The 71,069-nt window shown below is 31.4% G+C and overlaps 2 protein-coding genes across 2 annotated transcripts; one reads left to right on the top strand and one right to left on the bottom strand.

The window, feature by feature from the left end:
- The first annotated feature begins 4,418 nt into the window (after positions 1–4,418).
- On the top strand, positions 4,419–6,669 carry LOC145315070 (uncharacterized). Its single transcript, XM_080155111.1, has 3 exons — positions 4,419–4,837; positions 5,265–5,404; positions 5,777–6,669. The coding sequence occupies exons 1-3, from the start codon at positions 4,511–4,513 to the stop codon at positions 6,525–6,527; spliced, it is 1,218 nt and encodes a 405-aa protein (XP_080011237.1). The 5' UTR covers positions 4,419–4,510; the 3' UTR covers positions 6,528–6,669.
- A 25,518-nt stretch (positions 6,670–32,187) lies between these two features.
- Positions 32,188–63,425, bottom strand: LOC145313179 (somatomedin-B and thrombospondin type-1 domain-containing protein-like). The gene is made up of 7 exons (XM_080152472.1): positions 63,115–63,425; positions 59,652–59,728; positions 39,664–39,774; positions 38,567–38,662; positions 35,768–35,873; positions 33,322–33,398; positions 32,188–32,927 (listed from the first exon to the last, which is right to left on the bottom strand). Exons 1-7 carry the CDS (start codon positions 63,285–63,287, stop codon positions 32,731–32,733), a joined length of 837 nt encoding a protein of 278 aa, XP_080008598.1. The 5' UTR covers positions 63,288–63,425; the 3' UTR covers positions 32,188–32,730.
- Between the last annotated feature and the right edge of the window lie 7,644 nt (positions 63,426–71,069).

The raw sequence follows: 71,069 nt of genomic DNA, 5'->3' as shown, positions 1-71,069 counted from the left end.
TTAGTTAGGCATTTTTAGTTAGGCTTTTTTAAATTAGGCATTTATAAATTAGGCATTTATAAATTAGGTGTTTTTAACGTAGGTGTTTTTAACATTAGGTATTTTTAAACTTAGGTGTTTTTAGTTAGGCATTTTTAGTTAGGCATTTTTAAATTAGGTGTTTTGTCCCCACTCCAAATTGTTGAAAAACTGCTTAAATTCAGGATAATGTTTAAAGACATACTAACATGTCTAGTACTAGATTATAGAGATGCTTCGCTTATAACATTGTACTTCGTCGTCCTAAGAATCAATTAGATCAATCGGATTATTACATAACATTAAAATTTGTTGTTAAAAAAATCAACATGTTTAAAATGGACGTACGGACATTCTGGTAAAGATTTTAGAGTTGCTATGCTTTCTAAATTATACCTAACTACAACAGGAATCACCATGCAAAGTTTGAAATCGATAGGACAGTTCTAACATGCCTAAATTAACGAAAAAAGCTATCCGTTCCAGATGGACGGACGTACGGACCGACCCTAATTATAGAAAAACTTCGCTTTTAAAAATATTTTTTGAAAGTGAGGTTGTTAAACCTTCAAAAAAAGCTTCAACCATGTTCTCACCAATAGGAATATTTTTTAAAAACCTAAGTAGATCCGAATCGGTTTGCAGTTACAGGGATCTTAAGCTCAGCAAGACGTTAATTCACTGCACTAGAGCAAACAAACAAGAAGCATAATTCTGTCAGAAAACCTAAATAATAATATCTTTGTACAATTTGTTTACAAAAGGATTAATTCATTGAACAACTTTTTTGTTTTCTATAGTTATAGTTTACTTTTGACAGATTGCTGCGCTTATTATGAACCAAATTTTGTCCTTGTTAGAGATCTTACAGTATAAGGCAATAAACCAATAATTTAAATACATTCCCAATGATGAAAAACAACATTACCTCTTTCTTAAGGTGAAAAAGTTTAAACACTACTAGTTTGAAAGCAACAGTGATTTTAAGCAAACGACTAACAAAACTTGTTTATAAAACATTGAGTACTAGTGTCATTTGAAGTACAATTTCCCCTCCCTCTCCGTTGTCAAATCTCTAATGTCAGGTTATGTTTGGTTAAATTTTGCTCTCGTACTAACTTCAAGATTAAATTTCTGATATCGTTATGTATCAAAGTAAAAATGATAGTTTTGAAGCTACTCCATAATTAACGTTTAGTGTCTGTCCGTCCGTACGTGACACAATGATGGAAATGTGATTTTTCCGGCTGTCATTCAAGATAGATGGCCGAATTTTTTTTAATAAAGATTCCCTCTTTTTATGAGCAATCAGTGTGTTATTAATTTGGTCCGTCGGAATGTCAGTCACATTACAAATATAAATATTAATAAAAACAAGGATGACAACATCCATAAAAGCGAAGCACTGAAACGTTAGGACAAACGGACATTAACACTTGAATAATGTCAGAACTGAATAATCAGAATGCGAATGTATAAGAGTCAAAGCAAAATTGTAAGTAAATTTGTTGAAAAACTGCTTGATACAGGATAATGATTATGGACATACTTACATTTTTAGGACTTAATTATAGAGTTGCTTCGCTTATTACATTATACTTTGTTGTCCCAGGAATCAATATACCAAAAATCAGATCAATCAGATGATTAGTTCACATAAAAATTTGTAGTTAAAAAAGTAAAAAAATCAACATGTTTAAAATGGACGTATGGACATTTTGGTAATGATTATAGAGTTGCTACGCTTTCTAAATCGTACCAAACTACTAAAGGAATCACCATGCAAAATTTGAAATCGATAGGACAATTCTAACATGCCTAAATTAATGAAAAAATGTGATTCTTCCCCAATACATTTTTCTCGATTTAACCAATTGTTCTGTCCGTATTACCATAACATTTTTGCTTAGCTACTTATGGATATTTTGTTTAAAATCGATAGGACAATTATAAGATGCCAAAATCAACAAATAGTGCTATTCGTTACGAACTTACGGACCGACCCTAGAAAGCTTTTAAAAGTGTATTATATTAATCTTATCTATGCTTTTTACAGCCTGATATTAAAAACTTTTAGAGAAAATGATTAATTCTTCTTACTTAAGAAAGCTCGTAAAAAGTTTTGGCTAAAACATTAAGTTTTATATGAAGAGAGAGGAAATGAAAAGAGTAGTGCATGGGTATGGAGAAGTGGGGGTAAACGAATGAGGGGAGGGATTAAAAATGAAAGAAAGATTATAAAGCTAAAGATAAACAGATATAACATCTATAGAATGAAAGGGAGAAATCGAAAGACAAAAATTTGGTTGGGGGGGGGGGGGGGTGGAGTTGAAAGAAAAAAGATATTAAAAGAATTTTTAGATGAAGAATATAAATAAAGAAATGAGTTAAACCATTGCTCGACCCTAAACTTGACTCAAATATAAACAAACATAAAATCAAGCATCCAAAGGGGTTTAAATTTGAGGCTTATTCGCGGCTGCCTAGCCCTGAAAAATAGTCAAGTATGAAATAGCTAATATTAACTCATTAAAGGGTTGGTAAAAATATAAAATGTAGAAGAAAATGAAATGTGATTTAAAAAATAGAACGAGAGAGAGTAAAAGTTAAATATCTCCCAAAAAGAGAGCGAAAGAGGAGAGTTAAAAAAAGAGAGAGGCATTAATTTTAATTTAAGGTGTAGGTTTGGACAGATTTATATACTACAATTCTTTGCTCTTTTTAAATTTATACTCGACCTAACCTTAACAAGGACAATAAAGTTTATAAGTAACACATAACTTCAGAAATAAAGGGGCAGGATGGTTGTCTAAAATTCTCGCTTACCGCTGAAACGATATGGTTCTAATTTACATGAAGTTTCTGCAGTGAAAGTTTTTTTTATCTCTTTAGGGGGGAGAGCACTCCCACTTTCACAAGAGAAAATTCCCCAAGAAAATGTTTACTTTCAGTAGTAGATCTTTCTTTTCCTAAAAATAAAAAATCTAGGGGCGTATACACTATAGTAATCGTTATACTAAAGTAACAAGATTTCTGTTTTACTGTTTGTGTGTTTGTACCGAAAGATCTCGCTAACCGCTGAACCGATCGGGTTCTCCTTAACAGGGTAGCTTTTCATAGGTCCAGGGAAGGTTTATAACTATTTCGGGGGAGGGTACCTCCACCCTCGCAAGAGAATTCACCCATAGAAACGCCCCCCCCCCCAAAAAAAAAATAAAACATAATTTTTTTTAACTAAAATTAAAAATGAGGGGGGGGCACTCTAAATTTTTTTAAAACTTTTTCTTTTAAAATCTAAAATAATAAGTTGGGTTATCAAATTCGACTCTCCCCTCCTCAAGTGCCCCTAGAGGCCTTTACGGGCGTAGCCGTTAGTAATAGATAAAAAAGTACTACATTTTTGCCTTTCATAATTAAGACAAATTTATCAAGTTATTTCCATAAGAAGCGTAGCAAGAATATGATAAAAAGTATGAAAATAGTTTTTACAAATTATCATATATTTTCAAATATGGCTGAGAATTCAATTAGTTTCCGTTATACATAATTGTATAAAACTAGTCCATGCTATTGTATGAAAGTCGTGCCTTGAAAATCAAAGATAATCAAAAATAATCCCGTTGGAAGACTTTAGTTTTATACCTACTTTTTTATTTTCAATTTGCAGACAACTGCCGATACCATTTTATAAATATACTTATCACAATAAGTACGAGTTGTAAAGCAGAACGTACTGACATACCCTAACTTTAGAAAACTTTCAGTAAAAGACTGTGTATGCATTGCGAATATTCAAGATAAATTGGTATATATTTTATAGGGAAATGTATTCATCAAAAATACATTAAGATTTGATAATTTTTACTGATTTCTTCAAAATATAATTTGGAAAGTGTAAACCAAAGTATTGAATTTTAATTCTAAATAAATTTAAACCTAAATATTTTTAAAGAATATGTTTCCTTTCCTTAAGAAACAACGAACAATTGCATAACTTATGCAAATACTTACAAAATATGCTAAGTTTTGGCAAATAAAAAATAATTATATTCGAAATAATACAGAGTTATTAAATTTAGGTTAAATCGCGATACAAATAAACTTATTTGATATGAATTAACCTTTCTTGAAATTTACAAACCCTTTCATTTATAAACCAAGCCACTTCTTTGGCCGTAATCGCATCACTTTATTGTTCCTCCCCCTCAGAAAAATGCTACTCCGCCCTTTTACACAGATTACCCCCCTCCCTTTATTATCATGAATGGCACCCCATTCGCACCGCACCCCCTCCATCTCTGCCTGTTTGACCGCCCGATAAGCTGGTGACCAAATTTTCGTCACCTTAGTTGTTTAAACTTAAAGTATTAAATCCGCTAAAATTCTAAGGCTTAGATTAGAACATGATTTGTATCATTAAAATATAGGGTTTAATCAGTGTTGATTGGAATATTCTAGAGAAAGGTTGTCTAACCACTGTGAATGTCTAAACATGGAGGTTGGGTATGATATAATCAACAATGTAAATCTGCTGCACGCCCGCAATATTTTTCTAGCCGCACAGAATGAGAACATCTCACCAGAGTCCGGCTGCAGCACGCCGCAACGGCCAAACTATAACAGATACATGGGCTATCCTGGCGGGATGGCAGATCTAGCGGCCACGCCGACAACCTCCAGGTATCCTGCCAACCTCCAGCAACAGCTGTATTACCCCAACAGCTGTGGTGACCAACAGAACCTGATTGGCACGCCTGACCGCTGGATGTCAACGGCTAGAGATAATGTGGCCGGCTTGATTAATCATAATGTTCAAGAGGTAGGTTTTTGGAAATTATTTCATCCATTCACCAATTTTTTAATATTATTGACTGTATGTAATTTTTAAGCTTTGTAGCATGTTAGAATTGTCTTGTCGATATCAAACTTGATGATTATTCTCGTAACAGAAGCGTAGCAACTCCACAATAGTCTATCTAAAACAATATTTTGCTTATTCTAGTTAAGTTCTGACACAAGTGTCAATGTTTGTCTGTTATGAGTTTGGATGTTGTCATCCTTGTTTTTCATTGTGAATTAAAGATTTAAGATTACAAGCATCGTAGCTTCTAATTTTTCTATTGACATATGCTTTAAAAAAACACATTTTGTATGATTCTTTTCTCTTTATAGTCCTTTAGTTTACATATGTAACATATGAAAAAACTTGTCCATAATTTATCATTTAATTATATCTAATTTTTCAGGGAGAAGGGAATGCAGATATGAAAGTTTGCGTAGTATGTGGAGACAAGGCTAGTGGTGTCCACTACAAAGTCATGACGTGTGAGGGATGCAAGGGCTTTTGGAGACGCACCATACAGAGAGGCTCTGCTATTTCTTATAGGTAAGTCACAAGATAGATAGACAAATTTAATTATAATATCAAGATACGAAATTAGTAAAGAAATGAATAAGATACATAAATAAAGCATCCCAAAGAAGCATAGTAATTTCTGAATTAAGTTCCAACCTAAACTTAGTAATTGAGAAAAAAAGTATATATCCTAATATAGAAAGAAGGATATTTTTGCTAACCACTACATCGATTGAGTTCCCTATTTAAGAGATGCTTCACATAGGTCCAGAGATGGTTATTTCTGAATTAAATTCTTGTTTAAGGACAATTTAAGGATTTAAATCCCTCCATCCCCCTAGATAAAGATATTTTGTTAAATAATTCAATTGATTCTACAATAAATATCTTTTATTTTTTCAGGTGTAAATCCGGGACCAACCAATGTCCAGTCAACATCAAAATCAGATCCCGCTGCCAGAAGTGCAGGTACACGGCATGTGTCAACGCCGGTATGATGGCCGACCTCGTCATGTCGGAGAAGGAGCGACTCAGCCGCAGCCGTCTGGTCGACCAGAACAGGGAGAAACGGCGCGGAGCGGCCGGAGCCGCCACTGAACAGCTGACCCCCGAGGATGTCAAAGTTTTAGCTACTATTCATTTGGTGTTCAAAAAGTTTCTGTGTCAAACACAAGATTTGGATATATGCACACTCTACAGTCGTTGTGTACAGTTTGCTGATACTCTTAGGAATGAGCTGATACGACTAGCTGAGACAAACAATAGTGATTTTATTAACGAAAATATTATTGAAAATGCTCCGGTATCATATGAATCTGTATTCTGCCTGTTTATCTGCCAGTCCCAGGAGCCGTCCTGTTTCAACGGCGTGCCTGTTCTGGCCAAGCTCTCCAGCTACCTGCACGCTAGCCCGTTTCCACAGGATTATCTAGAAACAGCTTTGGCGGTGCTTATCATGCGACCGCAGTTATTTTGGCCTCGAGAACGGCCCAGCCTGGCCATGGCTGCCTGGCAGCTAGTGTCGTCAGCAGTCAAACGCAAGTTTAGTTCACCTGAAGAAAAAATGGTGTACATGCGACTTTTTCAATGTGTTCATTCAGCCGTTTCAGTCGCCAGCTCTGTTAATATCTCGCAAATACTTGAATCTTTTTAGATGGCTAAAAATATAGTAAAATTTATTATAGATTTATAATATTTATGATGTAATATGTTTTTGTCATGTATGTGTGATTATTGATTGTGTAACAATGTAAAAAGAAAATTTGTCAAGGCAAAATAATAATGTTGAAAATTTATGTGTTTTGTTAGTTTTATGAAATCAATTGGGGATAGGGCAAAGGACTATAAATTGATATACATCACCAAATATGATCAACAAATTACCCCTTTTGTAGTTTATCATTGGTGGAAAAGTTTGATCACTGCTGGTTTGTACCAACCAATTAGGATTTTAAAACAATGATTCACAACTGTAAAAATTTGACAGTCATTAAAATATAAAGGTCATGTGTATTGGTTAAACGCAGGAATAAGGTATAACCAACAAGCGAAATAAACCTATAATAATATTTCAGGGGAAGATGCAAAGGTTGTCAATTCTACTAGAACTAAGTGTTGATCCCCAACGACAACTAAATTTACGTATAGGTTTCGTGTTTTTTCCCTGAATTAATTTCGTTGTTGGTATAAGCTGGGTTAAACGACATCTAAACTGTGTTTTTTTTGTCAGTTGTAAAGATTTATCCAAGCATAATTTTGTCCATTTGATAACGGGTATTGCCATTTAAACAACTAATATTGTAATTTGCCAAAAACACAATAACAGTATTTTTACCAGTTGGCAGCATTCCATATAACTAAGGTGCATTATTTGCCAAGTGTACCACTTTTTGCACTACCTCTCCGATTTTGTTAATACTCTATATTTTGGTCCGTTGGGTGATTCAAGGATGCTGGATGGCCAAAAAAAGTTTCAGAGTCCCTGGATGTCTGATATCTAGCTATCTATGAAGGTAGGTAACAAAAATTAAAAAAACACCCACTTTTTCACAATTTAAAAAATTCATTTTTTCAATTATCTTTCATCCAACCTATACATTTTATACACTAAAATGATCGTTTATTCATGTAAAAAGCGCACATAATGCTATTTTGGCCTAAACTCTAGTTTTACAGGGTGTCCAACAAAAAGTGTATTTTGGCAAATAATGCACCCTATATATTTTTAAAAGATTTTATTTTGAAAATAAAACCGCATACACATTATCATACATATTTATGTAAAAACGGAAATGAGACAATTTTAAAAACTCAGTATGAGTTGGGTTTAGATACTCTGAAAGTTAACCCCCGTTTTCCATTTTTTTTGAAGGGTTGGGTATTTTTTTCTAGAGCCGACCTGGAAGGAGTACGTGGTTATCTTTCCCAAAAATGGTTATAAACCTTCCAAGGACCTATGAGAAGATAAATCTTAAGGGAGAACCATATCGGCTCAGTGGTTATCAAGATCCTGCGGTACAGACAGAGAGTCACACACACAGATAAACATCCTATTACTTATATATAAGGATTTTTTAATGTATGGTATATTGATGCTTACTTTGACCTTTCTTATTTTTGAAATCCATAACAATTTTTAAATATTAGAATCATTATCTTTATTACTTTAACGTTATAACTAAAAATATTTCACATACCTAATAACTTTGGATAATTTTCTCCTTGTTAGCCCAGAAAAATATGATTTCACTTTAGATATGCACAGATCTGAATTGGAAAAACTGTTATTTTTAACCAAATTTAGACAAAAAAATATTTAAATTCAAATCTTAAGTTATATTCATGTTTTAAAACTTTTTTTGCTTTTCATTTTAAAAGTAAGATCTCAAATTCATATCACAATTAGGAAAAACAACAAAATAACAAAACATAATTTCGCTGTAGATAAACAAGGATTGAAAAAAATCATAAAAGCGAAGCTCTTAAACGGAAGGACAAACGAAAATTGACACTTACTTTATACATACTTTAGGTTTTGGTTATAGAGATGCGTTGCTTATAAAATTATACCCTGATGTAATAGGAATCAGTATTCCAAAAACCAAATGAATAGGATAATTATATAACACATAAAAAATGTTGTTAAAAGGATTAGAAATCGACATATTTTAAATGGACGTACGAACATTCTGTTAAAGATTATAGAGTTTCTACGTTTCCTTAATCGTACCTAACTGTTAAAGAAATCACCATTAAAAGTTTCAAATCGATAGGAAATTAACTAAAAGTGTTCAGCATTACGGACGGACTGGCCCTAATTATAGAAAAGCTTCGCTTTTAAAAAAGTAAAAGAGTGAAGTCTATAAGTAAAATCTATGATATTTCAAAGTTCTCTATATGTAAAAATTGTAAGGACTTCATTTTGTTTGTTGAAAGCTTTTCTTTACCAAATATCTATCAATGACTTGAGGTTTTTGGCTACTCAATAAATTCTGCAGAGAGGTTGTTTTATTGAATTACATGTAAAAGCACTTTCAAGTAATTCAAAACTTATACGATATGTACTCAATATACGCTTATAACTAGTGATCAGATAGAGAGATTGAAATGATTATATTTATATTTTATTCAAATCTTTAAAAGAAATTACAGAAACCTATTTGAACTATTAGTAATAAACTTGAATCTCTTTTGTAGCATATTATTAACAGACAAAGTTATTTATAGAACAGATGTAAAACTTTCGGATGAATCATCACAAAAAAATTAGCTGTGGCCCAAGCATCTAACGATCTACGGGCTTTGTATTGAAAGGTGTAAAAAAGAGACAAAAAACAGCTAAAACCATCAAAATTTCAAAGCTGAAAATAAAATTGCCTAGTCCATCCCGGGGCCTATTTAAAGCTTCAATAAAAAGAAGAACTCCATAAGAAAAGTGGTTATTGAAATCTTAAGATTAAGACAAAAAACTCTACTACTTTTTTAATAAGAAGGCATCTTTTGTGAGGTTCATGGTTATGCTGATTAATTTGTCCCCTATTTAGCTAAAACTCCAACTTTAACTAATTTGAATTAAAAAGTAAAATACTCACCAGGATGACAACAAAAATGAAAGATGAAAGAACTTATCAGGAGAAGACTAGGAAAATATTTCTAGGCAAAAGCCTTTATTTTATATTATACAACTCTCCTCCCAAAAACAAGGCATAATAACAGTTCACTGTAATACTTTGTATAACAAGGATGACAACATCCATAAAAGCGAAGCTCTGAAATGGAAGGATAAACGAACATTAACATTGTAGATTGTCAGAACTGAATTAGCATGTTGCAAAACTGCATAAATAGATGATACTGTTTAAGGACATACTTACATTTTTGGGACTTGTTTAAAGAGATGTTTCGCTTATAACATTGTACCTTGTTGGAATAGGAATCAGTTTTCCAAAAATCAGAAGAATCGGATAATTTTAACATACAAAAATTTGTTGTCAAAACACTTAAAAATCAACATGTTTAAAATGGACGTACGGACATTCTGGTAATGATTATAGAGTTACTACGCTTTCTAAATTGTACCTAACTACTACAGGAATCATCATGCAAAGTTTGGAATCGATAGGACAATTCTAACCTGTTTAAATTAACGAAAAGTGCTAACTGTGACGTACGGACGGACCGACCCTAATTATAGAAAAGCTTCGCTTTTAAAAATGAGGTTTAGTCGACCCTTCCCTTCCGGTTTTAGTTACACGTACACAGACACACATAAGGAAATTTTTTTTCTCGTATTCATTCGAATCCGGTGGATAGGAACCGGTTCTCATCCATACGAAAAAACTATGTCTAGCATCGTATTATACACAGCTTTCTACGAAAATAAAAATGTACAATCATAAGATTAAAACCAGTTTATTTAGCCTGTGCCTTCGGCACCTCGGGGCTAACAAAACTGGTTTTAATCTTATAATTGCACATTCTATATCCGCGGAAAGCCGTTTATAATACGATGCGAGAAATAACTATTACAGATGTTCTACGATAGAAAACCCTAGTATCATAAAAGTAGCGTTGGTTCTAGACTTTATTACTTTATTTATTTGTCTTGGGGGTATGGGTTCCACTAATTGAATGAAAGATTTTACCCTTTTTTTCCGTTATATGCCCTGGGTTTTAATTAATACTGAGATGATTTGCATCTTATACACTTAAATTATGCATAATTATAATTGAATCACAGTTTTAGATGTAGAAATTATCATCTAGATTTTTCCTTTTTTTAAAATTATCTTCCTTTTATTTTTAAATTTGTTTTATTATTTTTATGAGCTTCTAGAGTAAGTTAAGGCGTGCAATTTTGTCGTCATTAACCTGTAAATTTCAACGGAAAAAATTGTGAATTGGACAGATGTTTCTAAGCAATCAAAAAGGAATGGATCGGATATTCAATTAAAACTAACATAAAACTTGAAAAATTCATCCCCCCTAACCCTTATTTTCAATTTGTTGCAAAATAAGGAAAGGATGGTTATGTGATCGACTTGGTCCTTTGAGGAAAACTACCAAAATTCCTAGTTATTTGTTTCAATTTTTAAATTTCTTACTGAGCATAATTAAATTCAAATTTTTATCTGTTTTCTTCAATCATAATGCCGCTAAAAATTCTGTGGTCAGCTATACCTAAAATTCTGCGGTCAGCTATCCCTAAAATTCTACGGTCAGCTATACCTAAAAGTCTGGAACGTGTTTTTCTAAAGGATTAACAGAGTTTTCAAAACTTTTTTTTACAAACAAGATAGTCTACTTTAAAGTTTTTTAGCTGTTATGTCATATTCAGTAGCGAAGCTAATCTAGAATTCATGTATAATAAGTCTGTTAGTTTTTAATAATATTTTCATTATTGCTTCAAACTGATTGATATCCGCTGGATTATAATCCATACTGAAAAACCATGAATAGCATCGTAGTACACACAATAGTACTAATATTAAATAAAAATTATAAGACTATAATAAGTTTCGTTAACCTAGGACTTCTGTCCCTTAGGAATAATAAAACAGGTTATAACCTTATAATTCTTCATTTTGATATCCACAGAAAGCTGTCTATGATACGATGCGATAAATAACTATTATGCTTGTTAAAAGCTTTATACAAAAGGAAACAAATAAATTTAAAAATTAGTTTATTTGACTATTGTAATATTTTCTACTCGACTAAAAAATTTAAGACTTAATTTGCCTTGCTGCGAATATAATTTTTGTCTTACAAATTATAAAGTAGATATATGAGGGTATGTAGATTGAAATTTCTTTGGCCTTTAATCAATTCAAGAGAACCCGCATTTTACCCTTTTTTTCTTTGAATTAAACACAAAACCACATAAAACCTAAATTTGAACCAAAATTGTATGGATTTATAATAAATATTGTGAGCGATAGGTTTTTTTTATTACATCCTTCACTTCAAAATATGGGTGATTCACCTTCTAAACAAGGATGACAACATCCATAAAAGCGAAGCTCTGAAACGGTAGGACTGAAAAATCAGAACGTAATTTTAAATGTCGAATCAAAATTTTAATTAAATTTGTTGAAAAACTGCTTAAATACAGGATAATGTTTTAGCACATACTTACGTTTTTAGGACTTGATTATAGAAATGCTTCGCTTATAACATTGTACTTTGTTGTCCTAGAAATCAGTATTCCAAAAATCAAATTAATCGGATGATTTTATCACATACAAATTTGTTGTTAAAAAAGTTAAAAATCAACATGTTTAAAATGGACGTACGGACATTCTGGTAACGATTATAGAGTTGCTACGCTTTCTAAATCGTACATAACTACTACAGGAATCACCATGCAAAGTTTGAAATCGATAGGACAATTCTAACATGCCTAAATTAACGAAAAAAGCTATCCGTTACGGACGTACGGACCGACCCTAATTATGGAAAAGCTTCGCTTTAAAAAGTTATATTTCCACCCTTTTTCTATTTATTTCCCGACCACAAAATATAAAGCTTTGACGCCCTTGCTTTCTTGAACTCTAGTAATAATTATTGATAGATTCCTAATAAATCTTTCAAATATAAAATTAGTTCACATATATTAGGTTTTATTTTCCCTACAAATATATTCGAATGTTCATATAAATAAATTTAATTCGTGTAACATTTACATTTAGAATATTTTCTTACAGTGCAGTGTAGAACTATATGCATATAAGATAATTTAATCATCTTTGATGCATATCAAATTAAACATTAAATTCAATCCAATGTTCAACTTTTAATAAAGCAATGAACCGAACAAAATTATTTTATTGAAATTCAATCTTCATACTCAAGTGAAGGTTGGATAGTTCCCCACTAGGATTAAAAAGACACCCCCCTAAAAAGTAAATCATGTTTGAAAAAGACAGCAAATTATTAACGGAAAAGCAAATTTTTATAACAATAACAGATTGTATAGTTTGAAAAAGAAATAGATGTACTTAATATTAACAAATAAAGGTTTAATATAGGTCATAGGAAATCAAAAAAGAATATAGAGAAAAAGTCAAGAAAAATCTATTATATTCTACAAATACCAATATACTCAATATAACCCACCTTCTCTCACCCTTCATTCGCAGTTCAGTTTTAACAGTAATTATTGAATTTTTTTTAAAGTGGTAAACAAAATTGCCTTGCCAAAATTAGGACTAAGGCAGAGCTGAGAATGCTCCAAATAAGATACTAAATTTTTTTTTCATGAATGATGCATATTGATTATGATTCAATTAAATACTTAAATGTTTACTCATATGACTTCCTTTGTTTACTATTAAAATATTCATACCTTTAAAAAATGTTAACATGTCGCCTACTACTTTTTCAGAATATTTATTTGTCTCTGTGATTTGAATTTGATAATTTAACATTGGAAGTTTAATATCTCAGGTGACAACTATTCAATTTCAAATATTTCACATTCACACACACACGTTCACACACACACACTTACACATAAATTCATTTTGATCTTTGAGTTGTACTTTTTGTGAGCTTTACTTTGATAAATTTAAAAAATCTTCCAATTTATTTCATAGAAATTTACATTAATAGTTAATAGTAATTTAGCTGAGGCCTAATCAGAACTCGTTTTGCAACTAACTAGTTTGAATAATGATTATTGTCTAGATAGTTTTTAAAAATATAAAAATGCTTTAAGAATAAACGCACGTAGTTGATTTTGATTCGTCAAATGACCTGTTAAAGTCTAAAATACACAAATTCGGCTGAGATTTTAGATTATGCGAAAATTGTTATTTATCGCATCATATTATAGACAGCTTTCCGTGGATATTAAGATAAAAAATATAGAATTAATATTAGTTTTTTTGGCCAGTAATACAATGTAATACAGGATTTTTCTGAATGGTTGGGAACCAGTTTTAATCCAGCGGATATTATTCGGTTACAAAGCCATTCTAAAAACATCATTTAAACCTTCAACGGTAATGATACAATAAAGACTTAGAACTAGTCTACAAAGCCCTATTCATAAACATTTAATTTCTAAGAAGCTTTTTTTTGTGGAGGAAAAATCTACAATCTTATTATGTGTATTATGAAACAATATTCAAATATTAAATAGAAAGGTAAAAAATGTTCCAGACAAAAAAAACTTATATTTGTAGTAATTCCAAGTGATGTTTTAATCAATTATGCAAACTTAACTTTTTTACAAAACTTAGTCTAGTGGATAGGGAAAGGTATCATGAAAACAAAATGAAATATCATTGAGAACACAAATAATGAGTTTAAATGTAATGATAGGGGGCAATACTATTGTATTTAAAATTCTCAGGTAAAAAAACACACTAATACAGTATACGTTACAAAAAATGACCTTTAAAAAAGTTCTTTAAAAGCAAAAAAAAAAATTTTAAAAACCTAAAATGTTTTCAAGATCAATTGCAAAACATCCGAATATACCATAATTACAAAGTTTATTTATTGCAATCTTTCGCATTACATAAAATTTGAGGATAATAGTTATTTATCGCATCGTATTGTAGACAGCTTTCCGCGAATATTAAAATACAGAATTCTGATATTAAAACCAGTTTTGTTAGACCCGAGGAGGGGCCGAAGGCCCGTGATAAAAAAACTCGTATTGATTTTATGATTTAAAAAAATATTTATGGAAAAATGTCTGTAATACGCAGGGATACGATGCAATTAGGTATTTTCAGTATGGCTGAGAAGCGCATTCCACTGAATATTATTCGGATCAGAAGCCACAATAAAAAAATATCTCTTTCATTTAATGTCAGATAGTTCAAATTAGACTTAAATCATTATCAGAATACCGTTACCTTTCTGGGTTCCTACTCTTAATTTTTAATCTAATAAATGGTCAGGAAAAGTTTATCTACTCCAGTCTAACATCTAGTCCAATAAGAGGAACAAGACTTAAAGGACGCCTGCAAGAAATACCACGCTTTAACCGCTGAAAGACTGCCACAAGTACACTCAATACCCCAAATTTGAAGCCTTCAGCTTCTATAACAAAAAAGTTCTAGGCATTTTAAAATAACATTTTATGTACAATGAAAATTTTGAAAGAATCTCCATGCTAATGTTAGAAATTTTGAAATTAAACTACGTGGCCTAGAAACAAAATTATAAGCTTATTTTTGCCATAAATTTCGGTTGCCAGTAACTAATTATATTTTTACAATAAAAATACCCATTTTTATAGTCAAAATCATTAAAAAAAAATAAGTTTAACTTGCGTTGTACAGAGTGTACTGTAGCCAATCAGAAGGCTGAATCAGCTAAGCAACCAATCACAGCTGAGCTTGTTTTAGTTTTCCCCTTTATTTCCGCTATGATTTTCGCTCACAAATGCAATTTAAATCGAATTTTTTCATAGATTTTGACTATGAAATGTGGTGTTTTTATTGTCAATATGTAATCAGTTGCCGGCAATCTAAATTTCTGACAAAGATAAGGTTATAATTTTATGTCTAGGCAACGTAATTTAATATTGTTTTTTCTTTTATGAGCTTTGTAAATATTTCAAAATTTTCATTGTACATGAAATGCTATTTTGAAATGCCTAGAATTTTTTTTGTTATTGAAGCTGAAGGCTTTAAATTTGGGGTATTGGGTCTTTCAGTAGTAAAAGCGTGGTATTTCTTGCAGGCGTCCTTTAATTTTGGTATATAGATCAACTAGAAACCCTTACCAAAAACTTCAAAATTATGGGGAACACAGTAATAGTGTCTGACTGATTATGACGTAACAAAAGAAATTAGCCAATGAGAGGCCACTATGTGTTCATTATGGGGGTTAGGGGAGATTTTATCATAAATGTAAAGATTTACAGGAAGCTATTAAAAGTGGCGGCACAGATAATGACGTCAAAAAATTAACCAATGAGAGGCCAGTATACACTGTAATTGACCAATGGTAAAATTTATAGTGGTCTCTCATTGGTTATTTTTTTTAACTTCATAATCTGTGCCCCACTTTTACTAGCTTAGATTTACATTATTCATAAACTCATTATTTTTAATCTATTTAATTATTTTTTCTTAATTCTCAGATTTTGTTTGTGATTCAAATATCATAAAAAAAAAGAATTCAGTTTTTAAAGCGAAATCTTAACCGACAAACAAGTAAAACTTTTTAGTAGCTATGTGCAAGTTGCATAGATATATAACAGACATTCTCGGTGTGGAGTTCTCAAAATTATTATCGTCTAGGCTTCCTAAGATTTGCAATTAGATAAAAAGTTTTAGCATCCACGAGTCTGATTCTTGTAATGCCAGATGGATGCAGATTTTTACAGTTTTTATTGCAGAAAAGCATTTCTATAAGTCGCGTGCCGTGATTATCCGCCTGTTCGTCCATCTTTTATATCAATTTCTAGCAATTATAAAGTATCGACTGGCGTAAAACAAAATAATATGTTCCGCCTATTTCTTCCTTAAGAGTTATATCATTGATAAATTGCAACACTGGTTATGGATTTGATTATTCTTGTATTTGTTAGTATTAAATTTGTTTTTTAACTTATGTTACAATCTCACATAGTTACTTAAACATAGAAAATGCATACAAATTTAAAAATGTAAAGTGATCCTTCCTTAATATTGAAATTATTATTATTATATTAGATTCAATACATTTTTTTTAAAAAACCTCAAATTTAAACCAGTTTGGATGCTTTGAAATTTTTTTTGAAAAGAGGGCCTGCCATATTTAGGTCAGGATTAGACTTTAAGATGATTTGTTGATTTCCCTAAATCTTAGAGCCCTGATCAAAATTGAAAAAAACAATACAGGAAAATCCCTTTTCCCTAATAAATTAGTTTGAAAGAACTTCCAATTAATGGTATAATGTATTGTTTAAAGAAAACAAAGAAGAAAAGCAATTTGTCTTAAACTATGTTTTACTGTTTAGTGCACACTTTAGAACATGGAGAAGTATTATAAACAAAAAACAATTGGAAATATCCGCGGTCGGCAGCCGCACTGCTGAGTTTATCTTAGGGTGGCTTAGTTAGAGTGTTGCTAGGGCTTGAAATGGCTGGTTCATACTCAGAGTAGCTCAGCTGCCGAGCCCTAGAAAAGCCTTAATAATTGTTCATAACTAGAACATGGCGTTGTAGACAAATAGGTTCAGTGGTTTTCTAATCTTTTTTTCATATGCAATTTAAAGAGCTTCTCTACAGTTATTTAACTTATCTCGGATGTTTTCCTTCTTTTGAATACTTATTCCTTATCCATGTGGTACTCTGTGTAAAAAATAATGTTTGCAAGGAACCTAATTTTGTTTCTTTTTCTTTTATTTACAGGAAGAGTTCAGTGGACTTAGGTTAGACAGGTGAACATAGAAGTATTGTGTTAGTTTAAGTCGACTTTTTTGGCTTTAAAAAAGAGTTCATAGTTGACTGTGGACTGGAGCGCCCTCCTTATAGTGTAAAAGGTTTAAAAATATATTTAAAAGTGGGTTTAGTTGAAACTTAAGAATAAATCTTTCTGACTACGATGTATGTTTGTCTCTTATCATCCTATCTATAATACAAAGTATCTTTATGTCTGTCCGTCTGTCTGTTTGTCCGTCCGTCCCTTAAGATCTCGGTAACCACTGAACCGATTTGGCTCTACTTTTTAGGGATTATACCTACTGGTCCTGTGGTGGTTTTTAGCTTTTTTTGGGAGGTTGAGACATTCCCCCTCATAAAAAAATAAAAATCCCCCCCCCCAAAAAAAATGTTTTTTAAAGCAGTTACTTCACATAAATTGGCAGCACCAGAAATTGTTTTTTTTTTAAATTACCTCTTCGGGCAAAGCCCCTAGAGGCTATGGGCGAAGCCGCTAGTTATATAAATAAAGCAGTAGATTTTTTGTCTGAAGTTTAAGATCTTAAAACTACTGAACTGATAGGTTCTCTATTTTATGTAGGCTTACCATAGGTCCTTTGGTGGTTTTGGGTTATTTTATTTTAAAATTTAGATTCTTAGACACTGTGGGCTACAATTGAATCAAGACAAAAGTAAGTGCCGAGCCCTGGGACCTATGTAGGGTGAAAATATACATAAATCCTTGATGATTCCAGGTGGAGACAAAATATTTTAGCGGGGTCTTTTGGTTTTTTTTCAATTTAAAGTTATGAAAAAAAATTGAAAAAAATATGAAAATCTTGAATAAAAAACTAACAAAAATTGATTTGTAATATTTTTTTTTATTTAAAGATACAAACAACTTATATAAATACTATAAGCTTTAAAAAAATCACAATTTTCAAATTTAGACTTTCAATATAAAGATTTGTAGAAAAAACCTAACAACAAATTCTAACATATTTCTGATCAACATAGCAATAAAACGTCTTTTGCAAAATCTTTATCATCAAATATAAATAGCACTTACTAAAGACTTTTTTTCATTTAAACTTATACTTTTCACATTATTTAACTTTAAAGATTTTTTTTTTAAAGAAAGGTTGCGTGATTTTTTTTATTCACTATCCCAAGAGAATCAACTCTCCAAAATAAATGTTTTTAACTTTTTCATAAAAAAAACTGTAATTGTAAGGGGGGGTTCATCTTCCCCCCCAACCTAAGGGTCCCTATATGCCTCTAGAGGCGTAGCCGCTGCTAGTAGAGTATCCAATGATATAAAGCAGTAAGGTTTTTTATCTGAATCTCAAAATTAGGCAATTAATTATGAATAAAAAAATCACGCAACCTTTCTTTTTAAAAAAATCAATCTTTAAAGTTAATTAATGTGAAAAGTATAAGTTTAAATGAAAAAAAGTCTTTAGTAAGTGCTATTTATATTTGATGATAAAGATTTTGCAAAAGACGTTTTATTGCTATGTTGATCAGAAATATGTTAGAATTTGTTGTTAGGTTTTTTCTACAAATCTTTATATTGAAAGTCTAAATTTGAAAATTGTGATTTTTTTAAAGCTTATAGTATTTATATAAGTTGTTTGTATCTTTAAATAAAAAAAAATATTAAAAATTATTTTTTGTTTGTTTTTTATTAAAGATTTTCATATTTTTTTCAATTTTTTTTCAGAACTTTAAATTGAAAAAAAACCAAAAGACCCCGCTAAAATATTTTGTCTCCACCTGGAATCATCAAGGATTTATATATATTTTCACCCTACATAGGTCCCAGGGCTCGGCACTTACTTTTGTCTTGATTCAATTGTAGCCCACAGTGTATAGATGGTTAAATGCGAAGATGATTAAAGTCCCTCCACAGATTATGACGTCATACGATAAAATAACTAATGAGAGGCCAGAATAAATTTTACCATTAGCTAATTACAGTGTATACTGGCCTCTCATTGGCTATTCTATCGTATGACATCATAATCTGTGGAGGGACTTTAATCATCTTCGTTAAATGCTATATTTTTCTATCTCCTCTCTACCTTTTCGATTAAAGAGCTCCTAGATGCTAAGGGCGAAACCGCTAGTCTACAATACAACGTAGAACGATGTCCGTTCGTACTTCTAGGTCCATTATCCACTGGTCCAATTGGGCTCCAGTCTACAGGCAAAAATTGTTATAAAGGATAACCCCTATCTAAAAAATTTATTAGTCAAACCCCCCCCCCCCCCTCTTAAGAAATGTGTACCTCCAGCTTCATCCACCTGTTAGGAAAAAGTATTAGATATAAAAGAGGCAAATCTCCCCCAGAGGCTAGGGGATAAGCCTCTAGTTATTTAATGAATTATTAGCACTCCTTGATTGTTGTCAATGTATTCCAACATTGAAACAATAGAAAAGAAATTGTGAACCACAAATCAGAAAATATTTTTTTGCAAATATTGTAAACAAGTTATTGTGCATATGTGGGGAATTTTTGCACACAAATGATCATTAATAGGGACAAATATTCTAAAACCTTAAGAAAAGAAAAGTCAACTTTTCAATTTAAAAATTTAAATAAGAAATTCTTAGTATCAAAAAGTACTAGCTCTGATTAACAATAATTTTTAAAAGATAAAAGTTAATGTTTTTATTTCTTTAACTGTGATGCATCTATAATAGTTTACCTTACCCTAAACCAAATTTGTAAATAATAAAATTCAGAATGTTTTGTTAATATCAACTCTTTTGACATGTTCTACTTTATCACAGCTACCTTACCTAGTTAATTATTTCGTTTTGGGGCGGTTTCTCTTTTGATTTTATGTTATCATCTGGAGAACCCAGAGCATCATCGGATTGTTGCGATACTCTAACACACTCTGTAAGATATTAGGTTAATTAACATCAAATCAACAACCAACCCTTTGATTGCACGACCTATATGTCGTACCTAATGCATGGTAAGTAGTAGATACCATTCCTAACGTCTTTAGATGGAAGCGATTTGGTTAAGAATCAAACTCGATACCTGTTCGACAGTACGCAGACACGCCATCATATGTTAATGGGTTATCTTACGAATTTCTGAAAAGTTAGGAAAATCAAAAAAGCTATCCTTTCCAGCTTAATACTAGGGTTGGGTCGGATATTGAAAATGTCCCGTAATCCGGCAAATTACCGGATCTCCAGCTGGATAACCGGATATCCGGCCAAACCCTACTTAATACTAAAAAAGTCCCTGTCTTTGACAACGAAGAAAAATTTGCATAGAGTCAACAAATTTGCAGTCTTTTTGCAGGGATAGCTTTTTGCCAGGAAAACTTACAAACCACCAGATTAGCTGCATGAATGAAGATTCTCAATATTTTAATTTTGTTCCATTACAAAATCTTGTCTATGTATGAGCTAATCTTATTGATAATAAGTTACTTTTAACACACCACACGTATTCTAATAAAAAGCTTTCCCTACTAATATTTGAAACAGCGTTTAGTGTCAAATTAAAAATGACGTCATACCATCAAAATGACCAATGAAAGGCAATCGATTTACCATTGGTTAATTAAAATGTATGCTGGCAGATCATTGGTCATTTGTATTGTATGACGTCATTTTCTATAAGACACTACACTCTGTTTCCTCATATTTGTATGTATACATGTAATGCTAAAATTATCTATATACCGTTGTATTTTTTGTATGAAAATTTTAAATTACAACTAGTAGTCAGCAAAACTAAGTACATTTTCGTTAAAGGTTCAATTTAATGCTCTCAGAAATTTTACTATTACCCCTTATCTTTTCTTTGAGAATATCTCTTCCAAGCCCATAACATGCACCAGATTGGACAACCACACACACATACACACTTACACTCACACACACACACACAAACTACACAAATTTGTTAATATTCTAGTCTTGACACACCACAATCAAATCACAAATTAAAGAAGAAACTTTTCATGTCATATCGAAAATTAAAATTGATTTGGTATCTATAATACAAAGTATCTTGATGTCTGTCCGTCCGTCCCTTAAGATCTCGGTAACCACTGAACCGATCGAATTCTACTCTTCAGGGAATATACCTACTGGTACTGTGGTGGTTTTAGGCTATTTTCTTGGGGGGGGGGGGGGAACACCCCCAACCCCATCTAAGCCGCTTGTATAAACAGAAAGAGGTAAAATAATAGGAAATATATGGAGATGCGATCCTCAATTTTCAAATTCTTTGAACGTACATATAAGACTTTTACAGAAATGCTTCGCATCCAAAACTATCTATCTATGCTTGATATAAAGTTAACACTTTATAGAGCAGATTATGAATATTTGATTGATGTGTGCCCCGCAATTATCCAGTAGCAATCAGGTGCAAGACACAATTACTTTAGCTAGGCCCAAGGCAATATTTGTATCCTTTTATGCATTCATAGGCCTATCTCTACCTATATGACACCATATATGGGTAACGCTAGCCTATTCATGGTAATTTGTATGTGATTTGCTAATAGTATATGTTTATTAAGGACATTATGTTTATTGTTAAAGTAACCATGTAAACAATCAGTACAAATATGTATGCCTACAACCATGCCTGATTTACGTCACATATTAACATACAGACATTTAATTGCACAGACAAACACTAAGATCCTGGTCCAAAGCTAATGTTATAGCATGTACCTCTTAAATTTAGTTAGTTATTTATTGACTCTCCTACCATCAACTTCTCTTTCTGGCTTTAAAAGGTAATGACTTAGTTGTTTGGCATGCATTGTAGTTTAAATTTAGGCCCCTTAGTACTTAGCATGAATTGAGCTCAGGCCTTATGTTAGAATTCTAACACTTAGCACAATTCACTGCTTGGGACTTAGGGCACATTTCTGTCCTACTCTACTTATGATTTTAACACTTATCCTGTAAATATTTTCATACTTAACTTATGCACTTGTAATATAAATACACTTTATAAAAACATCTTCCTTCCTTAATACTTAATATACTTATATAATTCTGATCGAATATCAAAACCAACCATTTATTCTTAGATTAAAGCAACATAATACTTCGCGTGGGTCTTTTGTTGAGCTTCCACCAGCTCAACCAAATTCGTATTATACTTGTGGGAATAGAGGGTTAAGCATTCTAAACAAACGAACCGACGATGAGAATGTCTATGTGTATTGCAGTAAAAGTAGGTTTTTAGTAGTACTCATAGAAGAGCGGTCTCCATACCTAAATTTGGACAAACGCCCCATTCGCACACACATATAAGTAATGTATCAATCATATATATCACTTAAATATTCTGATATTCCTTCAAGTTATGTGATTAACAGTAGTTGATTATTCATTTATCTAATCGTATCATAAACAGCTTTCTGTCAGATTAAAGCCAGTTTTGTTAGCCCTGAGGGGCTAAAGTCCCTAACTAACAAAACTGTTATTAATTTTTTGATTTTTGATTTTAGTATTTAAAGAAAATTTTCAGTATGGTAGAGGACATGTTCGAATCCTGCAGATATTAATCGGTTTTAAAGCCATTCTGATATGATATCTTTTTTCTTTCGTGGTGTTATTAATGTATCGAGTCTGATATAGCAAACTGGTACCTCGTACGAGAGAGGCTGCTGTCCATGACACTTTAACTTCAAGTCCAACAATTAAGGATAACCCAGAGCTGGATCTTTAAATCTTTAAATCGTGGTGCGCTAAATCGGGGAGATCCACTTCACCCCGTTTTGGCGCGCTGGTTCGCCCATTCCATTTTGATTTAAAGATTGAAATCTAATAATATCTAGGTGCGCCGAACTGGATCGCCCCTATTTAGCGCACCACTAAACGATTTAAAGATCCAGCTCAGGTTAATTTCGAACCAAAATCTAAAGTCTTACTAACAACCAGCGTTACATCTCAGGTTTTGTCCCATTCAAAATTCAAAAGTTTGCAGCTGGCAGCAGCTTTGATGTGGTGGAAACAAAAGCTAATGATGTTTCTTCCATGCCAAAGCTCTGCCTGCGAATACCTGCATTCATGTGGATGCAAAAAACAATCAGGAAACATGGCCAGATGTTCATAATATCAAATTAGTAGAATATGGGAAAAGACACTGTTTTGCCTCCAACGATTAATCCAGTAAAAAAAAGTTTATGCTTTGAATTGTGACATTAAAGATAAAAACATTAGTTTTTTGCACAGATAGAAAATATCTTTCTTAAATAGAACTAGATGAACAAGTCTAAAAACCTTAGTCAATGAATAAAGAACAAATTAAAAAGATTGTAGGTAAAATTTGGTGAAATTCTTGAAAATAATAAAATATCATATTATGCCTCATATCAAATGCTTTGATGCAAGGAAAATCAGAGATAATGAATAAAATAATTGATGATCAAGTGAAGAAGTGCAGTACAAATCAAACAAGGTTGGTTATTTTAATGTTGGCAAAGCGTTTGAAAAATCATTGAAAAATCATCTGCAAATACACAAAGCCACCCTCAGCCTCAGCACCCACCTAGCATTCAGCCACACAGGTATCCTAAATCACAGCCGCAATTTTGCAAACAACTGCAAAAGAATATGCAATTCTAAATCTATTTCATATTTCTATGATGAAGTTTTGCTGCCATTGGACGTAATTGTCCTTGTTTAGATTGAAAAAGTTTGATATTTTTGACAGCTTGAGCTAATTTGTGGTTTGCAGCATATTGCAACTATTAGCAACATCCATGGGTTTATATCTTAATAGAAAATATAATTCCAGTCTTAATAAATCTTTTCATTTTAGATTTGTTTGATTATCTGTCTTCTGGCGGTGATTTGGTTGCTGAAACGACTGAACTGATCTGTATATAAATTTCAGAGAACCTGTGTAAGAATTGTATTCACAGTAGGTTTGAGACTATTTTCGGAATCTGAAGACAATAAAGAGCACACATGTGTAAAGGCTGAACTGATTCGGATTTAGTTTATTGTTAGAGTAATTTTGATTTAATTGTATATTATAATTTTTGTTTTTATGACTTCGTATCAATTTTAATGCCCCCAAAAATATGTTCATGTTTAAAGAGTGAAAAATCATCCTTAAATTTTATTAAATAATTACAGTTTAACTGTTCTGTATTTCGCAAAAATATTTCCTTATTGATGATATGCTGCTTGGCTGTGCAACTTGTTTTACAAAATCCAGGTAAAAATTATTAAGAATGGTTTTGCTACAACCTCTCAGATTAAGATAAATCATAATTTGTATCCAGGAAACAACAATTCTCATGATTAATGTTATAATTTCAAATACATGTGTGTTTAAGATAAACAAGGATGAATATAATCACAGATAACGATGAATAAAAAGGACAATAATGTCCAGAATACTTGCTCCTTGCTTGAGGGAATTAGGCAGTAATTTTGGAATTACAAAATTAAAGATAAAATAGAATACTGTAAATTGTGTGAGCCCTGGAATTACAGAGTAGCTATGCTACAGTATAACAAGGAGTTTAGTAAATTGTGTGGGCCCTGGAATTACAGAGTAGCTTTGCTACAGTATAACAAGGAATGTAGTAAATGGTGTGGGCCCTGGAATTATAGAGTAGCTATGCTACAGTACAACAAGGAATGCAGTAAATTGTGTGGGCCCTGGAATTGTGAATTCTGATAAATGACTTCATTCTCTGGAAGCGAGAATTTAAAGTGGCTTAGCTTTGTTATTTCATCTCTTTATAAAAACAACTAAATAAATTTAGTAAATAGATGGATTTAAAGACAAACCTGCACAATAATTAAAAGTAAAACATTAAATTAAAAAGTTATAATATAAACATAATAAATTTTATTAAAGATTGTACGTTATTCTATTATTCAAAGTGGTAAGGTTTTTATAGAAATATATCGCTAAAAATGGAACCAATTGAGTTCACCATTTGAGGTAAGCTTCAATAGGTTCTTGGATGGTTTAAGGCTATGTTCACAAACAACAAACAAAATATAAGGGTTAAATAAGCCCCAAAGAAAATATTAAATCTGTTACATTATAGAAACATTAATGTTATCTCTCTAAACCAAAGGGTATTTATTTTTATTTACCTTACACAGAGAACATAACATAAAATAAAGAGTAAAGTGAAGCAATTTTTATTTGTAGCCATATATTTTTCATGAAATTCTAACACGGGAAGACGAGACTTTACAGCCTTCCCTTAAAAGTACATCAATTTGAAATGTAATTATCCTATCTATGTCAAACATTGCAAGAAGATTCCTGTAATAGTAAGGAATAATCTGGAAAACCTAGCGACAAAGAACAGTTGGTATGCCAATTTAATTTTTCAAACATTTTTTAAACGAAAATTTATATGAAATAATTATTCTATGAACTTGATCTTTCAAATGGTAAACCCTAAGACAATTAAGTATAACGCATCTCCAAAAATATGCGTTAAAATGTAAGATAAATCATTATCCGTATTATTATTTTGCTAATCTTTTCTTTTGTCCAACTATTTAATTTGATGAGCTTCAGTTTTATCGATAATGTCATCCTTGCTTTTTAATCGTCCACTTAGTTAAAATCTATTTAACAGTTTGAAATTGTAGGAATATTTTTTCAAAGTTTCATAGATGAAATTTCATGCTCAAAGAAAGTGAAACTTCGTGAACTTACTAAGTGAATTCTAAGAAAAATAATTTAGTAACATATTTAATTATTCATAATCTAAAGTTCAAACAGGGGCTTGGCAGCCGCACAAATCCATGCATAATCTGCCAAATTGAACAGACTGGATGCTGAAAATAATTTACAACAAAAACTTTTTTAAAGAAAAGGATAGGGTTTAGACATCCAGGTGGTATATCAAAGTTATAAAAAGTCCCAAAGGCTTTAGTGCTACAATAAATTAACCTAAATAACTACCTGGCCCCTGTCTTGGCGACCATTTTTGTCTGCTAGCAAAATGTTTTATGCTCTTTTGTGGCGACTTTGCTTTGTAATTGATTACGATGCAATTAGTGGATATTTAAAGACCTAATTGAAAGTCGGCACAGGGTCCACAGGGTGGAGACATATAGTTATTTAACCCCTTCTTCCTCTATCGTTTTACTCTAATAGTACTACTGCCAAGCCCTGGTTAATATCAAATCTTAAGAACTAATTGAAACATATCTAGGTAACATTCCTTGGAATAAGAGAAACAAGGATGACAAAATTCACTAAAGAAAAGAGAGGATAATTACTAATAAATACTTGATCCATTCTTAATATATCCTGTTGCACTATTCTTCCAGATAGCATAGAAAATTACTCCTAGATTAAACTACTTTTGTCTGCAAATCTCAAATATATATTTACTTATGTAAAAGTAACAGTATCTGTATGTCTATCCGTACCGAAGGATCCCACGAACCGCTGAATCGATATGGTTCCCATTTACAAAGTAGTTTCTCCCATGTCCTGGAGAAGTTTTTGAACTATTTTGAGGGAGGGTACACAACAGTCCCTAGAGAAATTGGTTCTAAAAAATGAGCCCCCCTAAAAAAACATTATTCTTTCTAAAACTAGAATTTGATATGGGAAGGGGTCGACTCCTCTCGTACTAAAACCATATGCTTTAATTTAAAAAACAGTATAAAAAAGGAAATTAGATGAAATGAAGAAGGAAAATTATTTCAAGTTTTCCAGGTATAAAAGGAAAGTCCTGATGATTTAAAATTCAAGGATAGGTCAATGAAAATTAAATAGTATTTCCTCATAAAAATTCGTGGGGTGCATATCGTGGGGCGCTAATAGTACATATCGTCAACAGAAAACTGAAATTTTAGTGGTAGGCCAAAAGTTAATTATAAAGCTAGATTTTTAAGTCTTTTTATTGCTTTGTGATTACAGTTGAGGAAAGTTTATTTATGAATTAAACTGCATATATGTATGTTAACCCTGTGGTAATATTATTCTTGTGAGTCCTTTAATGAAGTCCTGTGTATATTTAGTTTTCTTATAAATCAACCATCAGTTTGCTAAATTGCTAAAATGACAGTTTTCCTCATATTGCAATTAGATCACAAACGATCTTTTTGGAAGAAAAAAAACATGCTTTTGATGTATATTTTAGGTAAGGTTTAGTTAAGTAAAGGTTAGAATAACACCAGAGATGGGTTCCAGAAGAAAAATTAAAGTATAACCTATACACAAAATCAAGAAAAAAAAACTAGAGCATGGATAAATATATGCTAGTGATGTAAGGAAAAATGAGCCATGTTATGGCATTGACAATGAATAAGAAATTTTGGAGAATCATTAATCTGAATGTTTAAATCAAAGAATAAAAGAAATTGATTAATTTAATATTTTAAAGTGAAACTTAAAACTTAACATTGCACCAAATTTGTTTATAAATATTTGCTCTTTTTTAATTTTTGGTAAAACTGAATGCCCACTTGGTTTCTGCACCTGCTAATTAATTATTTCTTAAGAACACAGAAACATAAAGAAACAGGAAATATATATGCTTCTACAAAGAGACTTTTCATCTGAAGAATCTTTTTTTAACTTTCTAATTAATCTTTTTTCATTTTTAAGATTTTATGCTGTTGCGTTAACATAAAAGAAAATAACAAACATAAAAAAAACAGAAGTACAGGATAAAAAATTTAAGAAAATCAAGAAGTTTAAATGTAAAAGCTTTAAGGAAGGAATTAAATCATTTATATTTAGATATCTATAAGAAAAAGTTGATATTTTGTTAAAAGTGTCATTATTTTGGGGACATTTATACATATTTTTTTTAGATTATTTAAAAAGTATTAAGAAGTTGATTCTTTAAAATAATTTAAGTCTCAAAAAACGCGTTTGCTTAGAGCTATACTACACAAAAAGAACAGGCTTCTCCAGAAAATATATATTTCGCTATATCAAGCCTTCTCAATTTTAATCGTTTGAAAATTTTTGTCCAAAAATGATTTCAAATTTTGATATAAATAGATGTAATACATAAAGTTTATAATTTTTTTCAATTTCAATTTGTCTGCCACCAGTGACAGAAAACAATGAAAAAAGAATTTAATACTACGACAACCTTCCACAACCTTTTTTATGTTATTTACATTCTTACAAGTCATAAATACAAGGGATAACATATCATTTAAAAATCAAGGATATAAATTTTACTTGTAATTAGATTATTATAAGATATTTTAATTAATTTTAAATCTCTTAAGCATAAATTTCTTTCAGAAAGTAAGTATTCTTTATAATGAAAATTAATTTTAGCATTATGTTTAGAAAATTTGAATCATCCTACCAATTCAAAACTAGATATAAGGGACAAAGTGACTCAAAAATCCGCCATGTGACGTCATAAACAGGAGGGAGATGAGAGTAGAAATGGGAAAGAAAACCCCTAAAAAAGACATTTTTGAGTCTCTTTGTCCCCCTACGACATGATGTATTAATTCAAAATTAACTTGAGCTAGTTAGAGTCCAAAAGTTTTAGTAAAGCATGAAAGTATCTTAAAATTAAGATTTTTATTGAATCAATGTAAGAAAGCTTAATTTTTAAAATATTTGTGTTTAAGAAAAAATGTAAGAATGCAGAAAAAATGAATGAAATCAATAGATTTCTTTAAATTATCCTGCCATTTATGCCTGGCCTTTCTGAACCAATTTTCCTTTATTGTTTTCTCATGTAATTTGTGGCAGGAAAAGTTAATTTTGCCACAAGAATTATTCCCTTGGCGAACCTTTCTGACACTACAGTGTGGTCCATGAAATCTGTATACTATATACAGGATGTATAATGAGAGTTAGTCTATTGGGAAAACCTTTCCGACACTACAGTGTGTTCCATGAAATTTGTATACTATATACAGAATAAATAATGAGAGTTATTTTATTTGGGGAAACATTTCTGACACTACAGTGTGTTCCATGAAATTTGTATACTACATACAGGATGAATAATGAGAGTTATTATATTGGCGAATCCTTTCTGACACTACAGTGTGTTCCATGAAATTTGTATACTATATACAGGATGAATAATGAGAGTTATTATAGTGGGGAAACATTTCTGACACTACAGTGTGTTCCATGAAATTTGTATACTATATACAGGATGAATAATGAGAGTTATTATAGTGGGGAAACATTTCTGACACTACAGTGTGGTACATGAAATTTGTATACTATATACAGGATGCATAATGAGAGTTATTCTATTGGGGAAACCCTTCAGTAAGAATATTTTTTTTAAAGTCTAAAATCAAAAAGGGTAAAAACTATATTTATTTAACAGCATCCCTCACCACGTATATAAACAAAAAAGTTCATTGAAAATACTATAATAAAAAAAACTGAATAGACAAGAAAAAATGTTCGAATAATAAAAGATTATATTAGAAAAGTTATAAATATATGACGCTATGGAATAATTCAAGTAGTTCTTGGTATTTAAAAGATATTATAGAGGTAAAAATATTTTTCTTAATGACAGTAAAACGAGGAAAATTGTGTTTAATTTACCAAGCGGCTAAAACACAAGAACTGAGATTTAGGTAAACACAAAATTGCATTTTTCTCAGGTGTTCCCACAATGTAAAGATATTTTGACCATCAAAGTGTTCTTAAATAATTCGTCTCACTCACTCTGTTTGTACCAAATATTTTTGTGATGTAATGAATTTTAGTTTCCGAAAGTGTACCTAGCTTCCGCGTCCTATCTCAATATTTGCTACTAGCTAAAAAAGCTTCAAACTTCCAAAAAAAATCTAAATTAAAATCAATATCAGTTCAGTGGTTAGCGAGATCCTTCAGGACAGACAAAAAACGCTTACTACTTTATATAATAGAATAGCGGCTTCGCCCCTAGCCTCTAGGGGCTATGCCCCAAGAGTTGATCAAAAAAAAAAATTTGGCGAAATTCGTAAAAGGACCAAGGATATCTTCATCAAAAAAAAAGGACCAAGGAAATCTCCTGCAAAAACAAAAAGGACCAAAGAAATCTCCTGCAAAAAAAAATTGGAGGTTTTTTTTTATTTTTGGGGGGGTTTGGGGTGTTCCACCCCCCATGAAAATAGCTTAAAACCACCACAGGACCAATAGGTATATACCCTGAAGAGTAAAATCCGATCGGTTCAGTGGTTACCGAGATCTTAAGGGACGGACAGACGGACAGACAGACGGACAGACAGACAGACGGACAGACATCCCTCTACTTTGTATTATAGATATCGCTTTTCCCTTTGACCGGAGTAGCTGAAAATAGCGTTTGCAATAATTGGGTTATCTGCTGTACAACTTTGGAAATTAGGGAAGAAATAGGCAATCCATTTTCAGCACATCATTTTTGAGTATATTTTCAATTGATATATCATACAATCAATCAATCTTACAATTAACCTACAGAAACCATCTTGCTAAATTCAAGAGAGATGCCACAGCTGCTATAAAAGAAAGACACTCAAAAATTATAATAATTATTTATTGCATCATATTATAGACAGCTTTTTGATGATATTAAAATGAAAATTTTTGTTAGCCGCTCTGTATGATTTTTCAGTGTGACTGAGAAAGAACCCGGTTCTAAGTATTTGTTTATATTGTAAAAAAAATTACATTGCCCATATTGTTAAAACATCTCTGTGAAAAGCATTTCCCAGGCCATAAAATGATAATTTATAGGAACCATTTTTCTTACATTAACTGTTTTTTTCCTAAATCTTGATTACAATTTTTTTCAGATAAAACTAATCCTACAAATAAATCACGAAACCTTTGACATGTAAAAATTTTACATATAGAGCATCATCTCTATAGCTAATATATAGTTTATGCTCATTCTTAGATCTTTGTCAACCTTTGTCATTGGTGAAGCTACTTGATATGTCAGTCTTAAAGGTATCTCTGTCAATAGGAATCCTTGCCTTTATTGACCATCATTTAATCAAGGACGTCAAAGCTTTTTTTGGTGGTGGTAAATCTTGATTGTGGGAGAAATTTTCATTTATAGAGGGGGTAAAATGGCGAGCGTCTTTTTACCTCAGGGGTAAAATTTGCAGCGTAAGAGTTTAATTACACATTTCCCGTACCGTACCGTCAAAATTCGTTTGAGGGGGATGGGGGAGGAGCACAACACTTTACCCCGTGATTTTTTGTAGAATTGATTGTTAGAATAGCTAGGCCTGACTTTAGCAATCTATTATTTTCAACAATCATGATCAAACTACCTTCAAAACAAACAGACATCCTCTTAACTAAAGTAAAGTTCAATAAATGTCTTTAGTAAGCTCCCCAACTTTGGAACGTATTCATTACTTTTTTTTGCAAAGATTTAGTAATAAAATGACAATTTGCTGCTTTACATGCAATTTTAGGATATACAAAACCATAAAGAAATATTTGCAACTCTACTAAAACAATTAAATAGTAAATATTGCAATATTTATGGACCATTCTACTTTGTTTTGCAATACTGCACGGTTAGGGGGGTAGGTAAATGAAAGATAATTTGAGATTTAAAATGGTTCAACTGATAATGGTAAAGCAACGTTTGTTGAATGTCCACGCGATATAATATTGTTCTTGTTTTTAAAGACAAACCTGTCTTAATTTACAATAAAGCATGCACTCTCAAAGAAGCGAAAAATTCCCCACAAGGGCTAGGTCTCGAGCTGTAGTTCTCTAGAGAGGTGAGTAGATTCAAAATTCAATACTGCCTTTTTATTGACATTGATTGAGCATGAATTGGATTATTTATTATTTGTTTTTGACAAAAACTGTAGGGTTTATATTAAAAAAAAGTGAAGCGATTGTTGTTTTTTAAAGACACCCTTTAATTGGCGAATTCTTTGTAAACACCTAAACTTTTTAAACTATTTGTTTTATTTATATCAGTCTAATCTTTAAGTATAAAATAAAATAAATATCGTGTTAATAACAATTTATTTAAACATCAATTGTATTCATCTTGACTACTAGACATATAACACTTTAATAATATAGAATATAAATACTACAATAATTTAATCTAGCAATAATGTACAATATTTTAAATTTTGGCAGTTCACATTAATGTCGTCTTTATATTGTTTTGGCGGCCATTTTTATTTATTTGAGGATTTTTTGCACCAATTTCAAAGATTTTTTAAGGAAATAAGTAGGAATTTGTGTTTAATGTTTTTTTAATTTAAAAAATTAATACTCCAGGTACTAGAGAATGTTCAATAATGAAAATTTATAGAAAAAAAATATTCATTTTACCAAAATATGATTGCATATTAAACTAATTGCATTATAGGTAATGAGAGTAATAGTGTATAGCTTACAAACAAAAATAATAAAATCTATCAAATATTAGTTTCAGTTATATAGGGAAAAAATAATAAAAAGGATTGTTTTATAAAAAGATAACTTTTTATCATTTTTGTTCTATTAACAAAAAATTAAATCTAACTAAAACCATAAATAATTAAACAAAAATGAACGAAGGACCATTTGAGCATGGACAATCTTCCTCTAGGCGTATTCTCTCCCACCTGCCATGACAGGTGGGTGTGACCACTGCCTTGAACCTGGTCTGGGCGTCGTACACTCCATGTCCAGAGCATCTACCTCCCAGCTTCTCTCTCACTGCTTTGCTCTCGCAGGATACACAAATTTCATTACCTGTAAATCAAACATGTGGTTAACTTAGAAATACACTATTTAAAAAAAAAGCTTTAAGATGAGTTAGGTTGATTATGGTTTATTATAGCTTAGGTTAACGCAAGTAAAAGTTCTAGGTCATCTAAAAGTGCTATGAACATGTTTGCAATCTTGTGTGGTTAGAATTCTAACAAAACCCAAAAATAAGAATAAGAGGTGAAAATTGAAATAAAACCATTGTTTTGCCAAAGTCAAAAGTCTAAATTAAAACAATTTTTACCCAAATGTATCATAATGAGTAGATAGATATCTTACATTTTATTAATTTAGAGGCTCCTAAAATATGTTTATGCTTTAATAAAAAAAAGACATATAATCAAAAAACTAATATTGAAATTAAACAGTGTTGCTTTACCTTTATATAATTCTAAGGTGTCCTTATTTTCCAAACAGGCCTTGGAGGCCTTGCTCACACGGAACACAATGCAGTATCTAAAAAAAATACATGTTGCAAAACATGAACGAAAATCTGATGATTTTGGAGCCTTAAAAATTAAATAAAAACAGGCCATTGAAAAATATTCAATGGTGTAATAAGTCTGAAAGCCTAAAACTACTGAATTCTGCAATAGAAAAAAATATTTAAAAATATGTTGATTAATTAAAATTTTAGATGAATTTGATAGATGTTTTCATTCTTTAATGTTCTATTCTATGTGATTAATGAAATTGGTCAATTGATTTCCATATAATTATGTAATTTTAAAAGGTGCGTCTATAACAAAACAGAAGCTTTTCCTTGATCAGGTTGTGCCTTACCGTACGGCGAAAAAGATTCTTTTGTAAGATATTAATTTTTATACATATTAGAACTGTCCTTGCAATTTTAAACTTGTATGAAGATACAAATGGCAAAACTATAATCTTTCAAGACAACAACTCTAAGATTATTAATCATTGTCAAAATTAATATATACTAATGAAATTATACTTTAATTCAAAAAAGGTAGCATTTATATAGAGACATTCAACATTTGATGCATTTAAAACAGCATATTTTTGATCAAACTTAATTATTGTTTTAATAATTAAATAGTCGATAATTTTGGTAGTCTAGAGTGCTTAGCCTCGCCAATATGAATATTGTCATATTTGTACAATAAATACAATAATTTTTGATAAAGAAAATACTAAATTGCTATATAGACATTTGTGTTTATATTTAGATTTTGCAATTAATTTTTATTTTTTTTATTTTTAGACGCATATGTTTTTCATCATTTAACACAATTAACAATATTTTAGTTTTATTCGAGGTCGCTTTTTCTTCTTTACATTCTCTCTCTCTCTCTTTCTCTCTCTCTCTCTCTCTCTCTCTCTCTCTCTCTCTCTCTCTCTCTCTCTCTCTCTCTCTCTCTCTCTCTCTCTCTCTCTCTCTCTCTCTCTCTCTCTCTCTCTCTCTCTCTCGCTCTCTCTTTTTTTGCTATCTCACTTTTTGTTAATAAATTTTGACAATATTAATGACGCAAAGAAAAATAAACAAAATAAATTTTCTTTTGGATCAAATCTCATTTTTTACAATTTTGTAAATTTCTTTTTTTAGTTAGCGAAGCTACACTTCAAATCATCTGTGTTAGTTTGTCTGTAATTCTGATGATATGCAATGCTTGATGATATACTACGTGTTTTTAAAAGCGAAGCTTTTCTATAATTAGGGTCGGTCCGTCCGTACGTCCGTCCGTCCGTCCGTACGTCCGTCCGTCCGTCCGAGATAGTTAGCTTTTATTCGTTAATTTAAGCATGTTAGAATTGTCCTATCGATTTCAAACTTTGCATGGCGATTTCTGTAGTAGATTTAGAAAGCGTAGCAACTCTATAATCATTACCAAAATGTCCGTACGTCCATTTTAAACATGTTGATTTTTCTACTTTTTTAACAACAAATTTTTATATGATCTAATTATCCGTTTGATCTGATATTTGGTATATTGATTCCTGGGACAACAAAGAACAATATTTTAAGCGAAGCAACTCTATAATCAAGCCCTAAAGATGTAAGTATGTCCATAAACATTATCCTGTATCAAGCAGTTTTTCAACAAATTTACTTACAATTTTGCTTCGAATCTTATACTTTTATATTCTGATTATTCAGTTCAGACACTATACAAGTATTAATGTCCGTTTGTCCTACCGTTTCAGTGCTTCGCTTTTATGGATGTTGTCATCCTTGTTTTTTTGACACGCGTAATCCAACTTTTTAACCACTTCCACCAATCTTATTTTTATTTAATTCTACATTTATCCGCTTTTTTATCCGTCACTCTTACAAAGCCCAAATTGTGTCAAAATTGTGTAAAAAATGATCCATGTGACGTCATAATGATTAAATGAGTGAGATAAGAGAAGTGGGAAAGAAAACCCCTAAAAAAGAGATGGATAATCCCTTATTTTTATGACGTCACAATTTTTGTGACAATTTTGACATAATTTGGGCTTTGTCGTTTCTCTTTTTCTTTTTGACGTTGTCGTACTTGTTGTGTGTGAAATTATCACAAACACATTATCTAATAGTTGAAGATTTTTTTAAAAACCTAACTTTAGAACTTAAAGTTAAACTAAAGTGAAGCCACTCTATAATAAACATGTATTGCAAGTTAGTATGCAACTGATTGCGTTCATACCAACATAAAGTAAGTACCACATAGTCATATAGCCACAATACTTATCATTTGATTTAAGGCCTGCGATTTAAGCTGGATATAATACGATGCTAGACATAGTTTTTTCGTATGGATGAGAACCAGTTCTAATCCATTGGATATTAATCGGTTTCGAAGCGATACGAGGAAAATACTTACTCGTCTTTGTTGACCTCCTCGACATAAGACTTAAGATTTTGTCTGACATCATAGCCCTTGGATTTCTTTTGGGAACTCCATCTGTTGGGCAGCAGCATGGCAGTTTCTAAAATTAAACCAAAGGGTTAGATCACGTCACACTAGAGACGATAAAAATGATACTTACTTGGCGCGTGACATTTATTGTTAGAGTATGAGAACTTTTTAAAGACAAATTCTTACATCAAAGGGTTGGTTGTCTGTTGGACAATGCATTACCATTACAGTATCAGCCTGTAGATTTTTTCTTATGGAAACATGACTAGTATCCTTACAATAGATATAAAATATACGTGGATATTATGACAGGAGAAAACCTATCATGGGCATCACTTATTGGTCAGTTCGTTCATCCAGTACAAGTGGGAGGGAATGTGGTGGATCGTTATTTTAGCCAGCTACAAATTTCACTTTTTAGATTACATGATAATCTGGTGCAAGATCCAAGTAATAATAAAAATAAATCCATTATCCTTACTGACTTTACTGTTCTTTTTCATTAAATCTTTGTTATGCTACTTATTGACTGAATTTGGTTTATTTCAAGTAGAATGGATTGACAGAAAAATCTTGATTTTCCTCAAATCTATAATAGTTTAATCACATGGCTATTTATTAGAAAATCAAGTTACAATAAGGATGATTATGTTTATAGATGAGGCGAAGATTTTAAATGTACTGCACTTGCAAACCGTCTAATTAAAACTGCCATTATTACAAACGCATGACAGATCGGGGGAGAGTGCCCAATTGATTACTTAGCGTACTTAAATTACGGAAGTTGATTAAAGTTCCTCCACAGATTATGACGTCATACGATAAAATTACCAATGAGAGGCCAGCATAAATTTTACCATTGCTCAATTATATTATATACTGGCCGCTCATTGGCTATTCTATCGTTTGAGTTCGAGTGTTAAAAGAGATGATTATAAATTTGGAATTTCAAAGCGGCACTACCTATAAGGGTTAAAGTCAGGGATCGGAAGCCGCGCGTAAGCCGCGTGTAAGCCTCAGTGAAATCGTCATTTTATCACTATAAAATTTAGCTGGATGTATAAAACTGTCTCTTTAGTAGACAATCCTTCTTTCAGAAATTTCTTTTTCTGCTCACAAGCAGGTTTAAAACTGAGGCTTATGCGCGGCTGAGGCGCGGCTTCCGAACCCTGGTTAAAGTTGTATATAAAGCTAATAAATATCACATTAAAAAATCCAAGTTTGTCAAAATTTAATATCATTAAAGAGAGGTTTCGCACCATCTGTTGCAAACATAATTTGTGCAATATTTTTACAACAATCAAAATGCATCAATTCATGAAAAAATACTCAAAAATAATAAAACAAGGATAAATTTTCAAAAATATTTTTAAAAACGAAACTTGTAAAATTCTGCCATTAGAATCTCACTTTTTAATTTAAAGGGTAGAAAGAAAAAAGGCTAAATGAATCTTCACCCAATAATTCTAAAAATAACTAACTCTAAAAAAGGGCGGTTGGGTAATTAATCCTCTTTAACTTTGTCCTAAATGCAGGAAACAAAATGACGTAAGACATTGCTTGTAAAATAGTTTCGCTTTAGAAAAATTATAATTTAATTATAGGGTATTAAATAATTTGATAATTGGGAGTTTATTTTCAAATATTTTTATTCAACAAATTGCAATTTTAAAACAAAACACATGGAAATCTATAAAAAAAAAACCATGGAACATAAACAATTTTGAGCTAGATTAAGGTTACTGCTATTGTAGGTTGGTGTAATCCCCCCCCCCCCCTCCCACCTTATTAAAAACTAAACTTTTCATTAGTTCGAAGGGGTGAAAGTTAATAATTACAGATGGTGAAATTTTTTGTTAATTTGAGAAGAATTAATAAAAAATTTAAGTATATAACTTAAAAAGTGAACCCTTTTTTTGTGGAAACCAAGTGTAAGACAACAAAGCAATATAGAAAATGATCCATTTTTGTTAAATTTAATAAAAATTCAAGGGCATAGACGGACACACACTGTCAAGAAATGATATATCTTACATAAAATGGATTAATACTTTGGGAGAAATCTATGTATATAACTTTGCTGTATTTAATTATTGTATAAACCATTCATTAAAAAAGAATATTGTGTTTTAAAAAGTGTATCAAGATTGAAAAAATCGCATTCACTCTTTTGAAAATGCCAAAATAATATCTAAAGGCTACGGACTCTTTAAAAGACTACTAAATAATTTTAAGCAATAATTTATTTATTTATTCCGATAGCCAAAATGACAAATATTGGCAATACTAATCAGTAGCGAGATAAGTTAATTATGGATTGACATATGGACAAAGTAAATCAAAAAGCAAATGTTTATTGGTCATAAAAAATCACGAAACCTTCATAAAAAGATATATAATGTCTTTTGTAGCATGACCTATAAACCGACGGATCCAAATAACAAGGATATCTTCACAAAAAATTATATCCATAAAATCATATTTCTCCCAGAGTGTCACGGACTGACAGACAAAGTGAAATATAGAGTAGCTTCTCAACAAAAATATTTTGACGAACCCCAAGCTGTCCTACTTTGAGAAACACGATTCCAGTGACGTCATATACGTTTAGGGAAGGGGGGAAGAAAATCTCTTCCCTTTTCTCCCATCTCTTTTGAAGAGATTTTCTTCCCCCCTTCCCTTTTTCTTTCCAGAAACGTATATGACGTCACTGGAATCGTCTTTCTCAAAGTAGGACAGATTGGGGTTCGTCAAATATTTTACCTCTAAGAGCAGATATCTTGTCTTTTCTCCTCTGTGACTCGCAGCCTCCTTCTTTTCTACAGCTACGAACTTGCTCCAGGTCAACACATTCTCTGCCTATAAAATATTTTGAGTTATATTTTTTGAACCTGGCTTGTCGGTCAGCGTGGTTAGCTGTTGGAGTTACCTGTGTTAACTCTTTATTCATTTACAACCATTCTCATTTTTTTACAAGGTTTCAGTTTAATCTCATTAAAACCAATTAAAGTTAATTGTAGTATATCTCTAAAATGTGTCCTTTCCATAATTAGCTTAGTGATTACTCTTTTAGATTTTTTACCTCTATTAGCAGGTGGGTGTAGTATATCTCTAGTTTTTATAGAAGTTCCCTGTCCCTAATCAATATTATGATCACTCTATTACATTTATTACCTTTCCATAATTAGCTTAGTGATTACTCTATCATATTTATTACCTTTATTAGCATGTGGGTGTAGTATATCTCTAGTTCTTTTAGAAGTTCCCTGTTCATAATCAATATTATGATCACTCTATTATATTTATTTTACCTCCATTAACAGGTGGGTGCAGTATATATCTAGTTCTTTTAGAAGTTCCTTGTCCATAATAAATGTTATGATTACTCTACAATATTCATTACCTCCATTAGCTGGTAGGTGTAGTATATCTTTATTTATTTTAGAAGTTCCCTATCAATTATCAATATTAAGATCACTCTATTATATTTCTTACCTCTATTAGCTGGTGGAAGTAGTAAATCTCGTAGCTAAAGATGTACCCTATCCATTATAGTCGATTAATCTATCTACATATATTTATTACCTCCATCAGCAGGTAGATGTAGTATAACTCTAGTTCTTTTAGAAGTTCCCTGCCCATAATCAATGTTATGATCACTCTATTATATTCATTACCTCCATTAGCTGGTAGGTGTAGTATATCTCTAGTTCTTTTAGAAGTGCTTTTCAATAATTAACATTATGATCGCTCTATTGTATTTATTACCTCCATTAGCTGGTGCGTGTAGTATATCTCTAGTTCTTTTATAAGTTCCCTGCCCATAATCATTGTTATGATTACTCTACAATATTTATTACCTCCATTAGCTGGTGGATGTAGTATATCTCTAGTTCTTTTGGAAGTTCCCTGTCCACAGTTTGTGCTACAATCACTCCATTCGCTCCATTCTCCAACTTTGCAATCAATAACTGAAAAATTAAGATCATTAGATATCAAACATTATAATGTATGTTAAACCCGAAGCTTTTTATAGTGCCTATAAAAAAGTGACATCAAACAATACAAATGACTAATGACCGACCAGCAAAAATTTTAATTGACTAATGGTAGGCAAGAATGAGGTCATTTCTATATGCACTCTAAAAAGCTTCGTCAAACCCCCTCACAAAGTTAAATTTAGGAAAACCTCTTTAACCATTTTTTCTTCCCTTACAAAACCCTCTGGACGCCATTTAAATGAAAACATTAAAATTGAATATCACATGAATTCCTCATTTACAATTTACTGTTTCTTTTTCAACTAGTTTGCTTGTTATTGTGAAGATTTTTGTTCTTGTTGGATAATGCTTTGATATTTAGTAACACGTAACTCTATAAATCAAAATAACAATGACATTTTCCTTTAGTTTTATTCATGAAAAATGCGCATTTTAAACAAATTAAATTCTTAATAAGATGAGATTAATTTTCTGAGTATAAAACGTATTTTATTCTCTATAAGAGAATTAGGAGACAAAGATTCTCAAAAATAGATATATTTACAGATAAAAACATGCATGGTTTAATAGACAGTTTTCTGTGTACATGTAAATGAATTTTTTATCTTTCACGTTAAACAAACTATGAATCGTCTGTTTTTTAATTGGTAAAAATTACTTTATACACTGTTGAACTAAATATTTAAACCAGCGCCGAGTATTGGCTTTTCTGAATACTTGTCGTTGAAAACCTTCTCTATAATCCATCTATTGTATTAAATCTAACCATAAATACACTAAAAAGCGCTTAATATGTCTTTATACAAAATTTAAAGCCTTACAATTGTAATAAGATAGCCATTAAACTAATCTTTTATTGCTTAAAAAATATATATGAACTTCTAAGTTGTACTTAAACAAGATTTTTAGCAAAGCTACTTTATAAGTCCGTTGGTCTGTCTGAATGTTCTTTTTGCCTTCCTCCTGTCCTAACATCTTCTCTCCTTCTACCTTTTCTATTTTTGATTTTTTTAGCCAGTTTTATCTTAATTCCTTGCTTATCCAAAATTGCTATTATTATTTAGTGCAAATGTCCTGTTATTCAAATAAAAATTTCTATGTCTTTTTTATGAGTATGGTTTGATTTTCTTAAATCGAAAATTTATTCTTCACCAAACGAAATTTGATGTGGAAAAAAATCCCATATTTCACATAGATTCCATCCATCTCTCTCTCTCCTTTCAGGGCAGTTCTTTTTCTCTTTTTTAAAAAAATTTTTCTTATGTGTAGTTTTATTATAAGAGTTATTGTATTTTCTTCTATAAAATCTTCCAAAGACAAAAACGAAGCTTTACATCAATGTACAGTATAACAAGTTTTGAATTTAGCTTTACTTTTATTTGAACTTCGCATATTTGTTTTGTTATTATTTATTAACAATCAGACAGCCATAGAGAAAAAAATCATATAAAGATACAATTTTAAGAAATACAGTAAAGTAAAATTTTTAAAAAATGTTGAATGTAAGCATATCAAATGTTTGCAAATATAACTTTTTTATATTTCTAAAAACAAAGCTACTCAATAGTTCTGATTGTCTACAGTGAATTTCTACTTCTATGTAATTATGATTAATAAACATAATGTATTGGTAACAACCTTAGTCAGATCTTTCTCAAAACTGTATTTAACTGACAAACATATAATCACTGAAACCGAACCTTACCCAACCCCAACCCTTATTTTTGAAGAAAAATCATATTTCTAGCCCTCACGGGCCATATTCCTTTGCTTGCAGAGCTCTTGTAATCCTCACTTAACCTAACCGAAAATTATGTAACATTCAAAGTTTTTTTTATTCTTTAGTAAGTTCGTTTGTGGTCCAGATGCAATATAAGCATGTGACAGACAAAGCATCAGTGGGAGCCAAACAAAAATCGTATATATCAATGGACATTTTCATCCTTGTTGATTTTTACATTAAATTCTTATCAAGAAAAGATTTCTTTCAATGATAAATGCTTAATCCATTTTAAATGATTTATTTCATTTCAAACACATTTTCCATTTTAGAGACTAAGGAAAATTCTTAGAACATATTTTTACTAAATAAAAAAGTTTATTTTTTAAAGTGATTTTATGGGCAGATTTCTACAGAATGGACGAAATTGAACCCAAGACAAGCTCGATCTAGCCGTTATCGAAATATGCTTGTACATATCCAACATTAAAAATTTAACTTTTATAATACAAAAAAAAGTTATTTATTTCAGACTGCCTATCCAGTACTGAATTCTCTCCCTCCCCCCCCCCCCTCCAACCCTTCTTTGAAATAAATTTTAAATTTTCTGAAAGGTCCAAACCCTACGGGATCTATACCTGCGTGCCCTACCTCTGCAGGGCTGCCCATTACCCAATATAACCTGACCAACGTAGCAAAAAAACGAAAATCTACCCTCATTGATTTCAAAATAAAGGAAGGAGGGGGTTTTTGTGCTCGAATAGACATGTTGAGGGAAACCGTCATTTCAAAATCTTGAATTGATTTAATTCTTTGTCTGCTCTGTTTAACTAAAATTATGTCTGTGAGTTTCTCTATTGAAATATGGCCTATTTTAAATTCTTATTATTACCTTTCTCCCAGCCAGGGAGGGATCATTGGACTGTAAATTGCCCAAGTCCCCAAAGTTTTTTTATTCGTTGGCTTAACAACTTTTTAGACTTTTATTGTATTTTGATCGGTTGGTTAATTAAGTTGAGTGTCCAAACGTTTTAACCAGTAATTGTATTCTCATGAAGATGTAATTTTGGTATATTATCAATTTATCGTCAATTGTCTTAACCCTAAAATCCCTGCCTTTTTCCTCTCTTGAAAGTTATTGACCTTGGAATTCATCCAATAATTTTCTTATAATTCCTCAAAACTGATTTTAAAATTTTACCTCAAATTTGAAAATAAATAGTAATTTTTAAAATAATATGTTTACATTAGGGTTTGCTGGATACTTTTTTGGCCGGATACCGGATACCGGATATCCGGCTGATTTCAAATTCCGGATATCCGATAACCGGCCGGATATCCGGCTGATTTCAAATTCCGGATATCCGATAACCGGCCGGATATCCGGCAAATATCCGGTTATCCGGCCAAATTACCGGATATCCGGCCGGATAACCGGCCAAATTACCAGATATTAAAGTAGTAAAAAAAATTTCTTCAGAAATCTTATATAAATTTACATAAAGTTAAACTTGTTCAGAAAAAATGTTCTTCTAGCTTCAATAATAAGAAAATTATAGCCATTTAAGATTTTGAAAAGCAGAGATTTTTGGTGTAAAGTATAAAAAATTATAGAGCCGGATATCCGGCCGGATAGTTTCAATATCCGGTATCCGGCCGGATATTGAAAAAGGCCGGATATCCGGCAGGATATCCGGCCCAACCCTAGTTTACATTAAATTACACTTATTTACTATTAGTTGGCCTCAAAATTACATTTTTTTCCAGGGGGGTTGATATCTTTGCATCCCCATCCCCCCTAAAATAAAATAAAATTAAATTAACAAAACGTGGGCAAAAATAAGACAAAACTTTTCTAAAATTGTAGACATAGCGGTCCAAATTGTTATACGAATTTTACTTTAAATTTCAATTTAGGCAAATTACAAACATTTCATTTCTAACCCCCTTCTTTACAGCTAGGAGGAGATAAAGTGATTGTTGTAACATGTAAAAATTAGTAATAAAAAGGTTTTAATGTTATAATTAAGATTTCTTATGGTTTCATCTAATAGCATAGTAATACCTAAACCATTTCTCAGTATAGCTTCGAAACCGATTATTATCCGTTGGATTTAGAGCCAGTTCTCAGCTATACTATGAAATCATGTATTGCATCGTATTACTGACAATGTTCCTTGATTAATAAAATAAAAATCATAAAATTAATATTTCATTTTAGTATCCGCGGAAAGCTGTATATAATACGATGCAATAAATAATTTTTAATCCACTTATTTTTCCTCTTATCTCTGATTACAATGTTCTTGAATTACCTAACCTTGCCCCGTCTATTGAATTAATTTGCCACAAATTAGCATTTATTATAAGCAGAAATTAATCTAACAAGGACAATTCAGGGAGTAAGGGAGGGGACAATGGATCGAATATTCAATTTTTAGGAGTCTCAGACTTTGGGGACTGGCGTAAAGGGAATGTGCAAGAATTTAGCAGTTTCTAACTGAGTTTGGGGACTTGCGCATGAAATGCCGCTACTCGTTATGTATGTTTTGAATATTGCAGACGGGGAGAAGGGATAAGGGAAGTGGGGGCAAGGGAAATAAACACTCGTTGTGTTAGTTTGGAATGTAGCAGACGGGGAGAAGGGAGAAGGGAGGTGGGGGCAAGGGGCAAGGGAAATAAACAGAATAAAAAGGGGTAGTCATATTCTTGCTACAATGCTAGCAGCTGGCCGGGTCCAATAATCTTTTAATATAAAAATCACACCAAAAAACCTCAATATATTTCATCAAAAACAAGTTGTGATTTCACTTTACATGACGCTATGGAAATCTATTATTCAATTAACAATCCCTTTATAATTTCCGGTCCTAATTTCCTACAAATTTATTGGATTAAACTGGATTTCATGCCCTTTCTTTGATAACTCTTATATTGAATTTATTGCCCATTGTCCCCTCCCTTACTCCCTGAGGACAATTAGCTTCTTCAATATTGCATTGTGATATTACTAGCGGCTACGCCCCTAGAGGCCTCATTTGGCACTTGAGGAGGGGAGAATTGAGTTAGATAACCTTCCTAATTTAGATTTTAAAAGAAAAAGTAAAAAAAAAGTTTTTTTTCTCTTGGGAGGGTGGTAGTACCCTCAAAATAGATATAAACCATCACGGGACCTATGAGAAGCTACCTTGTTAAGGAGAACCCGATCGGTTCAGCGGTTAGCGAGATCCTTCGTTACAAACAAACAGAGAGACATCGTTCTACTTTGTATTATAGATACCTGTAACAAAAACTCTTTGTCTAAAAATTTGTAATAATTTTACGGTCATGGAAAGAAAATAAAGTAGCGGTTTTCGTCGTATTTTTACTGCAGCTTTTGTTAGGTTAGGTAAATGTTAATGATTGCTCCACAAGGCTGGAAAATAGGCACCACAGTGTTAAAGCAAGGGTTAGAACTAGGATAAAAGCTATTATAAAAATATGACGAAACCCACTACTTCGTTTTCTTTCCATGATCAAAATCTTATATAGCTTCAGTTATAATAGTGAATTTTTTGCATGAGTTTTATTTATTTTGCAATAAAAAATGTCCAAATAAGGATGCATAAATGAAAAATGTCCATATTTTGTATCATATCTTATAGTTACACATTTTGGTGTTTTCACAGTAACAATAAAATCTCAAACTTATAAAACTTCCAAAAAAACTAGCTATTACAAATTTAAAATTGTACAATAACAGAACCTTAGCAATCAATACAGATTAAAGAATCTATAATTCATTTTCTTTTCAAGGGTGGAGGTACCCTCCTTCAAAGATCTATAACAAGCTCGGCTGTAAATAATAGCAATATCGGGCCAGGAGTTAGCAAGATTGTCGCTACATAAACATAGACAGGTATACAGGTGAACAAACATTCTGTTACTTTTTCAAGGATTTAAAACTGACCGAGATATAATATCATTATACCATGATACAAAATAGGGTTTCAGAGCATATAGGTTTCTAGCAGTCCTTAATATAGTGGCGCAATTTCTGAGGGACTTTTCTGCGGTTTGTGGGAATTTTACGTGGGATGAATTTAATTCATTTAATTACAGGGAAAAGAGAAAGAGAAGGAAAGAGAAAGAGAAAGGGAGAAAGAGAGAGAGAGAGAGAGAGAGAGAGGAAGAGAACTATGATCAATGTAAAATTATAATCTGGTAAATTAGATAGAACTACTATGTATTTAGAAATTTTTAGCATCTTTTACAGTTCATCAGCTTTTTAAAGAAAATCGTTGCCTGTATGGCCAATAAAACAGACATTGATTTTTTAATTTCTCATTTTACTATCCGAAAAATAGTCTAAAACACAATAAGATAAATAACTGTTTTATAATATGTAGTTTCTTCAGAAAAACTTCAGTAATAAAAGAATTTTCTATTTTTAGATATACATATAAGAATGCAAATTAATGCCTACAAATGTTTTTGAATATTAAGAATGATCAGCTTTAATTTGCCCATAAATTTTTAGCAAAACAAGCCTACCATCTAATTTTCTATGCAAATTTTAAATAATTTATGCTAAATTATTTTAATTTTACTGTGAATGTCTTTACTTTAGGTAATTTGGCGTAAGATTTGGTATTTATGGTTCAGATTTTTTATTTAGTTCATTTAAAGCTTTATAATTTTTAAATTTGATTTTCAGTATTTCTGACGACAGTTGTTGATTTTAACGTTTGATTGGTTGGTTCAAACTAGCAGTGTCAAAACAATATAACCATTAAATTTGATAAAAAGTTGGAGAAATGTTTTATCATTAACTTTTGAGTGTGTACATCACTTTACCCTCCATTGGCGTATCCCTTAAAGATCCCTAAAACTCTGAGAATTACATGGCGTGACCCTTTTAAATATTGAATACACTTTGTAAAGGCAATGTTGATTAGTGTTATGGGCGCAACTTAATAGCGTTGCCAATATCATATTAGATGAGATTGGACCCCTTTTAAAGTTAAATTTATGACCCCCCCCCCCCTTCTTGTTATTTTCACGTGTACAATAATGGATTTGAGTCGACAATCGAAATAAACCATAGCTTTATAAAATCTTTTCTAAAGCTAACTTTAAGGCTTTTCAATTACTTGCACTTACTAACTACTACCCATTAAAACTTAATATCTGTTTATTTTTTATTTTATCAAAATCAATAAAAAAATTAGAGGGTGCTTGCCTAGCATCTAGCGTAGGGAGGGGCAAGTAAAATAGCTTAAAAGCATCTCAAAATTAACACAAAACCAATGCTTCCATAAAAAGAACTCAATAGGTTTAGTTATAGAACAAACAAACATAATTTAGCACCATAAATAATTGAATCAAAATAAAATAATAAAAAGAGGGAGGTGGGGTATTAGACCAAAAATAAAAATAAAATAAAAACTGACTAAAGCTTTATATTCATCGTCTCGTAAAATGCAAATTCTCGCCCCATATAGACAGTTTTGACCGTTAGGGTGGCCAGGTTTTATTATAATGTACTTTTCATTCATTTAAAAGCTAAACTAATTCATGTTTTTAAGAGATCTGCACGGTAATGGGCGATAAATTTATGTACACTTCAAGAAATGAAAGAAGATTTCAATTATTGGTCGAAAAGTTTTGACATTCGTAGTTTATACCAACCAATTATAGCATAATAACAGTCTCCAAGATGTCTTGGCGTTTAATTTAAAGTAATTATATCAAAATTAGCGCAAATTACAGAGTATCCACGCTTATACAAATATGACATTTTTTGTGGTGTTGACCTTGTTCCAACTAGTGGGCCAATCTAGCGCGTAACAAAAAAGGCAAGGCCTATTTTGAAGCTTGTCGTAAAATTACCACCTTTCAAGATTAAAACACAGGCTACGTGGTTCTTTCTTTCTTCATTCAACCCTAGACAATGTGAGGCGTTAGTGCATCAACTATCTGTTGACAAACTGGCAGTATTTTGTCGAAAGAAATATCAAAGATTAATTTCCATGATAAAACAATTTTGACATTCTAATAACCCTAATTATGACAAATAGACATATTAGATATAGTAGCCATAGCTGATATCTTATTGATATAACGTCAGTCTTCTTTTGTCATTATAACCACATTATAACACAAATACAAAATTTTGAATGGGTTGGAATCCCAATCTAGAAAAAATATACCCGGCAGATAAAGTCTATTGACGGATTTTAAAAAATCGAAATAACTAAATATTCTTTTTCTGCGAATAATACTTTTTTGTTCTTCTTTCTTTAAAAGTTGTTCGCTTATAATTGCTACAATTATTTTAAAATTTTGCTAGCTAAGAGCCGCACAGTGAAGGGGTGGTTTAGTGTTCTTTTTCTTACATAAGTGGTAGTTATATTTATACATTCAAATATTGGATTAGATATTCATGGATAATATGTCAGAATTAATTCAAGGTTTGTCTGTACACTTTACAAAAGCTTTATGCACAAAAGCTATACTATTACTGATGTAAGTCCATACATCCATCGAGCATTAAAAACATTTCTTTCAAATGGATATTTTTTGTTTCGTCTAATTAATTATTTACTGGTTTTGTTGCAACACCTATGGAGTTTTATTGTGCTTGATTTGGCTATTATATAAAGTAGTAAGCTTTTTTTTATCTGTAGCGAAGAATCTTAAAACCGCTGAATCCATATGGTTCTACTTTTACAGTGAAGCTCCTTATAGGTCTAAGGAAAGTTTTAATCTATCTTGTGGGAGGGTATCACAACCCTCCCAAAAAAAATTACCCCATCCTCCCATTTTTTTTGAAAACTTAAAAGGAAAATTGGGTTGTCGACTCCACCCTCCCCCCCCCCCCATAAAGTGCCCCTAGAGTCTCATATGGGTGTAGACGCTAGTAAAAGTTTAATTCATCATAAAATGATAAAATATTTCAAATGATACATCCATAACATTTACAGGCTTGACTGTACGTACATAAAATGACCTATGGGGTTGGACACCATAAAAGGGACACAGATAAATATTCTAAGAAATATTATTAGAACATTAAGATGGTTATACTTTTATATGAAGTAGTAAGGTTTTTTTGTCTGTAGCTTAAGATTTCAATAAATACTGAACTGATTGAATTCTTCATTTTAAGAAAGATTCAAATCGGTCCTAGGATAGTGTTATGCTATTTTTCTTCTTTTTCGTACACCTTTGAATATAAAATCCCTAGATACTATAGGGCATCCTCTAGTTAAGAATATCTTACAACAAAGCTAAACTGAGCTTAATTTAACATTATAAATATGTTCCTTTCTTTAATTCCATTTTAATTTTTTTCAATTTTAAAGAAAACACAATCCTATCCCTATTCTAATCCTATGTAACCCTAAGGCAATATCTAAAATTATATTCGTGCGCTTGTCATATTTTGACATTGTAGCTCAGTTCTATACATTTTTATGGCGTATGACAATGTCATATCTTACACAAGGGTTCATTAGCTGAAAACCTTGCAATATAATTTTAAAGGTTATTTTATATTTGAATTTAAAATAGAACAAAAATAACATGAAAGAACTTGTATCGCTAAAAATAAAATTGCCAAATTTTATATGAGTGTTGTTGATACATTATAATTCGATGGTTTGTTCTTCAGACTGTTTCATATGTCATTTATTGGTCAGCTCGTTTATCCAGGAGGAGGAGAGTGGCTGGGGTAGATCGTTATTTTAGCCCGCTACAAGTTTCACTTTATTAGAGAACATGAAAATCAGAGGTAAGGCCAAAGTTATCTTTAAATGTTATATCATCTCATAGAAGAAAGTATGTCCATTCAATACCATACATAGCTATAGTGTAGCCTCGCTACTGATAACGGATTTACTAATTAGTTAAAAACATTTAGCTGTGTTATTCTGGAGGGCAGACAAACATATCCATAAAAGCTCTCACCCATGCCTCGGGTTATTTACAAACTTAGGTATGCATACAAATTAATTGTAGAGAAGCTGCTCTGTAATTTACTCTATTCATTCATTCATTTGTTTGTATACAATTGGATTCCGAAATATCCGAATTTAAAATTTAGGTATTATAGGAAAAGGAAATATAAAATTATATCTAATTACTGTAATAAATTAAATAGGTTAGGTTAAGTAAAATTATTTATGTTTACATGTGACTCTTTAGCGATTGTACCTATAGCATCTGTATCTAAAAGGTCAGGGAAGAACAGAAAAATAGCCTATAACCATTCAAATCTCAGTCCTATATAAAGCCACCCCAGGTTCAATATAAAGCTTTCCTAAAATAGAGAACTTAATAGGTTTAGTGGTTATGAAAATCTTATGCTACAGACAACAAAAATCAAGCTACTTTAAAATGGGATTATTTCAAAACTTAATCTTGCAATTGTATTGTACTGTACATGGATGTCCTTGTTTAATCAACAAATGTAAAATTAAAAGGTTTCAACTGCCTACTTTAAATTCCCTTTGGAATTTTATTTTACACATGTTAGTGTAATTTCTTCGAGGCGTAGCAACTCTTTAACTAACATTAATTAAGTTTAGAACCATGCATAACTTAGGTATAGTAAAATTAGGTACTTGCTTACATGTGGTAGACTGGAGCACCGAAAACCCCCCCCCCCCCGCTTAGTTTTGACAAAAATTGAAAATAAGGGGGGGGTAGTTTTTTAATGTCTGGAAAATGGCAAGGAGGAAAAGTGCAGGGAAAGGCAAAGACTTTTTGTTCAAAACCCCCCCCTTAATTTTGAAGAAAATCAAAAATAAGGGGGGGGTAGTTTTTTCACTGTACAACACGCCAGAAAGTTGAGTGAGGTAAATCAAGTAAATCCAGTATACCAGAGGGGAATGCTTATTACAGGGATATTCATGTTTTGGGGCATAATTTCCTTATTTATTGACTGATTTTAAAGTAAAAGTAAAAGGTTTTAATTTTGTGCGCACAAAATTAAAACCTTTTACTTTTACTTTAAAATCAGTCAATAAATAAGGAAATTATGCCCCAAAACATGAATATCCCTGTAATAAGCATTCCCCTCTGGTATACTGGATTTACTTGATTTACCTCACTCAACTTTCTGGCGTGTTATACAGTGAAAAAACTACCCCCCCCCCTTATTTTTGATTTTCTTCAAAATTAAGGGGGGGGTTAAAAACTACCCCCCCCTTATTTTTGATTTTTGTCAAAACTAAGCGGGGGGTTAAAAAACTACCCCCCCCTTATTTTTGATTTTTGTCAAAACTAAGCGGGGGGGGGGGGTTTTCGGTGCTCCGGTCTTCACATGTAAGCAAGCACCTAAAATTAATTACAGTATAAAATATGCTTTTTTCTAGGATTTACTATTTAATCTGTACTTGATTCATACTGAAATTTTAGGGCATTTTCATAAATATGCTTTGCTAATACACTTGCGCCTTATTGTCTTAGGTACAACCATTTCAAAAATCAATAACTCTTTTATGTAAAGTTAAGGGGTTAAAAATCAGTTCCCCTTCATTATCACAGGAATCTTCTTATTTAGGAATCATACCAATGAGGTTAATGTATGTATGTATGTAGCCTTGATTCAGATGCACTAGGGATTGGAGGTGAGAACCATTTGGCCAATCCTAGATTGGTAAGCTTCGCGCACAGCTGAGTGTACTCTATGTCACATTACAAGCTGACCCGCAATTCTCGTGGAAGCTACTCAATTATTACATCACCCTGGCCTAGAGTTTTGGCAGGTGTTCCATATTAAGCCACCCTAATTAATGGCACTCTCATATGTATGAGGAGCATGGACGAGGGATGAACGATTACAGTTGCTTGATAGGTAGGATCCTAACTTCCTACAAATCTCCCTCCTTACAACCTAAGGGCATCTCAGGGAAGGTTGCGTTTGGCATTTGATTTTCCAATGAGGTTAATCAGAACTTAAGCCGTTTGTCAAGATATTATAACACCAATTACGCATGTATGGGAAAGCCTTGATCCAAAAACGGACAAAAAACGTAATACAATACGTCTGCAAATTGCATAGAACAGCCTTGCAATCAAAGGGTTTGTTGTCTAATAGGTGTATAATTAAAAATATCAAACATTTATTGAACGTTTGAAAAGTGAAAATCTCAGTGCAAGGAAATTGGCAAGAAAAAACTATATTGGTCGATGGAATGCATCAAAACCTTAAATTCTATTTCAATTAATCTGTTATCTTTCCTTTTTCCTGAAACCACACAGATGATGCAGATTCGTAAAATGAATCAGTGATCAGGGAGGTAAAACGTTAACATTTCTAATCATAATTTTAAAGTACATATGGCTAATTTTGTCGACAATCGATGTATAACAAAAGTGGTAATGACATTAGTAAAATTGGCATATCATGCATCATAAGCTAATTTATCTACGATTTACGTCAAAATTATGACCAACAGTAAACATTTGCAGCAATTGAAGTTTTTTTCTGTTAACTTCTTTGCCCCCTTCCCCCTTTTCTATAATAAGGGTAGGTCCGTCCGTCCGTCCGTCCGTCCGTCCATCCGAGACAGATAGTTTTTTTTCCGTTTATTTAGGCATGTTAGAATTGTCCTATCGATTTCAAACTTTGCATGGTGATACTTGTAGTAGTTAGGTTTGCTGTAATTGTTACCAGTTACGAAATTATTCTATTTGACTAGCGGAAAAGTTAAAGAGAAAATAGTCTTGTTTTTTTTAATCTAAAAGTAAATTAAGTGTATGTTAATCTTAAAGTTCTCCCTAAATGATTTATCATTAATTGATCAGATGTGCAAAAAAAAGTTTCCAAGAAAAATGAATCAAAAGTTTGATTGACTTTTCATCAAAGTTAAATCGATTGCCTGGCCAGCTACCAAATTTTGCTAGAGTTTTTAAAAGCGAAGCCACTCTATAATTCAAGTTATGTCCAACAGTGCAACGTGGCAGTTAGATAGAACTGATTCCGAATATTTCTTATTACTTAGATAATTTCCAGAAGGTCCTCCTAAATATATATATTCGTTGCAGACTTAAAAAGAATGTTCTTGGGGGGGGGGGGGGGGTGGGGGGGGGGTATCCCAACAGCCCCCCCCCCCCTCTTTAGACGCCATTGTATTGCGCCATTAATAATTAGGCCATTAGTGTTCATAAATAAGCAACGCTTTTATGGATGTTGTCATCCTTGTTTCTTTCTTTATATTTTATACAGATTATCTGATTATTAGTTGGAGGATTTTTTGCTTATAACATAAGGAAAAAAAGTGTACAACATAGCATTTTTTTAAGTTGATGCATCTAAGGTTAAGGTTAATAATTCTGCACTGTTAAGCCTTCGTATAAATTATTTTATGTAATGTATGATATCACTTTGTATTTTTTTGATAATTTTGACTTAAATCTATTTTTGGGTTAGCTTTTAAGCTTTTAGATAGTGAAACAATTTCTATTCTCAGAAAAACAGGAGGCACAATAGTTTTCCTTCAGATAAAATATATCAATTACTTTATTTAAGAAAGTTAATAAAATAGATGAGAATAGTCCCTTTCGTGACATCGCACCTTAAGGGGCGATTTGTCGTATTTTTAAAATGGCTTTTTATAGGTTATTTTAGGTTAAGTTAGGTTATATTGGGTTAGGTGATTGCCTCACAGGGTTAGAGCCCCCCGCAGGGGATAGAAATAGGAGAAAACCTACTGTGAAAAATACGAAGAATCGCCCCTTAAGATGCGATGTCACAAAAGGGACTATACCCAAATAGATTAATTTTAAAATTTATTTTGAACTCATAGCTATCTTAAAATAAAGACATAATAAAATAATTACATCTTTAACTTCACGCCTAACACATGCCCAATAGCATAAAACCTTTCTAAATATAATATATAACAAGCTTCCAAGAACATTGTGTATCAATATGTTCCTCCGTTTACAAGATCTTTATGGTGCACACACACACACATCAAACTATTTTAGTACATAAAATACAAATTTATAAGAAAATAGTGTCAAAAATGTCAAAACAAGATATATTAAGTATTTGAAAAGTAGGAAAAATAAAAATATAGCAGTGGATATCTCATTTCTTTTTATTTACTTTTCATAATTGAACAATGAACCATTTTTAAAATTAAAGGACAAAATGAAAGAAAAATATTTGAACGAAAATTTTTTTAAATGGAAATATTTTTTTCTCAAATAATGTAAATAAAGAGTTTAATAGTCAATCTTTTTCTTGAGTATTTTCCCGAACAAACGGTTGTAAATTTAACAAACAATTTAAATTATTGTCATAATGATTCCATAGGTATAATTTACACATAATTTTGTCAATTTTTAAGCCATTGTGATTTGCACTGAAAATTGATTTATTTTCAATCAAATATTTTGCTCTGAGCTAATCAAATCTTTTTATGTTTTACGGAAATTCAATTATTATATTATACACACAGCTTTTATTACAAAAACAAAGCAATCAACAAATCAAATTACGGGGTGGTCAAAGAAAAAATAAGGATCATTTTGTCCATAAAAGCGTTTTATTAAAAAAAATGAATAATGTCCATCAAAATGGCAGAAACAAAAATTATAATACTATAAGTTCCCGTTAACGGTTGGACCGTATCGCTCTACAAAACAAGGAAGGTTTTGTTCTGCAGACAGACGTACGAACATACACATTTTAATTACTGAATAGCAGCGACACTAAAAAACTAATTGTCCAATAACTAAACATAATTAACTCAATGAAAAAGCTAATTAGAAACTAAAATTCAGATCAACTTTTGGGTATAGTCTCTTCCGTGGCAACGCACCTTAAGGGACGATTCTTCGTATTTTTCACAGTAGCTTTTTACCTGTTTCTAGCCCCGGCGGGGGGCTCTAACCCTGCGAGGCCAAGTGCCTAACCCTGTAGGGCAATCACCTAACCCAGTATAACTTAACCCTACCTAAAATAACATATAAAAAGCCATTTTAAAAATACGACGCATCGCCCCTTAAGGCTATTCCCCAACGTTTTCGCTGTGAAACAAGAATGCACCATAGCAAGACCCTTTCAGATAAAAATAAACACATCTAGGGGTCTGAATTTTAAGAAGACCGGAGGGGGCAGGAAACTATCCATCCAAAGACTTAAATTTTAAAATAGAATAGCCCTAAAATATCCCCGGACCTATTAAAAGCTTTCTTAAAATTGGGCATTCCATTGGTTCAATGGCTAGGGGACAAACCAAACTTAATGGTTTATGTGATAGAGGAAAATGTGAAATTTAATATATATATAACAAAATAGAGGAAATAAGACGTAGAGAAAAACAAACTGACAGATACACATAAATTGTAAAGAAGTTTAGCTACCAAAATTTGCTAAAATTATAAAATAGAGTTATAAGCACAGTATGAGAAAGAAAAATAAAACTTTAGCTAACAAAAACAAACAAAAAAAGCTAAACAAATGCATTTTAAGTTTTGATTCTTATTTTAGCATTTCACAGAGAGTTTCCTATTGCATCTGACTTACAGTTTATTTTTAGCTTTGTACTATTTATGTAACGTAAGATATACGCCTAAATACCGAATTGTAGGCCTCATAAAATATTTTGTTGTGCAAATTGCTAATAAATCTTTTTTAATCAAGATGTCTTTTTTTGATGGGAGAGGGGGGGGGGCTATTTTTATTCGTAGAAGGTTTTGAACATTACCAGTGAGAACGGGGACATTAGACTGTAAATCATGCTGGTCCTCCTTAAGAATTTATGAACACGTTCGCTCAATCGTTAGCTTAATAAACTTTAAAATCTTAATTAGATTGTATAAACTATTAGTGTCCCAAATTTTTCACAAATAATTAATTAAAATCTACAGAAGGGATACTTTTATTCATCATAAATGATGGTGTTTGTATCAACTTATAGTCGATTGTCTTATCCCTTAAGATCCCTGCAGATTTTACTTGTCTAAACAGGTACAAGAATGTCTATAAGTAGCGTAGTAATAAAAAGTGATAACAAAGGAAAAAAAGAACCTGGCCTTAGATAAACACTAAGAATGTAAAGATGAATAATTTTATGTCGATATTAGGTTCATCTTCCATTTTCAACAGGTATTGTCCATAAATTACTGAGTTAATGAAAGATGATGAGAAAGATAGGTAGACGGACTCATTACATGTCATAAATAGTTGTATCGGTAGTATAATAGTATGTTGCGTTTGTGAACTCGAACCTTTATCCTTTTTGTTTTCCTTATCATTATTGGCAGTTTAGAAAGCGCCTATTTTCAAAAAGTTCATAAGTGTGTGCGGCATTTCAAACAATGCTTGCGCAACCAAGCCTAAAACAAAGCCCATGTGGCCATCTTATTTTTTCCGTTGGACAGTGCGAAGTTTCTGTGTATGAAAAACTATGTTTCACAATGAAATGTGGTGTTATCCGTGCTGAAAATACCTTTGAGTGCTTCCCGGTTTGACATGTTCAATGACCTCGGTAAGAATTCTTTCTTTTAAGCATTTTTAATAGAATAGAATGATATCTTAAAGAAGGCAAATTAATTTCTTTATTTTCATTAAAATTAGACCAAGTAATTAATTTATTTTTGTATCAGAATATTTTAATAGTAGTCTATGATGATTTTATCCATGAATTATAAACTCGCATTAAGTTTTGATTTAATTTTAAGCAAAAATAACCCTAACTTCTTTTATACATTTTGAAACATAAATTCAAAATCACGAAACCTTTTATAAGGAAAAGACGATTATTCCCAAATGAAAAAGATTTATTTTCTTTTACAAGATTTATTTTCTTTATGATGTATTTAACATTTTAATATTTGATTATTAATTTTGTTATTTTTATTTCAGCGTGACCGTTTTCATACAATAAATTGTATTAGTAACTACGCTGGTTTTGTTCATGTGGGAAGTAGCAGGTTTAGTACGTCTGTACTAAAAGATCTTGTACACGGCCAGGCAAATGCCGTTGTACCGAAACAATAGTTTAAATTAAATAGCTTTGCTTCTAGAAGAAATAATTTGACATTATTTGTATTTTGATTAAAGTACAACTAAAGAAAATTATAAATCTTTTAGCTGCCATTCATTTATTTTATCTAATTTTATCATGCCAATATTAATTGCATTTTTATCTAACACAGGAATTAAGAAATAAAGACTTATAAAGACAAAGATAATAAAGACTTTTGATAATCTCTGATAAAAAATTTATTTATCAAAATTGCTTTGTTAGAAGGTGTTAGAAGTTTGAATTTGGATTATACCTCGTCATAACTAAAGTAGTAAAGACGTTGAAAATTATTACTGCTGCTGATAAGTCAGGCTTATGACATTGATAGTAAATATAGAGAAAATGTGTTAAGAAATCCATTTCAATAAATAAACATTTAAAGAGCGTAAATTTATAGGGTTGCAACTTGCTTGTCTGTAGGAGACTATAATTTACATATGGTCATTTAGAGGTAATCAGTTTTAATCACTTTAAATAATAGTTAATAGAGCATAAGGCATAAAATTTTTTTTGTCATTTTTCATTCTATTTATTCTTGGAACAATGTGCGCCGCCCTAATAAAGTTAGTTCTGATATTTGCCAAAGCATTCAACTTTGGTATCCACCTTAAACAGCTTTATTTTAAGAAAAAAGTCATGTGTTTATTGCTGTTTCTTAATTCTATTGAACTATCATATTTAAATTATAAACCAAAAAATACTTCCCAAGTCTTTTAGCAAACCTATAATTAAAACATCTAATTTTGACAATTGTTTAGCATTGATAAGAATTGTATAGTTGAAGAGTACCATGAGGCTAAAATAATTTCAAAACATAGTTGTTGTTCATTAAAGTTAAGTTGTTTTTGGTTGTATGCTTTAATTTCAATTTTAGGAAAAATGAAGTACCTATATTTTAGCTATAAAGAAATATTTATTTTTCTTAGTTTTAATTGAACTCTGGTAAACTTTTTGTTTGGTTTTAAAATTGCAAATTAAACTGTGGCAGAATGGGGCTCATAAATAAAGGGATACAAAAACTGCCTGATTATTTCAAAATCAAAGACAATCAGATTTTGAATTTAATTCTAGTAAGAGGTTGCAGAATGCCAAAAAAAGGGTTTAATAAGGGGATATAAGGCAAAGCAAATGTAACAACAAGAAATAGAAACTTTCATTATTTAGTTATTGTTAATTTACTAGTTATTAAAGTTCCATATAAGCTTTTTACAATGTTTTTTTTTATATAATTGGCTAAGTTGTTTGATAATATGAAAATATAGAATTATTCCACTTACAGTATAGCATAAAAAAAAATTTTTCTTATACTTAAACTTAGTTCCCTGATTTTTTGCTTGACTGAAACTTGATAGCAGCTCTATAATATACTGTGAAGTGGGCATAAAAAAAAAAGAATGACAACATCCATAAAAGCGAAACTCTAAAACGGTAGGGCAAACGAACATTAAAACTTGTAGAGAGTCAGAACTGATTAATATAAAAGTTGAAAAGTTGAAAAAAAATAAAAGTAAATTTGTTAAAAAATGTTGAAATACAGGATAATGTTTAAGGACATACTTACATTTTTAGGACTTGTTTATCAAGATGCTTAGCTTATAACATTGTACTTTGTTGTCCTAGGAATCAGTGTTCCAAAAATCAGATTAATTGGATAATAATATCACACACAAATTTGTTGTTAAAAAAGTTAAAAATAAACATGTTTAAAATGGACGTACGGACATTCTGGAAATGATTATAGAGTTGCTACGCTTTCTATATTGTACTACTACAGGAATCACCATAAAAAGGTTGAAATCGATAGTACAGCTCTAACATCCTCACTTAACGAAAAGATCTATCCGTTCCGAACGGACGTAAGGACAGACCTACCCTAATTATAGAAAAGCTTCACTTTAAAAAAAGAATTATTACTATTTGGGTTAAATGTTAAAATTAGCTGGAGGTTAAATGCAATTAGTAATTGTTATTTTTATATTACTCGCCCGGATTAACAGTGAGAGTAATATCCAGGGATCCTAGGTGATAAGACAAAGGCTGTAAACGACAAATTATAGTAAAGTAAATAAAATAAGCCTTCAGTAATTATAATGATTGGTGGAAACGTTTGTACACTGCTAGGTTGTAATAAATAATCAAGAGTCAATAAAAGTCATGAAAGTTTTTAGGCTAACGAATGAAAGAACTGTGTTTATTACAGTTTTTAGACCAGAGGTGGATTCTTAAAAAACATTTGCCCCACTAATCGCTTAGTGTGGCAAAATTGTTTTTGTGAAAAATCCACCAAAATCACATTATTACAGTTTTTAGACCAGTATGATTTAAAGTAGAATTCCCCCCTTTCTCTCTGCCCCTCACCCACCAAGTTTTTAAAATGTAGCTATAGGTTTTTTTTCCCTATCACTTTTGCATATCAAATTTAGGATTGTGAAAAAAATACAATAACAATCAATTTGTTTATTTTTCTAATAAAAAAATCTATTTATATTAAATCTATTCCAATAAGCTGGGTAAAATTGAATATTGTAAAATTAGCATTTAGATTAAAAGATAATGGTAGGGATTAGCTTGATCCAAAATATACATTCCTCATATTATAAAATTGCTTTTTATGCATTTTTGATATAAATTTTAGGTTCATAATATGTCATTTAAAATTGAGTGTTTAGAACTATATTTTTTGTATCAAATAACTTTTAAAAGATGATCTAGCTTTGTAACTTCAACAATTCATTATAATATCGTTTCAAGCGATTTAATTTCAAAAAAGAATAAATTTATGGTAACTAACTACTATTTAAAAAGTTTTTTTCTTCATTAACCCTATACAGATCGTTAACATTAACAGTTTCATTGAAATAAATTAAAAATAAGGCGGAGTAGTTTTTTGTTTTCTTTTTATTACTTAAGGTTATGTTATGTTGTACATGGTAGCTCCGTAAGGTTTGGGCACCTCAGATATAGGCCTCGCATAGGAAGAAAAAAACTTCCACTTTCTCTTATTTTCAAATCATTTTAAAAGGGTGGGGTCACGGGATGTGTTCCTTTACTCGCAATGCTTTTTAAGTTTAAGCACCGACTATTTAAAATATTCTTACCTCCACAATAATCTTTGAAATCTGAGCAACAATCTCCCATATCTAGGCAACCATGGTCACAATAACAGGGTTGCGAACTAAAATAAAAAAAAATATCAATTATTAAAAATCTCCCATATCTAGGCAACCATGGTCACAATAACAGGGTTGCGAACTAAAATAAACAAAATATAAATTATTAAAAATCTCCCATATCTAGGCAACCATGGTCACAATAACAGGGTTGCGAACTAAAATAAAAAAAATATCAATTATTAAAAATCTCCCATATCTAGGCAACCATGGTCACAATAACAGGGTTGCGAACTAAAATAAAAAAAATATCAATTATTAAAAATCTCCCATATCTAGGCAATCATGGTCACAATAACAGGGTTGCGAACTATAAATAAATAAAAATGTTATTGATTTATTAAAAATCTCCCATCTATAAACAACCATAGACTCAATAACAGGGTTGCGAACTAAAATAGATAAAAATGTTAATAATTAAAAATTTCCCATTTTTAGGCAACCTAGGCACAAAAGTCTAACTTTACACTTTTAAAACTGTTTTTTATATCTTGAATAATTAAGCAATAAATATTTTATTTAAAAAATTTTAGAAATATGTCTGACCAATCATAAATATGCTAAAATATACATTTAATATTTCTTGTTGATTTAAAAATTATAAAAGTACATTGGTTGAATGTACTTTTAATTAACAAGGTATAATAAATAAACATTTTTTGATATTTGATAAATTTGTTGTTTCAACTTATTTTTGTTTATACCTTAAGATATTAGGTAGAAACTTTAAAATACTTATCAAAACATATAAGCATACATTTGGAGTACTTTATCTATAGATAGGAATATCTATTTATTACAGATACATATAGCCAAAAACAGCCTAGTATGAAAAGAAAAAATCTATGTATTATATAGGTATACCTATTTTTTTATTATGGGATAACCTTTGTAGTAAACATTCACACATATTTTGATGATAGATACTCATATGTAAGAATAAAAGCATTTGCAAACTTTTTATTTTACTAGCGACTTCGCCCCAAGCATCTCTGGGTTCTGAATGCGAAGTAGAATAAACGGGGGCATATGAAAAGTAAAAAAAAAAATTAAGATATTATAATCAAAATAATTTTAACCAATGTGAAGCTTGCCTAAAATAGAGAACTCTTGACGAGATCTTAACGGACAAACAAACAATAGACCTTACTACTTTACAAAATAGAATGTATACTAAGAAGTTGATTAGGTACTGCATATAATAAACAACATTCAGAATAAGTAAATTAAAGAGAAGCCAAGTTTTTTTTAAACATCTTATAAATGTATCTAGATTAATATTAATGTAGCGAAACAGATTAACACATTTGAGTTTGACAGATAACAGCAGTTAATAATATTTTTGGGTACTTAAGCCACTCTTTAACACACATATATGATAAAGCCCAAATTGTGTCAAAATCATCCATGTGACGTCATAAAAATGAGGGATTATCCATTTCTTTTTTATGGGTTTTCTTTCCCACTTCTCCTCTCATCTCCCTCATTTTTATGACGTCACATGGATCATTTTTAACACAATTTGGAATTTGAAATTGTCACATAAATCAGTACGTCGGCCTTTCTGCATTGCTAGATTCAAAATTGATGCTTTTTGGTAACATTTATTAGTTTTCCAATCTTAATTAATTTAAAACTTCAACTTACATAGAAATTTTATTCACTAAGAATTTATGTTTATTTTTAGAAATGTGATAAGGCCTTGCTTTTTGTGAAACGTGTCATTCTTGTTGTTTTTTTTTTAAAATGACCTTAAATGAAATCAGGTTTTACAAAGCTTTTAGCAACAAAATGCAATTAAGTGGCAGTAATATGTCTCATTTTTTTAGTAGCGCTGCTACTTTATTACTATTTTTTAGTTCGTTCATGCGTCCGTAAGAAAAAGAGAGCTATAAAAATTAAAGTCACATTTTTAATTCACACACTCAAATATACAATCACTGTTTTTTATTCTCATAAAAAAACCTACAAATTTACGCTTTTAAGAAGCTGAAAACGTAGCTGTTCCGCGCGGTTGAGTGCCTTTGGCGATGAATCAACCACTCTGCTGCAGCCACCAAATTTAATTCAGACAATCTCAGCTGTAGCCGCAAAATTTAATTCAGCTTCAGGCGCTGTTGCCGAACCCTGCTTCTGACTAATAACGAGAACAAAAACAACTTATAAAGCGCCACTAATATTTGAAATGGATTGAATTAAGAAAGTTTTTATAGACAAATTTCCATTTTTTGAAGGCATAACAAATGAACGAAAAATTTCCACACAATTTTATTCTTTATTTGGTAACTTGGATAAATTAGGTGGAAGTTTTGTGTGTAGAATAAAGTATTTCCCTATCTAAAACTACAAGTATTCTTACCTAAACACACTTTTAAGTATCAAGGATCTTAAAGTTAAAAGGATGAGATAATGATAACAGAATATCACATTCTATAGATTAAAATTGATGGTTGAAAAGTTTGGACTCTACTTTTATTTTTTAACCAACCAATCAAAAAAAAATTCAAAAGTACCAAATTGAGTAAACGTGTCTATAATACTATGGACACTAGTACAATTTACAGTCCAATGTCCCCTCCCTCCCTGAGGTACTTGAAAATATATGAATAATTGTTTCATTTTTCAGTCTTGCCACGGGGCTAAAATATAATATAGGGTAAAGAAAATCTGGGAATGAAAAGCTAGTTTCAGCTGAATGTAAAGAAACCGAATATGGAACTAATATATGATTAGTGCTGATACATTTTTTAAGGTTTGAGTTACACTTTTAAATATTATATTTTTCTTTCTTACGTACAAATTCAAATAATATAATTTTAGTAATACAGAATAAAAATATAATTGAATTAGAAATAAAATTTAATAGGAGTTTCATTTGGAAGAAGAATAACATAAAAACTAGGTATAATCCTATTGTATAAAGTAATAAGGGTTTTTGTCTGAAGCTTAAGAACTGAATAACTACTAAACTGATTGGGTTCTCTATTTTATTAAAGTTTCAAATAGGTCCCTGGTTTTAGGCTATTTGATTTTTGGGTTTTTGCTTATTTTCCTTCTTTCCTTACTAATACAGAGCTTCTAGATACTAGAAGCACAGCCGCTAGTAATACATAATTCAATAATAAGAAAGGTTAACCTATTTAAACAAATCTAAATAACTTATATGAGTTATAAAAATAGATTTTATTTCAAGCGTATTTAGTTTGCAACACTTAGCAATTCTGCAATTTTTAAAATACATTTTTTGGATAAATTTAGATTCACTATCATAAGTTAATTAACTATGGCCCGGCAGTTAATGTGCTCCTAATACCTATTTAAAGCTGGTAGTCTGCAGTTTTTTAGCGGCTGTCGAGCCATAAATTTTACTTCAATTTCAAAAAATTTTTACCTGATAAAATTAACATCATGTGTAACGGCACAGTCTGTGTCTTGTCCGGCGCAACATTTGCGAGCGGCGGCGCAGCTCCCCTCCCCCCTCACCACATCTGCGGCTAAGGCAGCTAGGAGACCAGCAGCGGCGGCTAACTTGACGGCTACGGCGGCGGCGGTTGACGTGAGCATCTCGGACCTACAGATCAGCACCAATATATTATAAATAGATAAATATAAATAATAGGTTGGGGTACACGGCGGTGTGTCTGTACTGTTTGAGAGCTCAAAAATGACTGAGGCTCTTACTACAACAGCAAAGTTGCTAAACGCTCCGTTGCGTTTTTTTTCTATACACTCCTGTGAATGAACGTGGGTATGTGTGTGTGTGTTTGGGTGTGTGTTGTTTTTACAGAAAGTTAGGATCGGTTCCTGAGCTAAATATATATTTTGTTACATATAGCATAAAAACTGTGTAAGTAGTGATTGATTTGGGTTTTATTTAAGCCTTTTTTTTAAGAAAACCTTTAACGACATTTTAAAGCAATTAAGCATCAAATATCTAACTTTATAAATGAAATTAAATTTTAAAAAAAAACATAGACTGCATTTAAAATGTCATTTTCATTAAACTACTAAAAATATCTCCATCTTTATGGTATACAGTTTGTATGTAGCTGCGCTAATATTGAACATTATTGAAGTTTTGACAAATTGATTTGAATTATGACAAAAACGTGTCGAATATCCAGCGTTTATACACAGTGTGGAATTTGGATAGACCCTTGTTCTCTTGTGTTGTTAACATATAAAGTTCTACAGTTTTTGTTTGACTGTTAAGATCTTATATAACAACTGAACCTGCTAAGCTCTCCATTTTAATGAAACTTTATATACATCATGGGATAGTTTTAGGATATTTTATTTATAAAAAATAAGTCTGCTGAACAGGGAGGGAGGAGACATTGGGCTTTTTATTATACTAATCACCAAAGTTTTATAATAACGTTTTCTTATTCAATGGCTTAACAACTTTGGGGACTTTCAAGGAATTATTATTGGTTTCTTCATTAAGTGAAAGGTTCAGAAGTTTTAACCACTAATTGTAATCTAAAGAAGGAGTAATATTGTGTATCATCATTGGGGATGCACACCAATTGAACGGCCCTTATCTCAACCCTTTAGATCCCTATCTTCTGTTAGTCCTTAACGCTTAGAGGGAAATGAGATTTTCTCCGCTGCTATTTAAGATAAACTGCTGACTATTTTTTTTTTTTTGCCAAAGAACATCCAGTATAAAACATAATTGTCGAAACTAAAGTGGTATGTTATCAGATAAGCAAAAGTAAACATAAATCCATTCAAATTGCTCACTATCATATACTGAATGTCCTACGGCTATCAACTCTTTTTGCCAGAATGTTACAGGCCCTTTTAGAAGCGGCGCTTCTCCAAAACTTACATTTTTTCTACTGTACGTTAAATATACACGACTATCTTGGCCGACAGACACACGGACAAAACAATTTATAGATTTTATTGTGCATATGTCATATGAATCTTCAATATCAGCCGAGGAAATCATGTTTCCCCTATAGCATTACGGACTTACTGACAGACGTGCAGAAATTTAAACTAAGAGTATCTTCGCTACTTAAACTAAACGCTAATGAAAAATATAGTTTTGTAAAAGTTTTAAAGTACATAGTTATTTGAATAAGGTTATCCTTGCTAAAAATATTACTCTTTTTCTGTCTTCTCTCTCTCTCTCTCTCTCTCTCTCTCTCTCTCTCTCTCTGTTTATCCCCCACCCTTTTTTTTTCTTTCCCTCCCCTACCCCATTTGCGTAAGATAGAATGGGGTGCGTCATCATTTCTTGCGTAAGAAAGTTAATTGCGTAAATATATTTAACTACTATAGGTATACAAACTTTATCTTATTTGTGACTTGGTTTCATTGAAATGTTAATTCATAAGTTTTAAAAGATTTAGTTTAAACTTTAATTAGCCTCTCATTGTAAGTAGCGCAGCTACCATATAATAAATGTATGGCTGTACGTCTGTCTGTACGTTTTCAGATCACAGTATGCTATTGAAAAGGAATATATAATACATGCATATATAAAAGGTAAAAAGATTTATAATACAAAGAATTCAATCCGTCCATCTGAAACTTAAGATATCACTAACTGTTTTACAAATAAGGTCAAAGTCATGATTTAGCAATGCAAGGAGGGATGAGACATTGTAATATAAATATAACGACCCCAAAATTTGTTGGTTTAAAAATATAAAGGACTTTTATTTGGTTTTATAAACCAGGAGTGTAAAAACTTTTCTTGTATTCATTCGAATCCGGTGGATAGTAACCGGTTCTCATCCATACAAAAAAACTATGTCTAGCATCGTATTATATCCAGCTTTCTACTAATATGAAAATGTACAATCATATGATTAAAACCAGTTTTTTTTAGCCGGTGACTTCGGCACCTCGGGGCTAAAAAACTAGTTTTAATCTTATAATTGTACATTCTATATCCGCGGAAAGCCGTTTATAATACGATGCGAGAAATAACTATTCCATCAATAATCATCTATCTTAAGCTGGGTAATTTTGTTGGTCATAATTGAAGGCGTACATAAAATATTCATGCATTGTCTTATCTCGTATTTCCTAAGGTCTCTGGGGATTTTAGGGAATTTACACCAATTTCTGTGATTTTGCCCAGCTTATACCAATAACGAAATGAATTCGGGAAAAAATCACGAAACCTATACGTGTTTTTCAGCTGTCGTTGGGGGGCAACACATCGTAAAATTGACGACCTCTCCATTTGCCCCCCAAATATTATTTTAGATTTTTTCCGCTTGTTGGTTATACCTTATACCTGGATTTTGCCACCATAATCTTTTTTATAACAAGGATGACATCATCCATAAAAGCGAAGCTCAGGAACGGTAAGGCAAACGGACATTAACGCTTGTATAGTGTCAGAACTGAATCTTACGCAAATGGGGTAGGGGAAAGAAAAGAAAGAAAGAAGGGTGAGGGTTAGATAGATAGAGATAGATAGATAGATAGATAGATAGAGAGAGAGAGAGAGAGAGAGAGAGAGAGAGAGAGAGAGAGAGAGAGAGAGAGAGAGAGAGAGAGAGAGAGAGAGAGAGAGAGAAAAGACAGAAAAAGATTAATATCTAATTATAGAAAAGCTTCACTTTAAAAAGATAGGGTTGGTTGTCTGCAGTAGCCACTGGACATATTTCAAAGTTATTGTCCTCATTTTATCAGCTATAAAACATTGCATGTTAAAATCTCATGAATAATAAAACTTTTATGTCTAAATAAAATTCAAACAAGTAATAGGAAATCCATTAATAGCGCAGCAGGAATTATTATTAAAATAACTGTATATGTTTGCTTTATTTTAGCCCAGTAATTTTGTGTATTATCATTAGGGATGTACATCAATTTATCGGCTATTGTCTTATCCCTTTAGATCCTAGCTAGTTATTGCTTCTTGAAATTTGGTATCAACTTCAAAGATAAATGACATAAAGTCATTATTAAAATAGATTTATACTTAAGTTTTGTCAAAATGTCATAATGTAAACGTTAATTTAAGTAAATAAAAAGAAGCCAATATTTTGGTACTCTGATACAAATATACATTTAACGCGAAAAGTAACATGGATTTTAGAAAGGCTTTGCTACAATTGTTGTGAAAGGGTGGACACATATTTTATATATGTGTTTTTCCCTTTGTTGACTTCTCTTTAATTCTTATAGTAACTATGCAATACTGGAATTGGAGGTCCTGCGACAAACGCAGGAGTCCCAAAAGTCGGAGTGGACAAACGCAGGAGTGGATACTTAACCTAACCTAACCTAATTTAAACCATTTATTAGGTTTTCTAAATGCCTAACACCTGCGGGGGGCTTATTTGTATATTAATATCTTAACCTAACCTAACCTGTATAGAAATACCTAATTAAATTAATATTTTAACACTCCTGCGTTTGTCCACTCCGACGTTTGGGACTCCTGCGTTTGTCCTGGAACCGAATTGGACATCTGTTTGTATGGCGTCGCACAGCAATCTCTACACATGCTAAACTTTGCAGTCCCTACGCAGTTTGTTTTCCTACAGGCTACAGCATCTAAGCAGTTTCCTCTTGTTGCGCTGAATATAAGCGGGGTAGTTAATATAAGGTACTGAGTAAACCCTGTGGGTTATGGCACCGCAGGGTTAGGGTAGTGGTAATGAAAAAATTCAGACGAAGTCCAATCTGTACCACTTTTGCCCCACTTTTGATTCCTGTGACGTCATAAAATGAGGAAGATGGGAGGTGAAGTGGGAAAGAAAACCCCTAAAAAAGAGATTGAGAATCCATCATCAAAAGTGGTACAAAAGTGGTACAGATTGGGCTTCGTCAAAATGCACACCTCTCCATTTTAAATTTAAAAAATAATGGGAAGGGTTTATTACTTATTAGGAACTTTACGGGAAAGCACAAATAATTCCTATGAATTTTGGCTTTAAAGGGTTTTAACATTGAATATATCAAGGTGAACTTTTTATTACAGTGATTTCATGTTTTGATATAAAGTGCCTCAATGATACAACCAATAAAATGAATATCTGTTTGCAATTTTGGTTTATTCCCTATTCTCAAAGTGCCAAAGTGTCAAGCTCAGAACCCCCGCTTCATTATTTTTAAAAAATTATAAATATTATTTTTTTGTGTGTTATTTTTTTACTATTGGGTAGGTTAGATTACGTTATATTAAATTAAGGGTAGACCAACAGGGTTAGCTTGATATTGCTGACTTTCTCATATATTCATTTGGCATTGTTTCCAAAAATAGGTAGCTTTTACATTCATTTTGCTATCTTCCATAAAAATGTATTATTGCATGAAAATATGATACAATTTTATTATCCATTATTGCACTTGACCATTCAAACTAAAGTGTTCATTTAATGTTGCAAAAAAAACTTAGGGATATAATATTCTTATAATATTTCTACATTTATGTATTTTGTAAATGAAGGGTTGTAGATAAATTTGTGTCGTAGCTCTATCAATATCAGAAAAGACAATAACAAGGATGACAACATCCATAAAAGCGAAGCTCTGAAACAGTAGGACAAATGAACATTAACACTTGAGTAGAGTGTCAGAACTGAATAATCAGAATATAAATGTATTAAAGTCGAACGAAACAAAATTGTAAGTAGATCTGTTGAAAAACTGATCAAATACAGGATATTGTTTAGGGACATACTTACATGTTTATGACTTGACTAATTGTTCCCTTGAATAAATGTTCTCAGAAATCTACAAGTGTGTTAAATTGCATTTTGGGTGTTAAAAGTTTTAAACATAATTTTGTCCATTTGTCTTTACACCCAGGGATTGAGACAAACATGCAGAAAAACGAATGGAAAATTGTTTAAATTGTTACATTAAAGATAGTGGATTATAGCAGTGCTAAGTGTAGTTGCATTTTTTACCTAGAAAATAAAATGAGAAATAAAGGATAAAGTCAGTTTTAGATTCAGCATATTGGGGAGTTTTTATTTAAATTAAGAAAGCATGAATTAGCTAAATAACCCCCTTATTAGCTGTATTACACCTTCTTCGATTTTAGTTCAAGGGGGATGTCAAAAAAATCTTAAAGAAGTATCAAAATATTAGGGTGCTTTGCGCACCCCCAAGCTAAAACCCTGATGCTGTGAGTATTGGTGCAAAAAATATGACGTAACAAAAAAAATTAGCCAATGAGAGGCCGTTATTGACCAATGGTAAAATTTATAGTGGCCTCTCATTGGCTATTTTTTTGCACCAATACTCACAGCATCTAAAACCCTGTACATGTCACTGCCTTCAACGTTGCTTTATCTAATCAATATTCTCTCTCTTGTTCTGAATAATTTCATAATATACATCCCCTGCTGTTTTTAGTTAACAAGGATAATTATACCCATAAAGGGCGCAGCAGAAGTGAAATATGAATTGAATTTAGGACTTTAATTTGATCATAGTTCATTGACACAAAAAAAATTTAATTGGTACTATGTTCTAAAATAAAAAAAAGTCAATAATAAACAGTATTTTATTAAAATAATCTTGCTATAATTGTTCTTTCAAATTTAAAAAATTATTTTTTAATTTGGTAAAATTTACAATTCCATTATAGTGTAGCAACTCAATAGCTGCAAAAACTAAAAGGTCTATATGACTAATCTAATACTTTGAATTATTGGACTTTTTTCTTTAGATTACAAGGGAGGGAGGAGACATTGGACTGTAAATTATACTAGGACCTAAAGTTTTATAATCATGCTCTCTCATTCGTTAATTCAATAAATCTTGACTGACAGGTATAGTCAGTAGTGTCTCAACTTTTCAACCAATAATTTCAAACTTCAGAAGAGATTTTTTGGTTAATCATCATTGATGGTGTGTGTATATTAATTTATCGTCATTTTTCTAATCCCTGAAATCCCTGTATGTAACATAAAAAACAAGGATGACAATATTCATAAAAGCGAAGCTCTAGAATGGAAGGACAAACGAACATTAACACTTGTAGATTATCAGAACTGAATAAACTGAATATTAATGCATATGTCTATAAAAAATTGTAAGTAAATTTTTTGCAAAACTGATTAAATACAGTATATTGTTTAAGGACATACTTACATTTTTGGACTTGTTATAGAGATGCTTCGCTTATATTAACATTGTACTTTGTTGTCCTAGGAATTAATATTCCAAAAATCAGATCAATCGGATAATTTTATCACATAAAATTTGTTGTTAAAAAAGTAAAAAATCAACATGTTTAAAATGAACGTACGGACATTCTGGTAATGATTATAGAGTTGCTACGCTTTCTAAATCGTATCTAACTACTACATCAATCACCATGCAAAGTTTGAAATCGTTAGGACATTTCTAACATGCCTAAATTAACAAAAAAAAAGCTATCCGTTTCGGACGGACTGACGTACGGGCGGACCGACCTTAAATATAGAAAAGCTTCGCTTTTAAAAATAAACAAGGATGACAACATCCATAAAAGCGAAGCACTGAAACGATAGGACAAACGGACATTAACACTTGTATGGTATCTGAACTGAATAATCAGAATTTAAAAGTATTAGAGTCGAAGCAAAATTGTAAGTAAATTTGTTGAAAAAACTGCTTGAAGCAGGATAATGTTTATGGACATACTTACATTTTTGGACTTGATTATAGAGTTGCTTCGCTTATAATATTGTTCGTTGTTGTCCCAGGAATCAATATACCAAAAATCAGATCAAACGGATAATTAGAACACTTGAAAATTTGTTGTTAAAAAAGTAGAAAAATCAACATTTTTAAAATGGACGTACGGACATTCTGGTAATGATTATAGAGTTGCTACGCTTTCTAAATCGTGCCCAACTACTACAGGAATCATCATGCAAAGTTTGAAATCGATAGGACAATTCTAACATGCCTAAATTAACGAATAAAAGCTATCTATCTCGGACGGACGGACGTACGGACCGACCCTAATTATAGAAAAGCTTCACTTTTAAAAATAAAAAAGTATCTGCAATAGAAATACGTGTAAAGTAAGGGTGTGACATTTTCTACGAAACTAATATAAGCAAATTCTAAGCAAAAATTTTTGATGCATTGAATGCATTCAATTTGATATTTAGGCTTTTGCAACTTTTATTAAGCAATGCTCTCATAAAATCGTTCATTTCAATTGCCATTATGGACTAATTTAGTAGATTTTTTAATTTGTCTTCTTTGCTTGATATTAAATTTGTAGCTATCCCGTAACTAGAAATTACTCTTCGCTTGGTGGTAATTCACTAAAAAATTGCTTTTCCTAGATTTTTTTATTCACTCTCAAAGTAACTCACTCACAATACAAGGAATCAGTATTCCAAAAATCAGACAAATCGGATA

This window comes from Acartia tonsa, chromosome 3, assembly GCF_053477335.1.
Source record: "Acartia tonsa isolate MP-2025a chromosome 3, ASM5347733v1, whole genome shotgun sequence".
Taxonomy (NCBI): domain Eukaryota; kingdom Metazoa; phylum Arthropoda; class Copepoda; order Calanoida; family Acartiidae; genus Acartia; species Acartia tonsa.
This window is presented reverse-complemented; position numbering and strand designations above follow the sequence as displayed.

Excerpts from the sequence above, each read along its gene's own strand:
- LOC145315070 (XM_080155111.1), top strand. The coding sequence starts at position 4,511 with ATGGAGGTTGGGTATGATATAATCAACAATGTAAATCTGCTGCACGCC. Across the intron at positions 4,838-5,264 it reads TTAATCATAATGTTCAAGAG|GGAGAAGGGAATGCAGATAT; the intron begins GTAGGTTTTTGG and ends CTAATTTTTCAG. Across the intron at positions 5,405-5,776 it reads GGCTCTGCTATTTCTTATAG|GTGTAAATCCGGGACCAACC; the intron begins GTAAGTCACAAG and ends TTATTTTTTCAG.
- LOC145313179 (XM_080152472.1), bottom strand. The coding sequence starts at position 63,287 with ATGCTCACGTCAACCGCCGCCGCCGTAGCCGTCAAGTTAGCCGCCGCT. Across the intron at positions 39,775-59,651 it reads TTTCAAAGATTATTGTGGAG|TTATTGATTGCAAAGTTGGA; the intron begins GTAAGAATATTT and ends TTAATTTTTCAG. Across the intron at positions 33,399-35,767 it reads GAGGAGGTCAACAAAGACGA|ATACTGCATTGTGTTCCGTG; the intron begins GTAAGTATTTTC and ends TATTTTTTTTAG.